General features: G+C 43.7%; 1 protein-coding gene and 1 long non-coding RNA gene across 3 annotated transcripts; both read left to right on the forward strand.

Annotated features, from left to right (window-relative positions):
• Window positions 1–17,971: 17,971 nt before the first annotated feature.
• Window positions 17,972–35,719, forward strand: LOC144280965 (uncharacterized). Of its 2 annotated transcripts, none has more exons than XR_013349419.1 (5): window positions 17,972–18,198; window positions 23,418–23,484; window positions 23,677–23,798; window positions 24,087–24,275; window positions 34,970–35,719. It is a non-coding gene; the product is annotated as an uncharacterized LOC144280965 (long non-coding RNA). The 2 variants fall into 2 exon arrangements; XR_013349418.1 differs by lacking the exon at window positions 34,970–35,719 and adding an exon at window positions 26,157–33,007.
• Window positions 35,720–44,295: 8,576 nt separating this feature from the next.
• CYP1B1 (cytochrome P450 family 1 subfamily B member 1) lies at window positions 44,296–52,586 on the forward strand. Its single transcript, XM_077843577.1, has 3 exons — window positions 44,296–44,430; window positions 44,845–45,888; window positions 48,787–52,586. The coding sequence occupies exons 2-3, from the start codon at window positions 44,846–44,848 to the stop codon at window positions 49,373–49,375; spliced, it is 1,632 nt and encodes a 543-aa protein (XP_077699703.1). The 5' UTR covers window positions 44,296–44,430; window position 44,845; the 3' UTR covers window positions 49,376–52,586.
• The last annotated feature ends 19,503 nt before the right edge of the window (window positions 52,587–72,089 follow it).

Consider the following 72,089-nt stretch of genomic DNA (forward strand, 5'->3'; position numbering starts at 1 on the left):
TATACTTTTGATAGTTCTATCATATCTTTGATTGTTACAAGAAATTTTTTTGGTCTTCTAGGATTCCAGGCATTATAGTGGAAAATAGGTATTGATATAAAGGAGGGGCCATGGCACATACCCTCTAAACCCCATTTCCTCCACATTCTTACATTACATTTACATTAACCCATATCCTTGAACTTGGGACCAATCATAAGATCCAACATCTCAGGGTTCCCAGAAAAAGAACACGATAATTAAACACGTATTGAACATTGTCTGTGGGTGTGTACTGGGCTAAATTCTTGCCATGCACCATCCCATTCAATTTTCAACCTTTTAGGGCAAATACTATTATTAGCCTCATTTCATAGATGTAGAAACTGAGTCTTAGAAAAAGGAAGTAATTGGGGCACCTGGATGGCTCAGCTGGTTGAGTCTCTGACTTGTGATTTTGGCTCAGGTCATGATCTCCTGGGTTGTGGGATTGGGCTCTGTGCTTGGCAGGGAGTGTGCTTGGGATTTTCTCACTCTGCCCCTCCCCCCTTATGTGTGTGTGCTCTCTCTTTCTCTTTCTTTATATTTATTTATAAAAAATAAATTAATCTTTTAAAAAATAAGAGAAAAGAAAGTTTTTGCCATAGGTCACAGATCTAGAAAATGATGGAGTCAAAATTTGGACCAAGGACATCTGGATCCAGAGCCCATGTTTTAGCCACTGGTTATGGCTTTAATGCATCAGAATGTGGCAGCTGCAGGCCTGCTTGGACTAGTCTTAGACTCTGAATTGCTCTGCTCTTCCACAACATTTGACAGGTTCATGTGTGGTCACTTGCAGCTGGTGTCAAACTACCAGGTGTGGTATCTTCCCTGAGCCCAATTAAAAAAAAAAAAAAAAGATACACAGAACAGAGGAAGAAAGATGATATCAGATGGAATGTGCACATTCAGAATATATCCATATATTTAAAAACATGCAGTGCCTAATATTTAAACAAATTCCATATGCAGAGAAAATATACATGCATTTCTCTAAGTGGAACATAGGTTAGTTAGCTAATTCATTCCTTCTTCTTGATAAAATGGTTAGAAATTGCTTAGAGGGCAGTCCCGGTGGCGCAGCGGTTTAGCGCCGCCTGCAGCCCAGGGCGTGATCCTGGAGACCCTGGATCGAGTCCCATGTCAGGCTCCTTGCGTGGTGGAGCCTGCTTCTCCCTCTGCCTGTGTCTCTGCCTCTCTCTGTGTGTCTCTATGAATGAATGAATAAATAAAATCTTAAAAAAAAAAGAAATTGCTTAGAAATGCTTTTTATTTTACAATAGAAATTACCAGCACTAACCTCATGGACTACGTACTGTTTCTTCTCTTGTCCCTTCAATTCTTATCCATCCCCTCTCTTTCTTTGCCCTTTCTCACTACTCCTTTAAAAGGATTTAAGCAACTCGTTCAAATGTTAAGTCAAATGCTCTCCCTTTTGGGTAGAGATCACTTCCCTCCCTTCCATGACTGGCTGGTCCTGTTACCTTTCAGTAAGGACTTTGCCAGAGATGATGGAGGGATCGCATTTCCTTATAGAAATCCAGCCTGTGTGACATTTACCATCTCGTTATGGTTTTCTAAGTGTATGCTGTCCTTCCAGAAAAGAGGCCTACCCAGCAAACCTTCACCAAGTGCTCACTAGGTACCAGGCATGGTGAACTTGCTTGCTAAGGGTCACTAGTATGTGGCAGATTCAGGATTCCACCCAGGTCTGTCTGATTCCAGAGTGTATGTTCTACACTGGCTTTCTAGCCAAGGTCGGGCTCAATATGTTCCCTGAGGCTACTTTTCCTAGCTGTGCAGATAGTCATGGGAGAGCCTCTGGATGTCACCTGCTATAGCTAGCTCCTAGAAGTGGCACCAGACAGTGCTGTCCTTCCTGTTTCCAGGCTAAAGAAGAATGAGGGTGATGTGTACAGGCTGGAGGAGACCAAAATCCCCAAGATCTAGGGAGAAGAATGTGGCCAAGTATATGGCATCTGATCATAGCATTCTAGAGCTGAGTGGGACTTCAAAGATAATTTCCTCAAACTCCTTTATTTGCAGGTGAGGAAGTTGAAGATCTGAGAGACCAAGTGAATTATCTAAGGACACATAGCCAGTTAGCTAGAAGCCAGTTCATGACCTATTTTTTTGGATTCAGAATAAACTGCTTTTTTCACTCTACCTGCCTTCTGCTTGAGTTTTACTTGTTATCAAGAAGTCACAAAGATCAGAAAATTAAATTGCTTTTCACTATGCTATTTCATATGATACAGTTCTACTGAAAGTAATTATAATAATGATGCAAGCAGATCTCCTAAATGCAGGGGTTCCAAAATGTTTCTGCCTTTTGCACATATATAGAATTCCAAGGCCATATTTATACCACATAAAATTTTCAAAGAGCTGAGCAATTTCCTATAAAAACTCAGTTGTGTACTGATTACTAAGTTGGAAAACTCAGGGTTTCCTGGCAACTCCCACTTTTCTAGTACTTGGGGGGATCAAATTCCTCAGCAAAGAACCTCTCCTGACTTATCTTCTCCACGATGGCCATGACCCAGGTCCAAGGGGCCCTTCCGGATGTTCCTGTCTTCCTTGCCTACTTACTCTCTCTTGAGCCTATGATTTTGCCTCCAATCCTCACCAAATAAATGACCTTAGATGGAAAATTCTTAGAATGAAGAGTCCATATTTTTCTCCCATTAGAAGAACTATTGGATTAGAACTCAGGTGAACTCACTTCTGGTCCTGATTCAAACACTAAACAGTCCTGGTGCTTAGTTTCTTCATGGGTAAAATATGGACAAAAATCTCTGCCTTACCTTTTGGGGTTGTTCTAAAGATTTTGAAAGTGAGTCACAGAATCATGGGCACAAACTGGGCCTACTGAGTCTAACCCCTTATGTCAGAGTTGAGGAAATGGATACCTGGAGGTTCTAGGATACTTGTCCCCAACCCAGATCTTGGCTAATGGCAGAATCAGGTCCCCCCCACATCCGCCCCATTAATGCTCTTTCACTGTTCAGTGCCACCCATAATAGCAAATACAAAAGCATGCTTAAAAGGATAAATCATGAATCTGACAACATGTAATTATTTAGTTATTAATTAATACACACTGTGTATAGAGTCCGCACTAATCCAATTTTTTTCATGCCTTAAAAGGGTTATAGGTTGTCAGGAATTTCTAAAGATGGCAAAAATATTATGTCTAAAGACAAGTACTTCTCTTTCCAGTAAATACCAGGAAAGCAGGAAGTTTAACCAGAGATTAAGCTCAGCCTCCTCCAGCAGCCATCTCTTGTTGTTTAAAAAAAAATCATTATTGAGACATAATTCAACATACCATAAAATTCACCAATTTAAGGTGAATGCTTCAGTGATTTTTAGTATATTCACAAGGCTGTGTAACCATCACCAAGATCTAATTCCAGAACATTTTCATCATCCTGCTGCTTTTGAAATGTCAGTCTGGTCGGGTTGAGTGTAACTTCACGGAAGCATGGCTCTTGGTTCCAGCATATTATGTCGCCCCTGGTGTAATGATCTTCTTGGCTGAGATCAGATATCCCAAGTTCCCCCTCTACTTGGAGAGCTCTGTGTCTGCCAGAGGCCTGACTTCCTCAGAGATAGACCAGGAGTGAGATAGACACTGAATCCCAAAATAAGCCTTAGCAATGAGAATCAGTACCTGAAAAGCAAAAGTCAGCATCAAGACTGATCTGTAGGATCAAAAGAGAAGGTTCCAGAGTGAGCAGAACTGGAAGTGGCCAGGGTGGTGGGTTTAAAGATTCAGGGTTCAGTGATGGAGGGCTCTTCAGACTGTCCTGCTTTGGTGCCTGGGGTTTGGATGCATGCTGAATCAGCCTACCTGTCTTCTTCATTATCACTCGATCTAAGCCTACAGGGCTTCCAGAGCACCCACCCAAGGGCTGCCACCGGTTCCATCACTGCCCTCCTCCCCCATGTGTACTGTGATCACCTGTTTACTAGGAAGCATTCCTGAACGGACAACAAGCTTCCAAAGGAAAGGAGTCTTACCTTTTTTTGTTGCTCTCAGCGTCATCTGGCACCACATACAATAAAGATTTCTTGAACAAATTATTAATTTGTCCACAAGCCTAAATTTATTTTTCTACATCTCTATAATACTCAAAACTGAGAATGGACTCAGGCATCCCATAGTTCTCCAAGTAGATATACAAAACTATAATGATACAGATCCTGTAGTTTTCACTAAGGAACTCTAGTTCTGATCCAAAGAACAAAAGGGAATAAACCTCTGCTTTGTTCTCTGTAGTAACCCTTCAAGTATTTGAAATGAGCTGTCATGTCCTCTATATCTTTTATTTTCCAGTTTAAATATTTGTACTTCTTTGGCAATTATGCTTAAAAGTATAAATTACATTACTCATTCAGCAATTTTATTTATTTATTTATTTATTTATTTATTTATTTATTTATTTATTTATTTATAAGTAATCTCTACACTCAACATGGGGCTTGACCTCACAACCTTGAGATCAAGGGTCTCATGCTCCACTGACTGAGCCAGCCAAGAGCCCCTCAACATGTATTTTTGATTATGTTTTATGTATAAGACACTGTGCCAGGGGCCGTGGTTACCAGACAGAACATGACAGGGACCCTGCCCTAATGAAGCCTGAAGTCCAAAGTGGTTGTGCTATTCCCAATTTCTGGGGTTTCTTGAATTGCCCAAATATGGTTTTTGGAACTTAACAGTATATTGCCAAGTGGTCTGACCAGTGCAGAGTTCAGAACTCTTACTTCATGATATGAACCCTGTGCTTCCAAGAACTTTCGATTGCTCATGTTACTTTTAGGAAGTGCTCAGACTGTACTAACGTGGTGTGTGTGTGTGTGTGTGTGTGTGTTTGTGTGTGTGCGTGTGCCCATGCATGCCCACTCATGCACACTCATGTGTGGGATATAAGATGTTTGGTTAAAAGTTTTGTGAGATTCCTCTTTGTGATTAAACCAAGTATGTGATAGTATTTCTGGGGACAGAAGTTCAAGTCAAACACATATTCATCCCGCCAAAAAACCTCAAAAAACAAAATCCAACTCTTAGGAATAAGCAGATTGCAATCTTCATATCAAACCGAACTCATAAGGATGAACAGATTTTTTTTAAAGGGCATTTCACATTGTTGCTAATAGATCTTTATGATGTTTCTGAAAATAATTGGAAGGGAAGCATGGACATCTGGCATGTGAATAAAGCTGTTTCTAATTACAGGGGGGCTATTTGTCTTCAAAGCATAGCTGACACTGGGGTACCCTAGGATGTGCTCTTTTTTTTAAAGATACTTGTTGAGGATCTGGCCACCTCCAGTCTTTACCTATTCAAAGAATGTGGGATAGGCCAATTCCTTTCAGCTTCTGACCTGAATAACTTTGGACCTTAAATTCCTTTAGGCTTTTTTTTTCCCCTTTTGGGGTTTTGCTTTGAGGCTGAAAATGTGAATTTTTCATTTATGCTGTTTCCTGGGTACTTTCCGTCTGTTCAGGAGACAGAATCACCAGGGGCTAGAAGGTCAACAGAAGAGAAAGTGCTTCTCATCCATGACAACTGGGATCCATGTGGGAGAACTCTGCATACTTGGGTGGTCAGGAGGCCCAGGAATGGGTCCAGAAAAAGCACAGTGCATGAGAGTCATTCTGTCCTCCAGCAAATCTAATTGGAAGGAGGGATTATGCTGAGTATTTAGAAATTAGTGATTTCACTGCTTAATATTTTCAAATAATTTTTCCTGGCCTAGCATTTCTTCATTTTCGCAATACTCATTAGGCGCCAAATGCCAGGAACTTCAGAAATAATTATTATCATAAGTGTTGTCTTGAGGAGTATCTATACCTTTTTGTTTTCCCCGTGGTCCACAAAGCCCACACTCGTCAGCCATGGATACAGTGACCACTCTCTGAAGACAGCAGAGGGCAAGACACTTTAGAATCCTCCTGGGCAATGTTTCTTATCCTAAGATTTCATCAGCACTGAGGAGAGGTCCGAGGGGACCGTTGCATGGGCCACTGTGAGGGCTCTTGCCATTATTCCCGTTTTATTTCCAGAAATCCTTTTCTTAGTTTCAGATAACGTGGCAGCTATACATGAAAATCAGTGTTCTAGTGAAAAGAAAATTATTTACTAAAAAAATTTTGAACCTAACAGACATTCTAATTCTATTGTTCTCACAGAAGAAATCTTTTGCTATAGATTCTCATCAAAGAAATTTAGAAAATAGACATAAGCACAAAGCAGGAAATTAATCACTAATTACTCTAGTCTGCAAGGAGAAGCACTGATAAAATGTTGGTATATACTTCTCTTCATTTTTCTAGACATGATTTTCTTTTATAGAAGTTTTATGTATTTTTTAAAAAGATTATTTATGAGAGAGACAGAGAGAGCAGTGGAGGAGGGGCAGGGGAGAGGGAGAGAGAGAAAATTTAGAGCAGACTTCCCACTGAGCATGGAGGCCAAAGAGGAGCTCAATCTTACCACCCAGAGCTCACTACCTAAGCAGAAATCAAGAGTCAGATGCTCATATATATATATATATATATACACACACACATTTTCACTATCTATATATATATAGAGAGAGAATATATATTCATTAATTATATATATATGTATACAGACACACACTGGGATAAATATTCTTATATCTAACTCTTTATTCCCATTCATTATCATCATAATAATAAATTATAATAATTTCCTTATAATAATCCCTAGAAGTAGACTTTCCGGGTAAAAGGATAAACGAAAAATTTAAACGTTTTGAAATATATATAGAGAAGCCTTGGTTTCTGAGTAGTGATATTTTTATCCCAAGCTCTAACCCAAGTGTGTGACAAGGAGTGTAATTCCTCCATTGTAGAATAGGGAACATAGTCACAAACTCACTGTATTTCAAAAGATGATTCTGAAGAAGAATGCGGTAAGACTTTTGAAATATAGCATGTGGTAGGCACCAGTGGTGGCCTGCTCAGCTGGCATTCTTCATCATTTCAACAAATCTTGGTTTTGTCATTATTCACCCTTCCCCATTGTAGTCCTTGTACCTTTAGGGCAGGCCTAGATTGTCTGCGATCTTCTCACTCCTGCCAGTGATAGGTTCAGGAACAGGCCTGTGAACCAGTTTGGTTTCCTGAGATTCAACAGGAAGTTTGCTGGGGCTTCTGGCAAATTCCCCACTCTTAAGAGAGAACCATAGGAAGGGAAAGTCTCTCTCCCTGGACACTGAAATGTGTATGCATCAAGCTTGGCCATGCTGCTGCAATTGCCATATTATCTCAGCCTGAGAATGGAACTGAACACAGAGCTGTGTATCGTGGAGAAGTGGGACTGGAGCCATTGTATTAGTCACCCTGCAAGCCTGCCCAGCCTCTGTTGTCCAGTGAGACCCAAGTCTGGTGGTATATTCTCTTGGAATCCATCAACTTGAGTATAACTCCAATCCTGATCATCGTCCTTTTCATTTTCTGTCTTAATTATGGGAAATGAGTTTCAGTCTCTCATAGGTTTCCTTCCAGTCTCTTACAGTCTCCTTTGCCCAAATCTCCAAAAAACTACGCCTTGAGGGAATATCTGAGTGAAGAGGACAGTGCTCATGCAAACAATTCAGAAATGACTCACTTAGATGGGCTGAACTGGAAGAGCTCAACCCTGGCCTTGCAATTTGGTCATAGGACCAGAAGATTTTCCATGTGGGAAGAAACGCTGGTGTTCAACAAGTCCTGATCCTCTTTTGTAGAGGAGGAAACTGAGCTTCAAGAAGATTTAGGAGAATTTACTACAAAGTCCGTGCAAGCTGGGTGCTCCAAGGGCAGCAGCTATGGGAGCCTCATCTGGAGTGCATGACTCCTGCCAAGTTCAGTGGGGAATTAAGCCAAAATGTACCTTGATTGGCTCTACCCCCGCCATTTGTTTCCTGGTCAATCAAGGTATCCCATTTGTAGTCAGAACCCAAGGAGCACATTAGAAGTCCAGTCTTCTTCTAGTTCTTTCTAGTGATTTTTTGTAGAAGTCCCTGGGGAGGGGTCTCACAAGTAATCCAGACTTCCTCCTGCAGTTCTTCAGAGCATCTGCTCTTGGTCTACACCTCTTGCTGCCCTTCTGCTACCCTATTATTTGTCCTATATTCTAACAGTATTCACAATCCATGCTGCTGCCAAGTTCCCCCACATGCCATCTCTGTTCAGTCCATGTTCCTTCTGACTGTCTCTGGACTGCTATCCCTTTAGGTCTCTCTTCCTCTCCAGTCAATAAGACGATGCTTGTTTTTCATGGTTCCTGATTCTGAATGGGTCCCCCAATTCTGTCTTCACCCTCCTAGCCTGTTCCCTTCCAGAGAACAGGTACACTCCTGGAATGGGTTTTACAAAAACTGGCTCTGACACAGCACCACACTGTGTGTGGGTCCCCATCTCCCTCCAACCTGCAGCTCTGCTAGGTGGCTTATTCATGTGTGGTATTTCTCAGAAACCCCACTTCCAAATTATAGGGTGGGACTGGAGCAGGAATTCTCAATCTGTGATAAACTTTGGAGTGGAAGTTGGGCATCCACCAACACTTTAAAACTGTATTGAAAGTTTTGTGTAAATAACCTTTCAAGGGACCAAAGTCTCTCCTTTTGTATCAGAGTATCCAAGGGGTCTGTGACACTATAATGATTGAGAACCACTGGTCTAGATGGTTTCTAAACCAGCTGGTCTCTAAAGCTGTTTGAGTCTAATGTTCTGTGACCCTGGGATTCCATAATACAGGCTTGTCACAAATTTACCAAATGCAAAATCATTTGACCATTCTCAGAAATTACTCTATTTCATTCTTAAGTGGGTACAAGAGTTTATGCAAGAATTTTTTTCAGCTCTGTTTGCACTGGAGGTGTTAGTCTTAAGACAATAATAAAAGATAAGGAGTTAAAATTTTTATTAGCAAGATATTAGTACTCTATCCATAAAAGGATATTTTTTCTATATATCCTCAAGTACTGTAAATACTGAGAGACCTTTCTTTTCACAGCAGCAAGATCTTGGATGGATGCTGGGGAACGGATGGTGCTTAGGCTTGGCTCCCTTTCCAGGTACTCCTTCCTCTCAAGGAATGAGAGGCCTGGGGGAACCTTACTTCTCCTCTGTCTGGCCATCTACAGATTCACAGTTGACCCTTAAATGGCATCTTCTGTTAATATGGGGCAGGGTAACCACTTGCATGGGAGTCCAAGGTCGGTAAAACGGTCAGTGGGTCAAATGATAAGTGAAATATATGTAATTTTTAACCACAACTGGAAGATAGTGTTGGGAAAATGACACAAAAATGTTCCTATACTACTTACAGTAAAATTTGGAAATATTTAGCATTAGCCCAGCTGTTGCAAATATGATTTAAGTGTGATGTTCTGAGGATGCTATAAAATTTTTCTTTTAATTGTAGTAAAACACACATAACATAAAATTTACCATCTTAATCATTTCTTCTCTTTTTTCCAAAGATTTTGTTTATTTATTTGACAGAGCAAGAGAGCAGAAGCAGGGGGAGTGGCAGAAGGAGAGGGAAAAGCAGATTCCCTGCTGAGCAGGGAGCCCAATGGGGGGCTCAGTCCCAGGGCCCTGGGATCATGACCTGAGCCAACAGCAATTGTTTAACCGACCGAGCCACCCAGACATTCCTCATCTTATTTATTTCTTAGCATACAGAGCAGTAACATTAAGTACATTCACATTGTTGCACTGAAACTCCATACCATTAAACAGCTCCCTGTTCTCTCCCCCATTAGCAACACTCCACAACCCCTCCCACTTTTCTCTAGTTCCCTCATATAAGTAAAATCTTACAGGATTAATCTTTTGTGATGGCTTCTGTCACTTAATGTAATGTCCTCAAGAGGAATCTCCATTTTTACACCAATATCATCTTTTAATTTGTAAAGAAAAATTGGCAATTAATAAAAAACAGATGACTGACTATGGCTTCTGATCTGTGTTGTCCTGGTCTGGATACAGTTTACAACCAGGGACGTTTTTACTTTCTTTTATCAGGTTTCCAGGGAAGCAGAGCGAGAAAGTTAATCAAAAGTCAAATGTTCATGGGGAAAGGGTTTCGTTAATCCTTTATTCTTAGCCCTTCAAATGGTTAAATAGAAAGGAGTCAGAATGATGAAGTGATATGAAGAACTAAATTGCACAGTGAAATTTGTCATCTCTTTTTGGCTATGAGTCTGTTCCCCAACACACGCAGATTAATAGTGATGGAGCTATAATTAGAATGCCAATGCCTGACAATGTGCCATCAAATAGCACATTCTTTCCAAAGAGAAGGAAGAGAAAGCACGAGGAAAGAGAAGACAGTGGTGATAATCTATGAAGGAGGCAGCAGAGTGAGAAAGAGGAAGGCATTTTTTCCTGGCAGTGGTTGCCCCACTGGCAGCAGTTTAGCAGCCCGTAGAGATGCCACACAGGATTTCACATGAGTAAAAATGGGACTTGGGGCAGTAATTTGTGAACTCTCTGATCTTGCTAAAGAGGAGTCTCTTTTGTCTTTGAAAGAGGAAAGTAATTCACACTATCAGTCATTCTGCAAATAGAAAAACTGTGGACTGCTTAAGAGGTAATGGGTTTGGGCTGGGATCCTCCCCTGACTGCCTCTACTCTCCAGTCTTTCTTAAGGTCAGCATTTGTAGTCAAAATAGACTGGAAACATTGTTCTTATAGCTTTTTATTTTCATTGAATACAGGAGTCCCTCTCTATATGTTCTGTATTTAATATACATAAAGACATTTCTGGATCTTCTCGTATGATAAAGAGGGCATGATGAGGAGAAACTTGAAAGACGGTTGCAAAGCCACTATCACACTGAAGACAAGCAGATGAGTTTCTCAAGAAGCAGCTGGTGCATGAGTATGGGAAGAGCCGGTTTGAGGGATGGAAGAGGAAAGTTTGACCTGACCCAAAGAAGGTCCTATGAACAGTGAGGTCAGGGGAGGTTTCCTGTTGGACTGCACACAGGAGTATGATCTGGAAAAAGCCAACAAAATAACCTCTGTTCTCTGACTGAAGCAAGAACTCTAATCCCTACCCAGATAAGAGCTAGGAATAAAATGTCTGTGCTAAGAGAGGCTTGAACGGGGGAGCTATCTACCACAGCTGAACAAGGTCAAGTATCCATCTGTAACTTGAAGAGGCCAGAATGGAGTTCCTGTTCAGGGCACCTCCCCACACAAGTGAAGCTTGAGGAAGACAGAAACTTTCTTCTTGTAATCCCAGTACTTAGCACTGAGTAAGCTATTCAATATAGCTGAACAAGCATGGCCTGTAGGGAATACAGCTTGATGTTTCACTACTGAGACACCAATCCTCCCCCAACTTTTCCGGGGTATTCTTAATTTCTGATTCATGGCCAACCAGTGGGCCATGACAAGAAAATGTACTTGCTCTACGGATGTGAAGAACTGTGGAGTGTTATCATCAATGAGATGGACACACAGGGTCTCAAGAGATGACATGTGAGAAGACCAGGAATCTCTTGTGCATGTGCACACACACACAAGACACACACAATCTCTCAGTTCCTCTTTTAGGACATAGTTTCATTTGGAGTTTTTTGTCTTGTTTTGTTTTGTAGCTTGGCGACATCTGGCAGCATTCAGTCTCTCTCGTTCAAACTAATGCATAAAAAACTAAGGTGACCTGGTGTTACTAAATCGTCACCAGCTGTGTCTAGCTTTAAAAATCTGTTATTAATACCAGAGCTGGATGTTACATATTAGCCAAACACTGCTTATTAATCATTCACAGGTATGTGGTGGTGGTAGAGTTAAGCTTCCAAAGACAATGCCCTGGCAGCTAAGGATTTATGGGTTTTCCTAAAGAGAACAACAATAGGATGGGAGAAGGACCAGTAGGACCCCAACCCTGAATATGAACCTTCGCCTAATCCACTGTTCTGTTTAAATTGCTCTTTAAGCTGCTTAGAGAAAAGGAGTGGCACTACCTGTGAGGATGGGAAGCAGTTACTGTCAGAAGAAATCCAGAACCTCCAAAAGTGAGGCTAGGGCAGTTCTCCCATTTTCTCCTTCAGCTGAGTGCCAACAGCTTGTGGGTGCTCATCTGCAGAGTCTCTCTCCTGTCCCCGGAGCTCAGCAGTTTTAGGATTCAGCTCTCTGGAGGTGTCCTCTCTAATCCTATAGAGTGTGGTGCCCCGGTGAGCCCTTCTGCCAAAGGGCATAGGAGCAAAACTGCAGGCCAGCAAACCCTGGTCCCCTCCCCTTCTTTCCCTCCCCCATTCCAGAGTGTGATGGCAGAGACTAAGGCCAGGGTCCCTCATGGCCCTGTTACCACTAAACTGGGAATGACCACCTGCTGGGAAACCTTGGTAGAAGCTGGGGGTTCAGTTGTTGGAGATCATCTCCCCTGAAGCATGTTCTGAGGTTATACCGGGTTTGAGGGTTCGCCAGAGACAAAAAGGATTCTGGTTGAGATGGGAGGAATAGCCCAGAGCTTTGGGGCACCCGTGTGCATGTGTGTGCATGCACACACCCCATGTATTATACCATGTATGCATGTGAATGTGCAATTGTGAAGTGTTCGCACTCATGGAACCAGCTCCTCTGACCAAACTATACTTGTGCTCTCTTTCTTGGATGACAGTAAAAATGTATGATCATTTGTAGGGGGAAAAAATCCGAAAACACAGCAAAGCACAAAGAAGAAAATAATCCCATCACCAAAAAAAAACCACTTAAGCATTTTGTATCTGGCACTCCCATCTTTTCACTTGGCATATTGAGAGTTCTTTATTCTGTTTTTCAAAATTGGGATCCTACCCAATGTACTGCTTAGTGTATGTTAACGATGTACTACTAAACTATTTTAAGTTAAGGATGTATTGTGAATGTTCCCCCATATTCCCATGATTTTCCATGCTGGTCTAGTAGTCCAGGTCTGGATGCACCCAGCCAGATACTTTAACTACAATCAGGATAAGCACGTTTACTCATGACCTTGGCTCCAGGCATAAATAAAGACAATGAGCCCTCAGCCCTGCCGGCCAGATAACCCCCAAAGTCCCATGACACAGCATTTCATTGGCAGCTGAGGGCTCAGAGCAGGGCTGTGTTCTCTTCCTTGTGTGTGTTTCTGGGGACAGAGACCTTTCTCTTCTCTCCTGGAACTGGATAGGTTTTACTCTTTCTTTGCTCAGTTGTGGTCTGTGGTTTTTCAGGATCCTGGGTCTGTTTGAGCAACAGAGTGGTTCAGAGCCTGAAGTGGGGTGGGGGTTGGGGGGAGCACTCAGGGAAATACAAACCTCTGCTTCTTGAGTGCCTGTCAGTCAGCCAACTGGCTGTTCCCTGGGTCTGAAAAGCAGCTCTAGTGCTTTCAGAGCTAGTAGAACGGGGAGCCCAGGACAGGAGGCCTGTGGTGTGGGTGGGGAGCCCTAACTGCTCCTCCTCTCTGCTACCATTTAAAACCATCTGGAGGCTGGGAGGTAATTCGTTCAGCCCTTCAACTCGTGTGACCACACACATTCTTTAAAGAGATAGTTACGAGCTTCACAGGAAAACAGAATTCTCCTCAGCAAAATTCAGGAAAAGAGTTTCCATTTTCTCTACTTTCCCCATGTATGACTCTCCGCAAGAGAGGTATTTGTGGTCTTCAAGCATGCTTCAGATTTTCACTTCAGCTTTGGTTTTTCCCTCACAACTTCCTCTTGCTACTGTGAAATGTGGTCGCCTGAAGTGGCTTTTCCTTTCTTTTCTGTCTTCCCATGATAATCCATGGGCTCATGTCTCAGTGGGGGATCAAAGTAGGAAGAACTTCATAGGATCATCCCCTGACCCTGCTCAGCCTTGCTCTGGGGAAGGGAGAAGGCCTAGGCTCCTGACAGGACCCACTGGAAACTGGACAGAAGCTGGGCAGAAAAGCATAGAACCGTTTCTTTCTTTCTAATTTTTAAAAAATATTTTACTTATTTGTTCAAGAGTGAAACAGAAACAGGCAGATACATAGGCAGAGGGAGAAGCAGGCTCCCTATAGGGAGCCTGTGTGGGACTTGATCCCAGGACCCTGGAATCGTGACCTGAGCCAAAGGCAGATGATTAACCACTGAGCCACCCAGGTGCCCCAGCACAGGACCTTTTCATTTTTTAGAATTCTACTCTGCTTTTCCTTTTTATTTTGTCCCCTGTGTCGGTGACCCAAGAATAAAGCTAACGAGAAAGGGAAAATGTGATCCTTCAGGCCTACTTAAGGTGAGGAAAGGCAGGATAGAACAACAGATATTAATAAAGAACAAAACATCGCAGCTGATATTTCTCACAGTTCAGAGAGCGATTTCATCTGCATTGTCTCCCTAGCTCCTCACGATAGCCCAAAAAAGGAATAGATCACCTTTTAGTCACCTCTGTAACTGTACACTGGGAACTGCAGGTCTGCAATGGATGCTGTGGTGTGCTCTTCAGGTGTCCCTTCAGGACAAAGAAACTCAGCTCCCCCTCCCCCAACTTGTAGGGAGTATCGGCTGCTAAGTCTCCCAGGGGAACTGCTTTCCTTCGAAGGGCTCTGCCTCAAACAAGGCTTCCCTCCCTTCCTGGGCCCTTGCTTTGACTCCAGACCCCTCAAAAGAGTCATCCCAGCTCCTGGCCACCCGGTAGGATCAGCTGAGGACTCAGTAGCTACTGTATCAGAGTTCAACACATCAGATTTTATTCTATGTGCCTTTTGAAAACTGCAATATTTTTCTCAATAACTCATCTTGGCTCTCTATCCATATCAACAAGTGTAGACATATAGTCTTCAACAGCTGCAAAATATCCCATGGATATCTCATAATTTATTTATCTGATCCCTTACTGTTGAATATTTAGGTACTTTCCAATTATTTTCTATCAATTATACTTTGTTGAACATCTTTGTATATACATCTTTGCAAACTTGTTCAACTATCTTTAGGATGAATTCCTACAAGGGGATTGCTAGGTCAAAAGATACTGCTCTCCAGAAGAGTGGTATCAATTTATATTCCCACCACAAGCGTTGGGAAAATCCCCAAATCCGTCTGTCTCAGTTCAAATTCATGATGATAAAATGCAAATGGACACTCAGCATTACAATCCTACACATATTCCTACGTAGTTTGCTTTCCTACTTTTCAAGATAATTCGTTAAATTGGTTTCATTTCTTCTTAACCCTATGGTATCCCTTCCTTCCCCTCACATGTCCGGCTGATATCCTGGTTTCCTACCTAAAAAAAAAGTAGAAGTCATAGAGGGTATCTTATCCATCCACCCTCAAATCAATGCACCTCACCCCAACTCCCACCATATGCACTATGTACTGGAACCTCATTTTCACCTTCTCTTTCACTGTGGCAGAGTCCACATGGCAACATCTTACTTGAACCACATTTGCCCAACTGCTCAAGGACTTCTCCCTTTCCTTCTATCATCATCATCATCATCATCATCATCATCATCATTATCATCATTATCATCATCATCTCTGTCTTGTCTTTCCTGGATCATTGCCAACAGCATAAAAGAAACTCTCTCATTTCCCATCTTAAAATACAAATGAATAAAAAATAACAAATAAAGCAAAACCCCTCTCTTGAGCCCATGGCCCCTCTAATGTTCACTCCATTTCTCTTAGGTCCTTCCCAGCAAAACCTTTGGAACAAGTAGTCTATACTCTCTGCCACAAATTGTTCACTATCCATCTACTCTTTATGTTCTCCCAGTGATTGATTTCCTCTGCTCACTCCAATTTTTCTTGTCTAGATCACTGATTCCTTTCATGTTGCCACATCTAAGGGACACATTTTTGTCCTTGTCTTGAGTCCCAGCAGCAGAGACAGTGTCTACAACCAACCACTCTCCTGAAAATACCCAGCCACCCAACTTCTATGATAATATGCTCTGCTAGCTTCTCTTTTAACTTACAGGTTTCTCCTGCTCAGATTTTTTTTGTTGATACTTACCCCTCCATGTGAACTACATGCAACTGGAACACCCCAGGGTGCAGTCCTTGGCTCTTAAAACCTGTTTCTTTCCTACCTGACCCCTTTCTCCTTCTTAGTACCATTACTGAGAAGGTACATAAAAGTTACATAAAATAAATATCAAAAGTTGACAAAGACAGCTCCAAAATAAATAAATACAAATTAATGTCATAGTATTTATCCACTCATTCAATCACATTTATTGGCGCCTCCTAGGTGCCAACCACTGAGGGACGAGAATGGTGAGCAAGATAGACAAAGTCTCTGTTCCAGAGTCACATGCCATAAAGTGCAAAAATCTCACACTCAGAGAAGAGGTGTGTTCATTGCCAAGATCCTTCAATGGAATATTGCATATGAAGGCTTTTTTTTTAATAATATATTTGAATTGAGGCTTCTGGCTGGCTCAGTTGGTTGAGCATCCAATTCTTGATTTTGGCTCAGGTCAAGATCTCAGAGTGATGAGATGGAGTCCCACATCAAGCTCTGCACTGGCTATGAAGTCTACTTAAGATTCTCGCTCTCCCTCTCTCTCTGCCCCTCTGCCCTCCCCCGTGCATACACACATCCACACACACTCTCTCTTTAGAATAAATAAATAAATCTTTAAATATATATACATGTGGCTTTATTAAAAGTTTTGGGTTTTTTTTTTTTAAGGATAAGGGAAAATAGGTTTATGCCTCTGGAGAAAATTTTGGCAGAGTTTCTAAACAAACACACTAAAGATTTTCTAATCTGCTTAGAGTCATAAATGAACTATTTCCTTACTTAAGTACAATTAGGAATTGCTTATTTTCTCAATTTTAAGTGAGTTTCTGAAACATATCACACGACACCAAGGATGAGTGGAAATTAGAAGCTGTTGCTTCTAATTGCTCCTTCCAGGTCATGAATCATAGTATCCTGCTTTTCTTCTACAATTTGCTGCAACTAATGTCTGAAATCTAAGACCCTCATCCTGAATTAACTTATAATTCAGAGTTAAAAAGACATTACCCAACTCAGCACTGTGATTATTTACATTGTGCATGTGGTGATAAATTAGGAAATCCTTGTGTATTTAAGATCTTCCTCTTAGAACATTTGGATATCCCTATAATGCTGCCTTTAGGGCAAAAATTAGATAGGGTGGGAGTTGGTCTGGAGTTGTTTTTAGATATCTTAATAAATGTTTGGACTAAACACAAGAGAAACCTATATATATATATAAAAATTATTTTATTCCCCAAATAGTCACAGTGATGAACATCTCTGCATGTATACCTACTTAGTCTGCTGGCTTTCTGGCTTTATATTTCCCTCCCTTTCAGACTTTGTGGGGCCCACTGTGTGAACATCTTGACTTATGAATTTTCTTGGCTAATTATTCCAGCAGATTTAAGCCCATTGGGCACGGAGTCAGTTGTTGGTGCTATTATGACTCTAGAGGCCGAGGATAGGCCAACTCGAGATGGGCCACTTTGGCATGAAGATTATTTTGAGCTGAAGGCAGTCGAGACCCCATGTGCTCCAGAGAAACTCTTTGCCCCTCCCTTAACTACACAGAAGAATCTAAATTGGAAATCTTTCCCAGAAGAATATTATTACCAGAGATAAATTTTATCTGAGTGACCCATCTGTACATCAGGGCAAACATCTAATTACCAAGCATCTGCTCTCTTTCTTACTGCCCTGTGAATTGTATTTGTTCTCTTTGAAGTCCCAGACCCCTACTCTCTTCTCAGTTCAGGATGACGTATATACCTCATTTTGCCTGTCTTTGGAATTTCCATGTCTATGTGGATTTCCAGTTAGCGCACTATGAAATGTGATTTTCTCCTGTTAATCTGCTTTGTGTCAATTTGATCCTTAGTCCAGCTAAATGGACCTTCGAGGGGACATGATTTCTTGCTCCTTGACAGTTGGCATAGTTGGCTTTAGGATTCTTTTTTATAGGATGCTTTAACAGTTTAGAATCAAGTCAAAGCCCACCTATATTTACCAATCTCCAAAACTCACCCATTCTTCTCAAAATGTTTGTGAATGTTATAAAATATCAGGACACCACTCTCCCTGACACTGGCTGCAGCTGAGAGACCTGGGACATCGGATACCCAGCTGGCAGAAGGCAAAATCTTTTACCATGTCAACCTCCCGGACCCTCTATCTGCAGAGTCTGATGAAGTGAGAATGATGAGATGAGAGTCTTTTTCCTCTCTTCCTAATTTAGATTAGCAGGAGAAAATGTTTGTGAAACTAGTTCCTTGGGCTAAGTGACTCTTTGGTTAAATCCGATAGAATACTCTGTGGTTGCTGATCCATTTCCTCCCAGAGATTGTATTTATTTTCCTTTGCCTGTGTCTTTTACATTATTTGCTATATGAATTTTGCTGTGGGTCTGGGCTTGGGAAGGAAAAGCCGCTGCTAAGGGACATCTTAGCCAAAGCCACAAAATGGTGGGCATGGGTCAAGCAGTTAAACACTGTCAGAGCACTTGCTACCTCAGGAAAACTCCTGTGTTAGGATGAGTTGGTTATGGAATAAGTTAGATTGACACTAGGTCTCCCAATAAGAAAACTGCCACGCAATGACGTACACTGTAAAACACCACAAAGCCCCTAATCCTGTGGCACATCCCTCCTAGGTGTTAGTTTGGCTCCAAGAGATGCAAGGCTTAGATAAAGCTGTTAATTAATGTAGACTGGATAGCATTTTTCCTTTCATCTTGTCTTATGGCCTAAGAGCTTGGCTTTGTGACCAGTGAGAATATTCTCTTTGGTCTCCACCATCCAGAGAATGCACTAACGGGGGTACACATTGGTGGACAAATAGACTGGGGATCTAAGTCTCTCTCTGTCCAGCCGTGCCAGCTCTCAGGGGAGTTTGTCATGAGAAGTCTCGGCCTATAGGAACCTTCATCATCTTCACCTTCCCATTCTAGTAGCACCTGCTCAGTATCATTGATCAGCACGTCCGTGGCTGGAGGCAGCTCACCATTTGGGGGAAGACTGGTGACACTGTTTTTGCCACACCTTCCTTACCACCTCTGTGGTGAAAGCTTTTGCTTTCTTAGACTACTTTCAGGAGTAAACTTTTGGATCATGGGGGTTGCATCCTGTATGCCCTCTCTGGACATGTCTTATATCTTTGGTTGAGCCATTAGAAGGCTTGTTGGTTAGAGTTGCTATTAATAGATCCTACTCATCATTTATTTATTTTTTTATAATAAATTTATTTTTTATTGGTGTTCAATTTGCCAACATACAGAATAACACCCAGTGCTCATCCCATCTAGTGCCCCCCCTCAGTGCCCGTCACCCATTCACCCCCACCCCCCGCCCTCCTCCCCTTCCACCATCCCTAGTTCGTTTCCCAGAGTTAGGAGTCTTTATGTTCTGTCTCCCTACTCATCATTTAATGGTCACACAATGGATCCTTTAAATTGGCTAATTTATATAGAAATTAAATATATATATATAAAATAAATGAATATAAAATATATTGGATATATAATGAATATAAAATATAATGAATATAAAACCAATTGTTTTATTAGTATAATGACTAGTCTTAGGGACTCCTTTGACAAAATATTTTTCAAAATTAGACTTAGGACTTAAAAATAAATGTTCCTATCCCAATGTAAACTCCCTTTCTTAAAATCCAGGCTCATTTAGCCTGTTTTAACTTCCCTTTTCCCAAAAGATTTACAGAGAGCACTCTGGCCTAATCTCTAGATTCTAAGTATATTGGTTGCTCCTGTCAATGCTCCTGTAAAACACTGAAAGCCAGAAAAGGAATTTAACAAAAAAGCCCTTGAGACTGGCAATAAGACTTCCTTTGTTCCTACCTCTCAGGACTCTAATTAGGCTCTGCAGGCTTCAGGCATTCCTGCACACTGTCCTTTCCTGGTGTGTCCTAGACTGCCTCCCACAGAAGGATTCATGTCTCCTGGACACTCATATCTCCCGTAAAGCCCTCTGACCTCTACTTTCAGAGGTCAAATTGCTATCCAATTTAGAGAGAAACTACAAGGAATGTTTGACTATATTTACACAACCTTCCCTTCACAGAAGAAACAGAGAACCTAAATTTCTCATCGGCCCTCCTACAAATGATCTGCAAAAGGCCAATACACAGGGGCTAACAGAAGTCAGGGTTAATTGCATACTCAGGAAAAAGGCTTTTGTTAAAATGCTTTATAAGCATAAGCATATAAGCATAAACCTTTTAGTTCCCATTTTATTAAAAAATCTCCCTGATAAAAAGAAGGAAATTTAGTTTAAAAGGTGGGCCAGTCCTTTGATATTCAGACTGTAATTTAAGTCTTTGAGGAATTATGGACAACTGTCTTTATTGTACAAATCTCTACAAAACCTTATTGTACAAATCTCTACAAAACCATAAATGCAATTTAGAAACAGGTCAAAGCCCACCTAACTTTACCAATTTCCAAAACTCATCTATTCTTCTCAAAATGTTTGTGGATATTTTTATTAAACTTTTTTTTTTTAATTTTTATTTATTTATTTATTTATGATAGTCACAGAGAGAGAGAGAGAGAGAGGCAGAGACATAGGCAGAGGGAGAAGCAGGCTCCATGCACCGGGAGCCTGATGTGGGATTCGATCCCGGGTCTCCAGGATCGCGCCCTGGGCCAAAGGCAGGCGCCAAACCGCTGCGCCACCCAGGGATCCCCGGATATTTTTATTAGATCAGAATATTGAAACAAAATTGTCCTGCACTTAAAAAAATAAAGTTAAATTTTAAATTGCAATTATTCTGAAGCTCTAGGGGAAAAAGAATCTTTTTACTTTCTTTCTCTGTCCCTTGAAATTATAAATCTTATCATGTTTTTGAAATATAAACACAGCCCACAGTCTCCTGAGATTGAAGGAAAAAAAGGGTTGGTGGGGATGGGGGTGGGGACAAGGAAGAGGCCTTTTAATTTTTTTATTTAATTTTAATTTTATTTTTTAAAAAGATTTTATTTATTTATTCATGAGAGACACACAGAGAGGCAGAGACACAGGCAGAGGGAGAAGCAGGCTCCATGCAGAAAGCCCAATGCAGGACTCATCCGGGGACTCCCGGATCACACCCTGAGCTGAAGGCAGGGGCCAAACTGCTGAGCCACCCAGGGATTCCAGAAGAGGCCTTTTTAAAATCCAAACTGCTAAAAAGACTCTCAGGTCCAAATTCTAGCACATCTGAGGCAGGTATGTTCCAAATATCCACTTTAGAAAAAATCAAAAACTTGGGTACTTTCTCTGTGTTTTTGTGATGTAAACTACCTCGCCCCTATCCTTCCTTCTCCAGAATCTAAGAGGCATCCTTTGAAATAGAAACTTCAGGGAGAAGTTTTTCATGGAGTGAGGGGTGGGGTAGGGAAATATCTGGAAATTATATATAATGTTCTCTCCACAAATATTAGTGATAAAGCAAAAGTTGTAAAAGATTTTGTTTGCATCTTGTCTTTGTATTTGTGTGTGTGTATATGAAATACTTTCTTTGTCTCTGGATGGTATTGCTAAAATTAATTTGTGAAAGGTCTCTTTTAGTCGGTTTGAAGGCAAGCACTTATAAGGATCAGGCATTCTAAAACTCGGAAAACTAGAAGCTAACCTAAATGTTTTTCAAGTTCATGTGATGTGGGGAAATGTCTGAAACAAAAGCTAATTTAAAGTTGCTGGCTTAATTGAAACAGACATATCTTTAGAGTTACCAGCATTAAACCTAAAACTTTTATTCTGCTTGTGTTTATTAAAAGTCAGATAGGTTCATGTTGACTCTCTTGCCAAATTTGTCAAGGAAAAAAACAAAAACCTTGGCATAATGGATGACTTTGTCTAAGGCCTCATGAAGCTTTGTGGATAGCCTAAGCATGATTGTTAGGAGTAAGTGAATTAAGTAGATGTCAGTAAGATAAAAAAAAATTTTGGCAAACCTTAAAATAGCTTCTGAAATCTTTGGTACACTAAAACTTTAAAGTGTTGCTGAGTTAAATGATGACTAAAGTTAAATTCATTGATTATCAGATCATTTCCCAGTAAGATAAAATAATGAACATTAAATACTGAATATAACTTATCTATAACTTATTACAGAGAAACTCAAGATAAATTTGGGTCTATTCATAAACATGTTTTATGCTTTATTGACATATTATACTATGAAAAAACACGTTCTTAGAAATTATGAAATATAGTCATAAATTTGCCCCTCTGAAGAATTGTGGGAAAGCAGACAATTCACAATTTCTTACTACTTAGTTTTTACTAAAAGTTAAAGTTTCTAAGCAAGAGGAATTCTAATAAATGTAATTAAGACTACTAGAGATATGGAAGAACTCTATGCAAGGAAAGTAAGATGTGTTTTTTGTAAGGAAAATTACGAAGAAAAAAAAGTCTCTGTTGAAGGAAAAGAAAATAATTTTGTCCTAAAGTGAGACTGGTTATTTAAAGAAGGAAAACTTAGGGTAAAATCTGAATACAAAAATGAAAGTTGCAGAAGGTTTATAGAGAGACTCTTTGGAAAGGAATTTTGTGCGTGGTTAGTACTGGCTGAGATTAAGATAAATTGAAGTAAGTATATTAAGTTTAATATCAAAAATACACTGATACAAAATTAAAATTTTGTTTTCTCTTTGTGAAAAGGACAAAACTTCCTTAAACTACAGGTTTGCTTTTAAGGAGAAACTGTAAACAAAGGTTTTTCTTTACCTTTTAAGTTATCTGTCTAAAAAACAATGATTCTGTTTTGCCAAAATAATTTCCTAAATTTGCCAGGTCTTTTATTACTTAAGAAAGCTGAGTCTGTTTACTAAAGGAGTTAAATTTTGCTCACAGCTATGTAACCTGTATTTGCCTTTGAAATCTTTTATTGTCATTTTGGTGACATGGATCATTAGATATTGTTTCATAGTGAATTGTGATTTTTTTTTTACATACTTCCCAAAATCAAATCTAAAATGCTATTTTTGACCACAATCTAACTGAACGTTTCCAGAGAGCCCCTGGAACATTTCAAAAGTCAGTTTGTGAGATATTCAAGTAATTAGGCCTATTTGGTGTGTTAAATCACATGGGAAACATTGTCTGATAAGCAGTAATAAAGCCTTTTAGATGACATTTATGTAGATACTCAAATCAGTGTGTGTGTGTGTGTGTGTGTGTTTAAATCAGTGTTCTAAAAAAAATATGAAATGCCTAGAAATCTGATGTCTTGATATGTTATTATCTCCACCTGTTGTGGGTCACAACACTAACCAGATATCCTTGTCTATAGCATTGTAATGAAGTATGATCAGATTTTTAACTGTGGCCATTTTTATTGTTTCCTGACGTTATACTTTTACACAGATGCTTTTATAAAAGCTTCCCGCAAATGTGCTTTATCCTTAGGGAGAGTCATGGAAAGAACTCTGAGTACAGGTTTCAGACAAACTCAAGACCATAAAACTGAAACCAGGTAAGAAAAGAAAAAACAAAAATATAAGAAAAAAATTCCAGAACTAGTGAAAAAAAAAAAAAAAAAACAGACTCAAGGAGAGCAAGAATTAATAATAACATGGGAACTGAATAAACTAAGGAGAATAATTATAATTTTTATCTTTTTTTATTTGAAACATTGCTGACTTCTTAAAAATACTGTTTCTTCCAGATTGAAGAAAATTTTTTCTCTTGGGCTAACCTGTAGCAATTTGATAAAATATACCTCTGTGAATAAATTGAAATGCTTCTCTTTTCTCCCTACCTGAATTCGCCAGAATTCAGAAACTCTCAGTGAGTATTCTTTTTTAAGATTTTATTTATTTATTTATTTATTTATTTATTTATTTATTTATTTGAGACACAGAGAGAGAGGCAGAGACACAGGCAGAGGGAGAAGCAGGCTCCATGCAGGGAGCCTGACACGGGACTCAATCCCAGGACTCCGGGATCATGCCCTGAGCCAAAGGTAGACACTCAACCACTAAGCCACCCAGATGTCCCTCAGTGAATATTCTTATATTTTTATTGCAATATATTTATTTGCTTCATTTCAATAAGAATCTGTTCTCGTTGTGACAGGACACAATTGGAAATCTTGGTTATATCACCAAGGCTTGAGTGGAATGGCATATTTGAGAGAGACATGCATAGTCTCAGCTATAAACAGACAGCTTTAAGGAACTAGGGTTGACTTTATGGAGCCAAGAAGGCCTCTTCAAAATATCAGCATGGTGCCTTAATTACAGAGTTCCCAGGAGTCTTAACCAGGTGGGTAAAGATCACTTCTTAGCAGGTACAGGAGTTTAGGGTATTTTGGGAACCTCGAGAAGACAGGAATTCACCCAAATCTATAAGTATTGCAGAAGAAGTCAGATGGCAAGTATTTGGCTTGGGTTCTGGCCTCAAGAGGTTATTAAGAGTTCATTCTAGAGATTCCTTATGAAAAGTTCCAGCAAAGCAGAGTTTTAAGAAACCTGTATGGTCAACCACTATTGCTGCACATATGTAAATAATCAGGCCAACTTGTGGAGGTTTTTTTGTTTGTTTGTTTTTGTTTTTGAAGTGAGACTTATTTCGCAAACAAGTTAGTGTTGAGTTGGCTCTCTTTGGTAAAAATGAGGGTGATTATAGAGACAATAGGTTTCCACACACTTTGGTAAATATTAGATTTTGACGCTATTCATTATACACTGGACGAGACCCTGATTTCTTCTAGCATCCTCCCATGCCTGGCTACAACTCTCCAAACATTTTTTTTAAATTGATTTATGATAGTCACACAGAGAGAGAGAGAGAGGCAGAGACACAGGCAGAGGGAGAAGCAGGCTCCTTGCAGGGAGCCTGACGTGGGATTCGATCCCTGGTCTCCAGGATCGTGCCCTGGGCCAAAGGCAGGCGCCAAACCGCTATGCCACCCAGGGATCCCCCAAACTAACATTTTTGAATGGTCTTCCATCTTTCTGACTTGGAATCATTTGAAAACGAAAACTACCTTTTTTTTGCAAAGGCTTGCAAACTTAATATAAATGATCTGATGTAAACTTCCAAGAAATCGCCACAGTGGCCCACGTAGTCTCTGTGCCTGCTGCTGTACGGGCCTCAGAGGATCCCCAGAGACATCTGAGCTCCAAGCCAGGAAAATGTGTCAGACTGCCATGGCCTGCCCTCACTCTACTTCGAGCCTGACATCTAGAAGTCTTCTCAACTGGCTACCCCCAGAACTCAGAGACTGGTTTATAATTTGATCTAATCATTAACCACTGCTTTTCCTCCATTCCCATAGAAATGCCTCTTATTTAACACCTCATTGCTCACTATATAAGGTCTAACTTAGAGAACGCACCTGCATCGGGACCTCCTGAAATGAGTTTAACTAAACTGACCTAATGTCAAGACCGAGTCGAGTGATTCAATGAGACGAGACAATCCACCAGTTCAGCTTTCCATGTGTGAAACTTCAGGAAGTTTCAGGGGATAGAACTGTATGGGCCACAGACAGGCAGCCCCAACACGGGCCACTTTGGCATGAAGGTTATTTTGAGCTGAAGGCAGTTGAGACCCTGTGGGTCCAGAGAAACTCTTTGCCCCTCCCTTAACTATACAGACGAATCTAAATGGGAAATCTTTCCTAGAATGGTTATTACCAGAGATAAAGTTTTATCTGAGTGACCCATCTGTACAGCAGGGCAAACATCTAATTACCAAACATCTGCTCTCTTTCCTACTGCCCCGTGAACTGCATTTCTTCCCTTCCAAATCCCAGACGCCTACCTCTTCTCCTGAGTTCAGGATGACGGATATACCTCATTTTGCCTGTCTTTGGAATTTCCACATCTCTGTGAATTCCCGATTCCTACACTATGGAATGTGATTTTCTCCTGTTAATCTGTTTCATGTTGACTTGATTCCTTTTTTTTTTTTTTTTAAGATTTTATCTATGTTTATTTATGTTTTCATGAGAGATGACTCGATCCCAGGATCCTGGGATCACGACCTGAGCCAAAGGCAGACACTCAACCACCCTGGTGACTTGATTCCTAATCTAGCTATAAGGACCTTTGGGGGGAGGGGGGAAGGACCTTTGAGGGGACAGGAATTCTTGCACTCTGATATTAAGGTAAACATCCTCTCCCATTTCACTTTTCTCAGAATCTCCAAGAAGAGGTTTGAAACCCAAAGAATTGCCTCCAGGGCCCCAAGGCCTCAGAGAAAGGCCTGCTTCTCTTGGGGTCACAGATACCCTCGGATTACTACAGTTGGCTCACAGAATTCTAATTCCAATTTCACAGAGTGTTGATAAAACAGACATTTCTCTAATGGCACCTTTAGAGCAGAGGTGCTCGTGGTATCACAATCTTTGCAGGATTGTTGCTGGAGATCGGAGCAGATGCCACACGCCTTCCTGGCATTGCTGGGGGCTTCCCTGTCCCTCATGCATGGCTCTTCTCAGCGTGAAGTATCCCCCTCAGATGCAGAAAAGGAGAACCCCCCGCCCACCATGCTGCTTTTCTCCCAAAGCTGTTCCTGCTGTGCTTCCATTTCTCTGCTCCGTCTGTGGACCTCGCCGCTGGCAGTCCTGCACCCAGGCTGCCAGATGCTGGCCTTGGTTCAGCCCTGTTTCCCCCTCCAGCTCCCGCTCCTATGCTCCTGTCCACCACAGGCCACTGCTACCTTCCTCAGTCCCCTCCTTACCGTTGAAAACCAGTTGGGCCCTGTTCACCATCATTGCTGAGACATCTTAAAAAATAAAACCCCCGACCCTTCCTTTTCTTCTTAGCCAGCATTCCAGGCCAGCCAGGAGGGGAAAGGTCAGCACTGCATTGCTTCTCCCCTCTGGGACCTGAGATTTCATTCACTTCCCCTCCAATCCTGGAATGTTGCCCCCCGCAATCTGCACTTGCGGTGGCAAACAGGTTTTATCTGCATTGTTCCCAAGCATGTATGTAAATTGTCTCAGCCTTTCCTGGCTCTCTCCTTTCTGAGAATGTTTTGTAAAGCTGCACCTCTTAGGTTTATCCCAATTATTAAAGCAAAAGGACACTAACCTGCCATCCATTGAATTCCCAACACAGCGCTCTCCCAGGCACCAGAAACGACGTCTGTTCCTCCTCTGGCTTTTCGTGAGCCTGGGTGAAATGAAATCCCCCCTTTCCTCACCATTAGTGACCTACATGTAACAACCACACAGATTCTTCTGCAGACATCTTTGGTGAGATAACTGACATATTTTAAGAAAAGGACGCCTCCAAGGACACAGTTATATTAGCTCTTCATTCTTTCAATACTTACAATATTTTTACCACTATTTTCAGCTTTTCAATTAAACTGATCCTTTTCTGAAGAAATTGTTCAAAGTTTGCAGCACCCATGATTCATTCTCCCATGAAAGAGCAACAATCAAGGGTAGACTTCAGAGCCTTTTCAGGGGTGGTTGCCACTCTTTATTACAATTTTTGTTTGTTCATTTTCATTGTGAAAAAGCTTTGCTGAAAATAAAATCACTTTTCCAATAGCACAGCTCTTCCTTATCTCTCTACCACTGTGTTTAAAGCACTTCATCCAAACCTTTCTCAATTAGGCTAACTTCAAATCCTTGTTCATTTAAAATTTTTGTTTTAAATCCTCACTCATTTTGAAATGAGAATCAGATTTTCTGCAAAACCTCTATCTAGTAAAAATTAAGGAATTTGTTCTAAATTAGAATTTATATTCACAAGAAAAAGAGAAGCCCATGCAGGGCTTGATGCCTACAAACATGACATTACACCAAAGGCAAGGAAGGTGTTGATGCATGCAGGGGTCCACCTTGGAGAAAGACATTCTTACAAAACATTCTGACAGGAGGACCGACCAGTTGGTTCTAAATAAATGTGGCTAGAGAGGGTAATATGAAGCCCCTCTTATCAAGTGAGGCTAGACCAACCTTTGCCCCCCACTAAGAAGCCAGCTTTCTCCTGCACCCCAAACATTTGCTCCTGGGATCCCAACCAGCCCCCCAAGCCCAAAGCATCTTCCGGTTCACCGGCTTCATCAGTGATCCTTGGGGGGATGGGGATCAGTGCTGCTCAGCCCAGGCTGTGAACTTCTAACCCTCTGAGCATTCTTATCCTACTGTGATAAAATCCACAGGGCTCAACAGTTTAATTCTTCTACGAACACTGAATGTATACCAGGTGCTGGGGGAAGGAGGGGGAAGGAGAGCAGCGAGGCTATGCTGTACAGACAACCAAGTCCCCACTCCGCAGGTCCTAAGGGTCTGGTTAAGCAGAGATGTATTGGACATGAAGCCAAAAATAACATAATAGAATGAAGTCAATGGAATAATAGTGCAAATGCTCAGGGGATTCAGAGGAGAAGACAATTGGTTCCACAACGGGGAGGGGAGCAAAAAAGGGAAGGAGGCTTTTCACAGCAGAGAAAGGGAGGGGGCACTTTTAGCTGAGGGAACAGCCTTGACATGTAGGCTGCATTTAGAGACCATTCTTCGCTGTCTGGCGAGGTTACAGGGGAAATTCAACAACGTGATGGGAATGAGTCGTGATAGAACTTTCACATCAAATCTTGCCATTGGAGGGGTTGGGCTAGTATCCTTCTGGTTTCCTGGGAGCAAGGCATATAAAAGTATTTTTTGAAAACTTTAAAAGAGGATTTGCCTGGCTAGTGAATTCTTTGGAATTATAGAAGAGACTCACAGATAATAATAATAATGATAGTTATAGTAATAATAGCTACTATTAATATTTTGTCGTGATTTAGGGCAGACATCATCTTTTAGAGCTGAAAGAACTTTAAACACCACCTCATCCAACTCGCTTATTTTACACACAAGGAAACTGATGTCCAGAGAAATTTTGTCTCCAGACCCTGGCCAGTGAGGGGCAAAGCCAGGTTGAGGTACAGACCTCCCCCTTCCTAAACCAGTAAACCAGATTACTTGTCACTAAAAACGTGTCCATCGGCACCGCTCCCGGCTATTTTTCAGAGAAGGAAAAAATGGGTGATTGGAGTTTAAGCGGTTTGCTGGAGTCCTGCAGCCACCGGTGGCTCACGTGGGACTCAAACCCCAGACACAGGGGACAATGAGCCAGCGCCCTCCTATAAGCATTCTTACTAAAATTAAACCCATTCACGAGGGATGAAGCACGAGAAAGAAGAGTGAGTATGGTGATTAGAGCCCAAGAATGCATGTTTCTCCGATCACGACCTGGGTAAGAAATCCAGGGGCTGTGAGGAGTCTGCTTTGCCTCAGCTGCCATGCAGCCTAACCACACACACGCCAAGATGCAGGGAGCTCTCTTTCTTCACCAAAGGGCTTAGCTGCAATATGGTTTAAATTAGACATTTCTTGCCTGAGTAGAGCAAATCACTTAGGTTATATGCTGACAAAAAAGGAACAGTCTGCATGCTTGGAAAGCTTAGGGGGAATTAAATTATGTGCTGTCACTTCAGAGTTGTTCCTCTGTCCTCTCCACCACCATCTCTCAATTGCCTGCAGGAGTCCTGGAGCCTTGCGTGCAAGCTGAGCCATAACCCAAGGCTTAACATAAACTTCGGACTCTCAGGTCATTGGGAAATAACAGGTATATCCGGTTGGGCCTTTTGTGCTTGTCTGCACGCAAATTAAAAGTTCGTGCAAAGCTGAACTCCTCGGAGCCTCTGGTTAGGGAGAAGGGAGGATGCCTTGGAAGAGAATTCTCACACGATCTCCCTGTTTATTTTTTCAGGGAATGGCAGATAGAGCTTGTTTATGAGAAGTTCGCACCTCTGGGAGCCTGAGCTCAGAAGGGGCGGGATGTGGAGGGGGCCTTGTGCCAGATGGTCCGTGGGGGAGCAGGGCTCTGAAGGACCCCAAGGCAAGGCGTTGAAGGGGTGTAGTTCTCACAGACCTTCAAGGAGGTGGGCTCGGGTGGGTATGCCAATTCCCACAGTTGCCCCGCTGGTGGCAAACAATGGCAAGATGGCTTGTGGGGGCCGAGTTGGGTGGGGAGGGTCATTGGGGGGCTCTGAAAGCACAGCTCTTCCTTATCTCTCTATCACTGTGAGTGTGCTCATACACTCAGAGCTGTCACCTTGGCTCCTCACTGTCCTGTCTTCAATGACCCCAGTATGATTGCAGCCTGGAAGCCTCTGAGAAGGTGGCTGGAGCTGGAAAGGGTGTGCACTCTGCTCCCCTGCTTCATCCAATGGGAAGCAGTAACATTCATGCCTCCTGCCCTCAAACTTTGATTTCTCTCCTTCAGGAGTTTGCCCACTTTGTGTGGCTGGGAGGCAGCAGAGAGTCTGGGCTGGTAGACCTGAATTCAAATTGTAGCTCAGCTACCTCAGGAGTTTTGTGACCTTGGTTGACAACTCTAACTGCTCTCACCTTGCTTTGTTTGTGTAGAAAAGGGATTATGGTTAATGGTTACCTCAAATGGTTGGTTGTGAGGGTTTAATGAAATGATTTCTGTTAAATGCTTGGCACACTGCCTCGCTCCAAGTGCTCAATAAATAGTAATTCGACATTATTGGTAGTATATTATCATTGTTGTCATTGTTAAGATTGGCTGAGCTGCCATCCAAACAGCTGCTGCATTTCAGGCTGTGCCTCAGATGCCCTCCTGGCCTCACAACTGAGCAGGATCCCCTAATCCCGCCCCCCACCCCCCTACTTCTTCCACCATGATCTCCCAGCCACCTGATTCAGACATCCCCTGGGCTCTGGCAGCAGAGATGGGGCACCAGCCTGCCTTACTTGGGAGTCAAGGTTCATTGTCCCAGCCAGACGCCTGGGGATGGTACCTCCGGCATAGCTCAGCAAGGTCGCAACATGATTTGAATGTGTCCACATGTGTCTCTAAGGCTTTCCTCCTCAAACCAATAGCTGAATCATGGCTGCCTCCAAAATTGATCCCCACTCCCACCAACTTCCTATATCAAGACTTTAGCCCCTTAGATATTGCTTGGATGGAGAGACGCTCCAAAGGAAAAAAAAAATCACACTTTTAAGCTTAGACAGTAGTTCTCAAAGTGTGGTCCAGGGACTCCTTGGGAGTGTGGGTGGTCCCCGAGACCCTGTCAGGGGATCCACAAGTTTAAAATTATGTCGATAGGATAATCTTTGCCTTTCGCTCTCTCCCTCTCTCACCATTACCAGGGGCCTTTCAGGGGTCGCATGACATTTGTGATCTCAACAGACTGAATGCAGAATCAGATAGGAGTATTTATCTGTCTCTGTCAAGTCAGAAATTAAGGAGATTTGTAAAAATGTAAAACAATGCCACTCTCGTTAATATTTTTTGGTTTGGGAAAATATACTTATTTTCTCTAAAACATATTATTTATGTTAACATAAATGTATTAGGTTTGTTCTTTTCCAATGAATAAATATTTTAAACTTTGTTGCATTTTCATTTCTAAAATTGTGAATATTGATAGAACTTAGATTGGACAATAGCTCTTTGATTTCTACAGTAATTTTTTAGAGTATGAAGATGTCCCGAAAACAAAATACTTGAGAAGCACTGAGCTAATAATTTGGCATTGTAGTCTATGAAATCATCCCTTTGCTCACTTACTTCTAAATAAAACCATCGTTTCTGGAGATCTGGGATAGTGTGAATTTTATAGTAATCTCAGTATAATGGATTTGAGTGTAGCAGATCTAGTCATGAAGCCCATGTGGAATTTTCTTTCCAGCTCTCAGCATTTTCCAGCCACTGTTTTAAAGGAAAAATTTCTAAGTTCTCCCAAGACCAGACTGTAAATTATAGAGATTAAATTGTGCAGGGAAGATACCAGGGGTAGGTTCTGCTGCGAGCGGGGGACAGGAGTTGAATTGCATCTGTCACGGGATCCATGACTGCTTTGACTGCTGGAGTCCTGGCCCTCTGGAGGGAGTCATCTCTCCTGGCAGGATGGGTGGAGAGACTTGGGGTCACCCGGGGCCTTAGCAGCCATAATCCTGCCAGAGAGGTCTATACTCAGTGTAGAGTGGGAGGGAGGGGCTTCTGTAAGCTTCAGACCAGAGGCAACAATTAATGGATCTTTCCTGTTGGGGTATGGATGAGCTTTGCAGCCTGCAGACCTGAGTTCAAATCTTGGCCGCCTCTCTTACAATCTGTGTAACACTGGGCAAGTAGTTCACTGTCTCTGAATCTTAATCACCTTGTATGGGAAGTAGGCTAAAACCAGCAATACTTTCAGGATGATTAGGAGAGGTAAATAAAATTGTAGGTGTAACCACAGAAAACAGTTCCTGGCACTGGGGAGTATATTAGCTCCTTTTTTTCATCTGTCCCAACTTGCCTTTGGTGTTAGGCACTCTAAGAGCACAGGGGGCCTAAAGCACAGGCCCTGACATCAGAGAGCAGGATGGTCCCTCCAAGCCGGGCACTCACAGTGGATGTTTACTCCATGTTGAATTCAATGTTATGTGCAACTGGATTTTTACTTCTCTGGTCTGTCTCAGGTATGGTGCTCAGAGCCCAGGAGTAAAAAAAAAAAAAAAAAAAAAGAGAAATGGGGGCTCCCGGTAGTCCAGATTCCTCTGGTGTCCTTGCTGGCAGGAATAAATTTCTATTTTGCCCCATGGAGCCTGGTGCTGGAACCTGAGAGCTCAGGTCTCCATCTCATTCTTACTGCATCAGGAAGTCCTTGATGGGATGAGCACTGGGTGTTACACTATATGTTGGCAAATTGAATTTAAATAAAATATTTATTTATTTTTATTTTAAAAAAGATTTTATTTATTCATGAGAGACAGAGAGAGAGAGAGAGAGAGAGAGGCAGAGACATAGGCAGAGAGAGAAGCAGGCTCCATTCAGGGAGTCCGATGTGGGACTGGATCCTGGGACTCCAGGATCACGTCCTGGGCCAAAGGCAGGTGCTCAACCACTGAGCCACCCAGGTGTCCCTACATAAAATATATTTAAAAAATAAATGGGCAGCCCTGGTGCCCATTTTTATATATATTTAAAATATATATATATATTTTAAAAAAGAACAAATATGAAAATGGAAGGTGGGTTTCATATTACTTGAAAAATATGAACTTGTTCACTGTTAAAATTTGCTTCTTTTTCCTAATAAAGAATTATATTCTAAGATATATATATATATAAAGAAGTCCTTGAAATAGGGAACAGAGAGCTAGGGGCCTGAGGGCACAGCTGGTGGTAAGTGGCCTCACCCACACCTGAACAAACCAGGGAGGATGCCATGCTTTCAAGGCCCAGAAACTGCCAGGCCCCTCCTTCCTTCTGCATCCAAACCCTTAAAATGAACGGGCCACCGGGGACTGACTCAGTGCAATGGGGAAAGGAAAAAATGGAGATTAGTCACCACCAAAGTACAGACTATTGAATTTAACTTTCCATTTTGGATGGGGGAATATTCTGGATGATTTCCTCCCTGGCATTTAAGAAGGCGTAGCCAAGGGCCACCCCACCCTGCCCTGCCTTGTGGTTCTGGCCGGTGAGATGACCTCAGCCTCTTCAGGGTAGTTGTTAGATGTGCCTGGTGCTGGTGCCTTGGGTCTGGGGCCACCCCGTGCTTTCAGCCACACCTGCAAAGGTAAGAAAAGGAGGCTGGAGCCTTGGGGGAGCTGGAGAGCACCGTCTCATTTGTACACATCGCTGGGAGGTCTCTTGAGCTCTCTCCCACTTGCACCATGGAGAGTGATGCCTTCTGGACTTTCCTCCGAGGCCTGAGTGTTATCTCAGGGCTCATTACCCGAGAGGCCCAAAGCACTCAGGAAAGCCACAGTGGGACTGGCCCCCAGCCGAGCTCGGAGGACTGAGCCTGGCTCAGCCTTGCCGGGACTCCTTCAGGAATGGGAAATCCTTGCACCCGAAGACCTGCCTCTGTACTAGGGTCTGGAGGTGAAGCACATCAGAGGTGAGGGGACACGAGGTGAGTGCTTCACAGCTGCTGCCACCTGCCAGCAGGAGGAAAATGCAGATTGGCTCTCATGCTGAGTCTTTCTGCCAAGAGCACCAGTGGAGGGGTGGTCAGCCTCCTAAGGGCAGCAGCAAAAGGATTTGCACAGAATAATGACAATAGCTGACACTGTCTGAGCCCCGGCTGAGGGTCAGGCCCCATTCTAAGAGCCCAACATGTGGTAGCTCAGTCCCTACTGCAACTCTGTGAACCAGGTGCTAATCATTTTACCCATTTAACCCAAGCATAGCCTGGCCCTAGGGAAGTCATTTGCAGCAACTGGAGACACACCACCGTGGGTGGGAGAGCCAGATTCAGACCCTGGCTGGCTCTGTACCGGTGCCTCAGAAACATGAGGAGTGGGTGACTCGGGTCACCTTAGGCTTTCAGAAGCTTGCACGTGGGTAAAGGTGTGTGGCTTTCACATGGAGCCAAGAAGCCCATGTTCCTACCCCTGTGAGCTCCAAGTCCTTGCAGATGTCTGACTTTACTGGAAAGGAGTAAGAATTTATATCTGACCAAAACACACACACACACACACACACACACACACGCGCAGGCTTAGTAGTAGTCATAGTGGTAGTAAACAACAACAATAGTAGTAATAGTAAGGGCTAACGTATTGACAGCTGGCTCTTTGCCATCAACCACACTAACAGGTTTCCTTACCATATCTAAATTAATCTCTAGGAGTGCCCTCTGAGATCATGATCATATTACCTCTCTTGCACAGAGGAGGAAATGCAGGCTCAGAAGAGTTAAATAACCTAGCCGAGGTCACTGTTTATAAATAAGAAAGTGGGGCCTCACACCCAAAAGTGCCTGCACAACCACCCCCCTCACCCCTCCTGGCTGCTGGATCCAAACTCCTAATGATGGCGGTATGCTGGCTTTACTGTTTTTAATCTCCTCAGGAGGATTAGACAAGCCTGGAAGGCATTTGGGCTTGTGCCCAGGAGCCTGTAAAGAATTGTCATCTCAGAAGAGATATCCAGGCACACCGAGGTCATCTCTCACCCTGGCGTCTGTGGTGTCTTCCACAGGGACGTGGAGCTCTGGAATGTTCCCCCTTTGACGTTTCACCGGCTATAATCTGGGGATTTCCCTCATCTGTCAAGAAAAGGAGACATCCAAACACAAGCACACATATTCTTTAAAATAAGGAAAAGTTCTGAAAGACAAGTAAGATTTTTGTTCTGTTTGTTCTCTTTCTACACTTGCAAAAGCTATATGAAAGCAATCGCTCTTTATAGAAGGAAGAAGATTTGGGCACATACTCCTCGGTATAAAACCCTAGGTTCCTGAGGATGCAAACTGGCGCACCTTTCTGGAAAACAAATGGGGTGTAACAAGACCCCTTACAATGCACATGCCCATGGTTTAAACATCTCTACTGAAGAAACACTTGCAAGTGTATATAGAGTTGTGCAGAAAAATAAGTGTCTCCAGTGGAGTCTATAACAAGTGAGGCACAACACGAATGACCATATAAGGGTTGGTTATATATAAATTCTCTTATAGTCATTCTTTACAGTAGTTCAGAAGCATGAGGTAGATCTGTACCATTTCTGGTGGTCACCCAGACAACTATTAAGTGGGGGGGAAAAGTCCGAGAACACTAATCTACAATCTCATTTGTATTAATCATACATACATATGTACAAACATATGCACGTACATAGACAGAAGGTACATGGTTCCTATGGTTACATCTGAGAAGGGATGGCAGTCTGGACTTTCCTATTTTTCTGCATATTCTTAGATTCTGATTAAATCATTTGCATCAAGAATCTATTTACCTGCTAATGTGTTTTAAGAGTTTATATCTGACTAAAACAGAAAATATACTTTATATATATATGTGTGTGTGTATATATATATATAAATACATATACATGTATATGTATAATAAGTATATATTATATATATCCCCATATTATTTTCCTGCACCCAGTCTCTGGCCCTCAGGGTCAGCAAGAGTTTAACATGGCCTCCATGATTGGAACACTGTCTTAAAGCCCCAAGATGCATTTAATAGGAATTAATACAAATTAATTGTTTGGGGTTTTTTGTTTTTGTTTTTTAAAGACTTTATTTATTTATTCACGAGAGACACAGAGAGAGGCAGAGACATAGGCAGAAGGAGAAGCAGGCTCCCTGCGGGGAGCCTGATGCAGGACTCAATCCCAGGACCGGGGATCAAGATCTGAGCCAAAGGCAGATGTTCAACCACTAAGTCATCCAGGTGGCCCTGATTCTTAGTTTTGTTTTTTTTTAACCAATTGCCTAAGGGCAATTAAAGACTCAGAATGGTATCAAGTCTTTTTTTTTTTTTTTTTGTATCAAGTCTTATAACAAAAGAGAGATGAAGACTGGTTGATAACCAGCTTAGTGTGGGCAAAACAGTGGGATGCAGATTTTTAAACCAGTAGAAAAACTTTCGTTTGCATTAAAAGGAACACTGTGAGTCTGATGGGAAGTAACCATCCCTCTGGGCTGGACAGCATGTCATCTCTGGGGGTATGGTGTTCAGTTTCAGGTACGCACTTAGGCATATTGAAAAATTACATTGTCTAGAAGGCACAGATAAGCTAGAAACAGCTCTAGAAACCAAGTTATTTGAAGAATGCTTGAGGAACTGGGACATTTCTTGGTTGGTGGAAGGACGGCTCCGTGGCAGCACAATAGCCATCTTCAAGTATACGAAGGGCTGTTACGTGAAGGGGAAATTAGTCTTGGTTTATGTCTCTCCAAAGGGTAGCTCTAAGTTCAGTAGAAGACAAAAACATTCACTCCAGATTCCTTTGTAACTTCTCAGAACTTCTCACTTCTAGAGCTTTCTAACTGAAGCAGTCCACAAACAGGACAGGCCACAGCTAAGAAGTGAATGCTTCCATCTATAGGACAGAAAAATCCTGGTGGGGGTTGATGGTCAAAAAGCCAATGTATAATTATCCAGCCCTCACGTTCCCTTTCGGGAATGGGCAGGGGAGGAATAACCACATAAGTAGCTATTTAACTATCAAATATTTTTTTAAGCCCTGGATGTGACTACAGTTTTTAATCTGAAATTTTGTCCCTTTGTGGAAAGAGGAAAACCTGTTAAGGAATACAGATCTAACCCTAGAAACTAAGAGGTTCATGGAGTAAAAGAAGACTGGAATCTGGATCCTCAACCAAGAATGTATCCCAGATCTGGACGCCATACCAGTCACCACACCCGTGGCTGGACGTTGTGATATAGCTGAACCCAAATGTACACTTTTGTATGTTTGCTGCACTTTACTTGCTCTGCTTTATGCATTTTCTTGGTAACCTGGTAAATATTCATTTTTTAGGAAACTAAAATGAAAAACAATATCCTTCATTTGCCTAGAGATTTTCTCTGCTTAATCAAAGTTAGGACATTTAAGGGGTTCTCTGTTGACCAAAGTGGTGGACAGCATGCTTGGTTCAACTGTTAGAAGGGTGAATTTCAGGAATTGGATGGGTGGTTGTCAAAACTCATGGAATGAATGTACAGAAGCAAGCCTAGACCTTGGCATCCCTTCCCTATCTTTGAATCATCGCTGTCCTGAGTTAGTGATTGTTTCCATCCCGCAAACACAGAGCAGGAGAGTCCTGTTAGGTGGGAGCCTGCATTAATGGATCACCGGGTTATCCATGGATATTTTATTTTTTTCTTTTCTTGGTTGTTCTATCTCCCTGACCCCTTTCCTTACTTTCTTCACTCCTCTTCTCTTTTTTCCTCTGCCCCTAACTCTACTGTTCCTGGAAGAGAGAAACAGTGAGCAGAAGGATGTAGAGAGAAAGGAGACGGTGGTAGCTCGAGAAGGGAGGTCTCGGAGGGAACACAGGTGCTCTGAGGTGAGGCTAGGCCCAAGGAAAGGGGGAAGGAGAGAGAACAGGAAGCAGAAAAGGACATTTGCAGAGCAAGGGAAAGAAAGAAGGCCGAGGAGGAGGAAGGAAATGGAAGGGAGCAGGAAGAGGTGATCCGAGGACTGTGCCATTGGCCACTTCTACACGGCTGTGAAGTGAGTCATGTCTTGGAAATGAGAACACAGTGGGACTAGGGGCATGGGCTGTTTACACAGTATATTCCTTTTATTTTCAAAAGGAATTGAAGAAGATCAAAGACCCAGATACACTTTAGAACATTCAAAAAGCAAGGATGGCAAGGAGGAGAAGGGGGCAAGTCAGATAGGAAGCTGGGGAAAGCCGTCCCAGCTGAACCCAAACTTCTTCCCAGCCCTGAACCAGGAGCACAGTGTCAGATGAAGGACATGCCAATCTCAGGTTCTTTTCACTGTCCTTTCTCATAAGAGACTCACAAGAGAAGCTGAAGAGACAATGTAAGGTCATAAAATTTCTTTCTCATGCTCCTATTTTCTATTCTTAGTAGCTTAAAAATTTTTTTTTGAGTAACTTTAATTTCGATACAATTTCAGACTTACAGTCACGTTGTGAGAACATCACAAGGAACTCCCATTTACCCAAATTCTCCATTTATGGACATTTTTACCATGTTTGCTTTATCATTTTCATCTCTCTCTCTCTCTCTCTCTCTCTCTCCCTCCCTCCCTCCCTTCCTCTCTCTCTGTCTTTTTAACTCGAACTATTTGAGAGTATGTTGCAAACACTGATGCCCATTGACTTCTAAATACACAAGAAAATATTCTGGCGGGGAAACTGGAATAATACACTGTAACTTTGTGGCTCTCACTAATACCAGACTATATGGAAATAGCTTAGTGGGCACTCACCTTGGAAGGAGAGGAGAGCTAAGAGACTGGGTCAATAAAATTAGCAAAATCTTCCAAAGCAACTTCTCCCTATGCTTTACATGGAATTGAAAAAGCATCAATTGTTATATCAAATTTAAAAAATGGAAGGGGAAATGGCTTTGGTAGGTAACACTCCTGGCTCTATCTGCCTCATCTAAGAGCTCTCAGGACCACTACTATTTAATATTAAGGCAGAGAATCCAGAGGATCACTGCCAGTGTGCACAGTGCTCTGTCAATCCTAAAGCACACTTAAAATGTTAACATCTGTGAAAAGAGAATATGTCTTATTGATCAGTGGCATAACTACAAGTGGTAGCCCCCTGCATTTATATTAATGCATAAAATAACAGTGCAGCCCACAAATGAGGACTTCTTAGAAGAAATAAGAAAGTTTTGTTTTGTTTTTTCAGCTCTGTGCTTCTTACCCTGTGTATTACCAGGAGGAAGGAAGCAGAAGCAAGTCAGGTGGGGCCAGGGTGTTGGTATTACTTCCTCAGAATCCTCTCAATTCCCAGCATATCATTTGTAGCTTCCTATGGCTCATCCCCCTGCCATCCTCTCAGTCACAGTCCCCTTGGTGTATCTCTTGATTTCTGTTTTCCTTCCCACTAGCATGGGTCTGATGACTAATTCTTGTGCATCCCACATGTCAAAAACTTGCCAGGGACTGTTCCTTCTATTCCACTCTCATCTCAGTGCCTGTGCCTATGTGTGCTTGGAGGGGCTTGGAAGAGCACAGCGTTCAGCCACAAAATTGACATTACGCTGGAAGATTATGATAGAGGGAAAGCCCATCAGGAAGATGGACTTCCAGCCTGATGACAGAAGTGCTGATGTTCCTGGCTATGGGCTCCAGGTGTAATGCATCTATCTGATTTGCTGATTTAAAATGATGATGAAAGGGGCACCTGGGTGGCTCAGTCGTTTATGTGTCTGACACTTGGTTTCAGCTCAGGTCATGATCTCAGGGTCATGAGATACCCGAGTCAGGCTCCAGGCTAAGCAGAGTCTGTTTGTCCCTCTCTCTACCCCTCTGCTTCTCCCCTACTTCTCTCAAATAAATAAGTACTTAGAAAAATAAAATGACCATGACGACAATAAGATATCCTTCAGCCCAAAAGGTAGTGATGGGCAAAAGTGAAATACACGAGGACTGAGGCAGATTTTTTCCTTTGGCTTCCTGACATGTTCTCTCTTCCTCACATCTCTCTTTTCCTCGTATCAGACCTAGACCGTTGGCCACAGGGTGGCCTGATGCTGGCTGGGCACGTCAGAGTCTAGTGTCTTGTATAGTGACCCTGGAAGAGAGATATTCTCTTTTTCTTGGGGTGGTTAATTTGAGGCTGCCAATGGCCAGCCTCTCCAGCACACAAGGGAAGTCTCCAGAAGAGATCAGCATAACAGAGACTGGGGAGAGCAGCCCCAGATCTTTCCATCCTGTAAGGTACCACATTATCCTTCCCTGCACATGAGCCAGTGCATTCCTGTTCTGCTTAAACAAGCTTAAGCTGGATTTCTGTTCTTTGGAATCAATACAAAATAAGGTATTTTAAACTTCCACTTTAAACTCTCTCTCTAGCTTAGCTGTTCTTTTGAAAGTTATTTGCACCAAACAATTCAAGTTTGGGATTTGGGAGGGCAAAATTCCCATATCCTGTGCTGTTGATTGAAAGGAGATCCCAGGGCCTTAAATACTACTGGCTTTGGTGAGAAGTTGTGTTGATAAGTAAAGAACCTGGTGTGGATTCTCACTATAGGGAGAATCTTGAACTGAGCTGGGGTTCCACAGGGCACACTGGATTTACCCTATGTCTCCATCAAGTACCAGATGGGTCCTCCAACAGAGATCTGTGCCACCAAATCTGAGAGAATCTGAGGTCTGCAAATTCTGAAGAAGTTGTTACCATAGCCAGTTATTTTGGCTTGTCATCATCAATAAGGACCTGTCCTTTTTCATATATATAATTTTTTAAAGATTATTTATTTATTTCTTCATGAAAGACACAGAGAGAGGCAGAGACATTGGCAGAGGGAGAAGCAGCCTTCCTGCGGGGAGCCTGTTGTGGGACCTGATACCAGGACCCCAAGATCATGACCTGAGCCAAAGGCAGACGCTCAACCACTGAGCCACCCAGGTGCCCCAGGACCTGTCTTTTTAACAGTATGGGCGCAACTGGTTACTCTGCATTTTAAACCATGTCCTAGAACAAGAACTGAGCCCATGGTACCATAGCTTGGAGGATATGCTTAAACTATTCACTACGGCAAGAAGGTATGCATCTACTTTGTCTAAAAACTATACAGTATTATTCAGGAATTATTAACAGGAGGTCTTAGGAACAGCCTTGGGTTATACTTTTGAAAATAGTAATTTACTTGGTTTAAAGGCAACTCCCATTTGCTCTGTTTCTGGTAGAGATACTAGGTTAGAGGCTTTGAGATATGCTGATAGCTCAGAATTGGCATAAGCCCATGGACAATTCCAGTCTATTAAATTAAAAGCCTACTGAGAGATTGATGGGTGCAGCAATCTTGAACTTAATTATTAGGCAGGGGTTTTGCTAAAGCTGGACATTGTAAGGTTATGAAACTCATTTCAAAGGATGTATAGGCCAACACAATTCTGGGAAATTCTGGGAAACCAAAGCTTATTCACCCCGTTGCTCAAAAACAACTTTATCATGGATTGGGGTACTCCATTATAATGTACGAAATCATTTTGGGAGAACCTCTCAAAAAGTATTGGAGACTTTTACAAAAAGTATTTTCTGGGACGCCTGGGTGGCTCAGTGGTTGAGCACCTGCCTTGGGCCCAGAGTGTGATCCTGGAGTCCCAGGATCGAGTCCCACCTCAGGCTCCCTGCATGGAGCCTGCTTCTCTCTCTGCCTATGTCTCTGCCCCCCCCCCCGCCCCCGTCTCTCATAAATAAATAAGTAAAATCTTAAAAACAAAAAAGTATTTTCTTATCAGGTCAGGTATTTTGTTGGTTTCAGGCTCTCACAAAGTCTAATTTTCAGACACCTCTTCATGTGTCTTTATTTTTTTATTTTTTTATTTTTTTTTGTCTTCATGTGTCTTTAAAATTTAACCACTTGGGGCACCTGGGTGGCTCAGTGGTTGAGTGCCTTCCACTCAGGTCCTTATCCCAGAGTCCTGGGATCAAGTCCTGCATCCAGCTCCGCATAGGGAGCCTGCTTCTCCCCCTGCTTAGGTCTCTGCATCTCTGTCTCTCATGAATAACTAAAATCTTATTTTCTTTAATTAACCACTTATTTCAAGGTCATAGTCCCCAGGTCTCTCTCATCCAATTTTATTGCAAAAGGTGACCACACGATTTCTGCTTTTTGATCCTCAGAGACCCCACTTCTGTAAACAAAAACAACCATTTGAAAAAAATTCTTCCAGCTGATTTATTTTTTTTTTTTTTTTTGAGGCAGGAAGGATGGCATTTGTGCTTTTTTTTAATCTGAGGATTTCCTTCCACAAGAACTTGTACGATGGATCTGAAATGCGACTCAGATTCTGGATTCACCTCTTGATAGCTGGTAAGAGGTGAGGAGAGGTGAAAACCATCAAACATTTCAGTTACTTCCTTGAAAAGAGGAATCATTTAAAATTATATTGTATTTTTTAATTTTTACTTTTTCAGAGAGGGAGGAAAGAAGGGCAGAGGAAGAGAGAGAGAAAAATCTCAAGCAGACTCCATGCCCAGTGGGGAGCCAGACATGGGGCTACATCTCACAACCCTGAGGTCGTGACCTCAGCCTAAATCAAGAGTCTGAGGCTTAATAGACTGAGCAACCCTGAGCCAGGCGCCCCAAGATTACCTAAGATTATATTGTATGACTGTAATTGTATCATTGCAGTGTGTGTGATCTTGGTTAAGTCACATAACCCCTCTGAACACCAGTTTCCATATCTATTAGCTAAGAAACAACTGAACAATAGAGATTCTCAGCACGAGGAAAACTCAACGCGCAGGACTGTCTCGAGGTCAACGCCCCACTTTTATATGGACGCTTGGGGATCCCGGAGGCCTGGAGATACAAGTCCCTCCTGGTTAGCTACCATCCATCCCACCCTTCCCGGGGCTCGCCCTTTCCCCAGCCTTCCGAGAAGACCTTTTTCTCTGCAGGGGCTTGAAAATACTTTGTGCCAGCCGGTGAGGAAGGGCGCAGCCCGCGGGGGAAGGTGCCGGCCGAGCACGCCCCGCTCCGCATCTCGCGATCCGCCTACCCGCCGCCGAGTCTGGGCGCCCGCCTCTCCGGCCAGCCCGGGTGCGGCCGTGCGTGCGCCGCGGAGGGTGGTGGCGGCTCGCACCCCGCCCTGGGCCGCCGCCGCCGCCGCCCCGGCGTGTCAGGTGCCGTGAGAAGCGCCCAAGGATATGACCAGAGCCGACGACTTTCCAGAAGCCGCGCACGCAAGGCACAGCTCCGCACGCAAGGGGGAGGCGACAGCAGAGGAAACTTTCAACCCCATAAAGTTCAGAGGCGCGAGATCGGCGCCCTCGCCTCCTCCTCCCCCTCGGCCCTCCCCACGGGGGCCTCCGAGCGTGCTCCCTCGGCTGCGAGCCCCCGCCTTAGCCCCAGCGTGGTCCCGGGCTCCCGCCGCGGGTCCCCGACGCGGGGCGGGGGGCGGCGCCACCTGGGGGCTGCTGAGCGGGAAACCGCGACCAGCTGCGTCCCGCTGGCGCTGGCCTTTGTGTGCCAAGCGCGGCCGGGGCGCGGGGGCCGGGAGCGGCGTCCTTGGGGACTCTCGGTCTCGCCGCTCGAGGTGGAAGGAGAACCTGGCGCGCCGGGGGGCCTCATCCGAGGGGCCTGTTTGCAAGGAAGTTACAATAAAATAAAACAGCTGGGGATGCTGCGAAGGCAACCGCCACGCAGACGCGGCTTCCCGCGTTCCCCAAACTGACAGGTTCCCTCTCCGGGCCTCGGCGCCCAAGGATCCCGAGCGGGTCCATCTCGGGCAACGGAGCTCAGGCACCGAGAGGGGACGGGGGGTGTCAAGCTCCCCGGGGGGCGCGCTCCCCCCCGACCGGCAGGTTCTGTTCCCAGCGCGCTTCAGGGCAGCAGCGGCTACGATGGGGAGGGACGGATTAGTGTGGTTTTCCGGGAAACGGGAAGTCCGCACTGCCGCTTGCAGCAAAGCCGCCAGCCACCGACCGAGGCCGTCGGGGAGCATCGCGGCCGCCTCGCGTGACCGCGCTAGCGCCGCGACCCGGGTCGGGTCTGAGCCCCCGGCAGCGTCCCGCAGGCCCCGCCCCCGCAAGCCCCGCCCCCCGCCAGGTTCCGCCGCCGCCTCCGACGCAGACCTTAAAAGCCGGGGAAGCGGGATGGCGCGTTTTGACTCTGGCGTGACTGCGCGCACACGGGCCACGCCCCTGCGACAGCAGCTGTCAGACGCGCGGGGGTCCTGAGGCTGGGAACCGGCTGCACCGGTCGACCCCCCGTCTCAGCGCGCACTCTGTGTGGAAACCCCCGCTTTGCCGAGGCCCCAGGTGCAGCGGGGCTCGCGGCAAAGGAGGCCGCCTGCTCGGTCCCCATCCCAGTCCCAGCGCCCCTGGCTCGGAGGCTCCAGAGTGGGTGCTCTGGCTCCCGGAGCAGCAGGTGTCCAGGCGAGGCCTCCGATTTCCCGGGGACTTCTGGCCCTCCTCAAAGGCCCCAGCCCTATTACGGAGCCGTCCATCCCGCGCCGCCGGAAACCGCGCCACCTCGCAGGTCAGTCTGTCCGCGGAGCCGCCTTCCCGCGGCCTCGCGGGGCGGGGGTGGTAGGCAGTGAGAGGGGACTGCGCGCCTCCGCCTGGATGCCCTCCGGCCTGCCCCGAAGTGCTGGAACCGTTACACAGCTGGGGGTTGAGGTGGGGACGGAGAGTCCGGGTCACGGAGAGGCGGAAGCATGCTCTTTCCCTTCTCCTCTAGGGGATGGGTTTGGGATGGGAAGAAGCGTCCTCCGCTGCTTCCCCGGAGAGCCCGCCCCGCCCCGCCCCGCCCCGCCCCGCCCTGCCCTGCCCTGCGCGCGACCTCCTCGCTTGCCAACGGCTCGGCGTAGCCCGGCGCCAGGGGTAGGGGCGCGGGGCGCCCGCTCCTTTCCCTGCACACCTGAGGGCCACGCCTTCGCCCCTCTCTCTCCAGCATGGCCACCAGCCTCGGGCCCGACGCTCCCCTGCAGCCGAGCGCGCTGTCCGCCCAGCAGACCACGCTCCTGCTGCTGCTGTCGGTGCTGGCCGCGGTGCACGCGGGCCAGTGGCTGCTGAGGCAGCGGCGGCGGCAGCCGGGGTCCGCGCCGCCCGGCCCGTTTGCGTGGCCGCTGATCGGAAACGCCGCGGCGATGGGCCCCGCGCCGCACCTCTCGTTCGCGCGCCTGGCGCGGCGCTACGGCGACGTGTTCCAGATCCGCCTGGGCAGCTGCCCGGTGGTGGTGCTGAACGGCGAGCGCGCCATCCGCCAGGCGCTGGTGCAGCAGGGCGCCGCCTTCGCCGACCGGCCGCGCTTCGCTTCCTTTCGCGTGGTGTCGGGCGGCCGCAGCCTGGCTTTCGGCCAGTACTCCCCGCGCTGGAAGGTGCAGCGGCGCGCGGCGCACAGCACCATGCGGGCCTTCTCCACGCGCCAGCCGCGCAGCCGCCGCGTCCTCGAGGGCCACGTGCTGGCCGAGACGCGCGAGCTGGTGGCGCTGCTGGCGCGCGGCAGCGCGGGCGGCGCCTTCCTGGACCCGCGGCCGCTGACCGTGGTGGCCGTGGCCAACGTCATGAGCGCCGTGTGCTTCGGCTGCCGCTACAGCCACGATGACGCCGAGTTCCGCGAGCTGCTCAGCCACAACGAGGAGTTCGGGCGCACGGTGGGCGCGGGCAGCTTGGTGGACGTGCTGCCCTGGCTGCAGCGCTTCCCCAACCCCGTGCGCACCGCCTTCCGCGAGTTCGAGCAGCTCAACCGCAACTTCAGCAACTTTGTCCTGCGCAAGTTCCTGCGGCACCGCGAAAGCCTGCAGCCCGGGGCCGCCCCCCGCGACATGATGGACGCCTTCATCCTCTCGGCGGGGACCGAGGCGGCGGAGGGCTCGGGCGACGGCGGCGCGCGGTTGGACATGGAGTACGTGCCGGCCACTGTCACCGACATCTTCGGCGCCAGCCAGGACACGCTCTCCATCGCGCTGCAGTGGCTGCTCATCCTTTTCACCAGGTAAAGCCTCGAGGAGGCGCGGGCGGGCCTTCCTTTCCTGCCGGGTAAGTGGGGGGGGGGGGGTGTGGGGGGCGGTAGGATATGCTGAGGTCTCCACGCACGCCCAGAGTCTGGGGTTTCGCGCCAGCTCCCCACCTCGCAAAGCTGAGATCGCGGCGCGAAAGCCGGGCTCGGGAAGGAAGGCACAGCGCGGGCCGAGAGCGCGCCCCCGCCCCCCGGCCTCCACCCAGCGGGGACCCGCCCGCCCGCCCGCCCGCAGCTTTGATCTTGTGGTTCGCTACCTCTCCAAGTGGGGGACAAAGCTATGAGAGCCCCCTGAAAGGCACGATCTTTTAAGTGCCCGCAGATCAGCCCCGGATCTCTGCCTCCCTGGTACAGCAGGAGCAAAATTGGCACAGTTCCAAAGAAAGGGCAACGGGAAACTTGTTAAGTAAACCCAGCAGCTAGTCGGCTGGGCCGGCCCTCGGCGCAGATCGGAGCTGCCAGCCCGGCGCAGGGAGCGCTCGGAGGCCGGCCCCGCCGACCCATACCCGGCAGCGGAGCTTTCGGAGGGCGGCCAGAGGCCAGCAGGTTGCGCTGGGCTTAGGGGAGCGCCGCGCTAGTTGCGTTAGAAATCCCCGGGGGAGAGCCGGAGCGGTCGCTTCTCGGAGCGCAGAGCAGCGCCTCGACAGGCGCGCGGGAACCCGGGCAGCGCGAGCGGGCGGACTCCCCTGGCGCTCGGGCCCGCCGCCGAGGCAGCCTAGCCTAGCCCCCCGCGGCGCCCGCCCGGACTAAGGTCGCCGACCCTGGGAAGCTGCGCGCAGGGAGCCAGCGGGTTGCTGGTATAGGGTGCTGCCAGACTCAGAAAATGAAAAATAAAATGTACACAGGGCATATTCTTGCTGAAAGATGAACTATTGTTTACCAGAAATTTAGATTTAACATAGCAGCCTATTTTTGTCTGGCAACTCTGCTCCAGGAGCAGGTGTCTCACTGTCTTACTTCACTCACGGCAAATGTTGGTTGCCTTGAAAGACCTGAGGTCCTGGTTGTGCCGTTTCTTGGCGCAGAAGGAAGTGGAGGGGGATGCCGAACTTGCTGGCAACCCAGAAATTGGAAGGCAAAGGCTGGTTCTTTTCTTATTAGAATCCTGCAACCTATATATATATATATGTCCTTAGATCCTGTGCGACTACTTTCGTAAGTCGAGTTTTTGTGTATTTAAAATTGCTTTTCAGTATTAAGAGCATGGAAACCCATATGGGCAATGAGCAGAAATCAAATAAAAACAAGTCGATAATAGATCAGGAAAAAGACATCCTAAAATGATATCAATAGGTCCTTTGCATCCCACCATAAGCTTATCATCTTCTGAAACTTCGTTTTTTTTGTTTGGTTTGTTTTGGTTTTTTCCCCATCAGAAACTGAATTGGGCAGCAAAAGTAAATAAAACAATTTTGGAGTCACTCTATTCAATATAGCTGATGAATACATTTTTCTTCTTTTTAGTGAAAACACAGTACGAAGGAAGTTGGCAAATTACACTGCCCATTTTGGTATGTGTTTAAGCAAAATACAACCATGGCCATTCATTTATGTATTGTCTGTGGCCGCCTTCACAGCACAAGGCAGAGCTGAATAGCTGTGACAGAGGGAGGGTTTGGTTGGCAAAACCTAAATTTTTAGTATCTGGCCTTTCATGGAAAAGTTTGCCGACCCCTGAAATATGATGAAGCATACTTCATGAAGTTCATGAAGCAATTTTTAAAATCACCCATAATTTTATACCATACACGCTTACATTTTTTTTCAGAGATGCAATAATTATTTACTTAAAAAAAAAACTTAAGACATTTTCATTTAGTGTAATGGACATTCTCCCATCTTTTAAACTTTATTTTAGTGATTTCTGATGGCCCCCTAGTATTTTTGTCATAATAGCACCATTACGTATAATCGCTTCTTTTAACATTGTTGATTGCATTTTTAAAATTTCGGTGATTGTTGTAGTTACATATTTTTGTACCTGTTGTTTCCTGCACATACGTATCTAGGCGTGGATTACTGGGTTTAGAAAGTGGGGGAGAGTTACCCTTCTGCATCTTGCTTTGTACTCAGATTTTGTTTTCCAAAAGGACAATACTATTTGTATTGCCAACAGTAAAGAAGCATTACAGTTTGTACCGTAATCTTTCTAACATTGGGAATTTCCTTTTAAATTTAAATTTTGAGGATTTGTAGCTTTATCTATCAGGATAACCATTGTGTGCGAGAGCAGTGTGTATGCTAGAATTTATCCCAGGAGATGAGAGAAGAAAAGGGTCTGCTTTTGGGGCTGCTTTTTTGCTTTTCATGGGCCCTGGATGCTTTTGCCTCTTTAGACTGTTTGCCCCTCAGAAGATCTTAGTGACATTTTATTACTACATTGGAATAAAGATAAATATGTCAAATTACATATTAAAACATTTTCTTTAATCTAACAGGGTTTTTTTTGGTGTATGTTCTGATTTTGAAGGAAATGAAAACATTTTCACGAGCCCCTGAAAAATTTTGCAGGTCCTTGGCATGTCTGCTGTGCCTCATGGAGAAGCTGGCCTTGTCTGTTAGGAGCTTTTTCAGGCTAGAAAACTTCAGACTGTTTTTGACTTACGATAGGAAAGAGAGCATTACCCATATGAAACTAATTACGGGAAATATAACTATTGATTTATCCATCCTGTGATTTAGTGAGAAATGAGGAAACTGTTTTGGATTTTTTTTCTTTTTGGGGGTCTGGAAGTACTAACTCATTAATGAAATAATTCATTAATTCAGTATTCATTCAGATAAAGAAAGTGGAATTAAAGTGCCATGTGCTTTCTAGATGAAAGAAGAATCGATTTCCCTTACTTATTTTCTCCTGTGTTAACGACCAAACAGGTATCCACAAGTGCAGGCTCGGGTCCAGGAAGAATTGGATCAAGTCGTGGGTAGAAACCGGCTGCCCTGCCTGGATGACCAGCCCAACCTGCCCTACACCATGGCCTTTCTTTACGAAGGCATGCGTTTCTCCAGCTTTGTGCCCGTCACCATTCCTCATGCCACCACCACCAGTGCCTGTGTCTTAGGCTACCACATTCCCAAGGACACAGTGGTTTTTGTTAACCAGTGGTCTGTGAATCATGACCCAGTGAAGTGGCCTAACCCAGAGGACTTTGATCCAGCCCGGTTCTTGGACAAAGACGGCTTCATTGACAAGGACCTGGCCAGCAGCGTGATGATTTTTTCAGTGGGCAAACGGCGATGCATTGGGGAAGAGCTTTCCAAGATGCAGCTGTTTCTCTTCATTTCCATCCTGGCTCACCAGTGCAATTTCAAGGCCAATCCAGAGGAACCCTCAAAAATGGATTTTAATTACGGTCTGACCATTAAACCCAAGGCATTTAGTATCAACGTCACTCTCAGAGAGTCCATGGAGCTCCTTGATAGTGCCGTCCAAAAGTTACAAGCTGAGGAAGACTGCCAGTGAAAAACCAGAAGCATGCTAAAATTTTACAAGTACTCAAGTTTTGGGGGGATAGGGAGTAGAATTTTCTAGCTCCTCTGGGCCACTCTCTCAATTAGCCTCTAAAGTGAGCATGAACCAACTGATCCGCAGGTGATGTGCTTCATGCGTGTGTGCTCAGATGAGCACTGGGCTCCGAAGGAGCTCCTGGAAGAATCAAAGAATGAAAGGATCCAAAGAATTTTTACAGAATATCGAGTTCTGATAATAATGTCTTGAGGGAGCATGTACACACACAAATGACCTAATGAAGAAGAGTTTTGATAACCATGCCTTCGTGTACGGGATCCAAGCTTGATGTTCTGCGTGCTGAAATCTGCTCCAAAGCAAATTGTAGTTAGCCAAGTTTCAGAATATATTGCTGAATATGCAAAGACAAATAATTTCCATGTAAGACATGTGATTGAGGGTAATAAGGGAAAAGGGTAAAGACCAGGAATTCCCCCTTTCTCACCTCTTCAACAAAAAATAGCTTAGTTAGGCTGTAGTTATCTATGGATGGATTTATCTTTTTGCCTACTGATACGCTTTCTTTCTTGGGGGGTAAGTCCTAAAGTCATTTACTCACAAAGAAATTAATGGTGGTTGATTCACTGATTATAGTAGCTGTTCCAGTGATGTATTCTGAATTTTAAAAGTATAAGTTGTTAAATTGTAAAAAAATTCCAAGCCAAAGTCATATCTCTGTTGTTGCCAAAGTACAATGTCAATGATGAGCAAAAAAAAAAAAAAAAAAAAAGATTTAGCAGCCTAGCTAGGCTTTATCTTATATGATTATAATGCACTGATTTCAGTAAGTCTTATAGATTAAAAAAGTCACCAAATACTATTCAATGTATTTACATATATAATTATCCATAAGCAGTATGTATTAGTTATTGTATTATTATATAGTATTAATTATTTTGGTTAAGAAAAATTTGAATAAGATATGTCTTTCCAAAAGAAAGACCAATCAAAAAGTACAATTCTGGGCTCAAATATGTGAAATGAGCCTATTTTGACATCATGGAAACCAAGATGAAGCAAAATCCATTCTCTCATCTGCAACTTGAATGAGAACTGAAAAATCTCAAAATTGGATCTATAAGATGTATTCCTTATTACTTTACAACATATTTTCTAAAATGATATTCATAATCTAGAATCTTTTTATGAAATCAATGTAGTTACTATAATTCCAACCTCTTGGCATGCTTACATTTTAATTTTAAAACCATTCTGATTGTTGAGTTCCAGTTGAAGTTACTGGAAATCTGACCATTAGCCTATGCAAGGCAGAGAAATTTAACCTGTGTCTGCTTGATGAATAGTGAAAAATGCAATGAATTATCCGGATGTTCTCTTTATTAGAGAACCAGTGGGGGAGGTGGATTCCCATCATAAAAGGCCTAGTTTCTCTTTTAAGTTTTTTAAAAATAGCATTCATGTCTGTGTTTTGGAAAGTCAGAATCAGAAGGTCCTGTTGGGAGACTGTTTTGAAGATTGCATCACATTCCAGTGGAGCTGATCAGATCAGGTGTGCTGCTCAGGATGGCCGGCCCGGGAGCAGTCACTTTGGTAACTGTGAAAACATAAAGCCTGAAGGAAATACGTATGTTCCATTTATGTAAAGAGCCTGAAAACCTTAAAAACAAAAAACAAAAACAACACCACATACTGGAAGATTGCAAAAGTTCAAAGTGAAGGTTGGAGCTTTAACTTTCATTGTATGTGAACTTGCAGAGGAAGGTATACCGTATCCTGAAAGCTTACTGCTTCTTACATTCTATTAAGCTTTTGGAATCTTTTAGTTAACATTATAAAGAGAAGAATGTCTGACGTATGTGTGTTGCGGTGGTGAGAAAAAAAAGCAAAAGAAGAAAAGGAAGAAATATGGTTAAGCCTTTCTCCACTCATTCCAAATTAATTCATCTGAAGCACAAAATTTGAAGTATGAACACTTAGAAAAAAGATGATTTGTAGGCCGATGTTAAATCCCAAGTAGACTTTAAAAAAAAAAGATCTATTTTGTAATTTGAAATTCTTTGATTAATAAAAATTTCATATAATTTTAATCAATAAAATCTCATAGCTCTGCCTCTTGAGTATGGAGAACTGTGCCAGTATTTTTAAAGGCACTAAATCCACCTGTAGAAATCAGGCTTACCCAATACCTTAAAATTTTTTGTCACCAGCCATTCCAAAACATGACTACCCCCCACTCCTAAGCAGGGCTGAAATAGTGATTGTTGGCTGCCCTAGCCCACTTACTCTGAGACATATGTGGTACCAAGAGTAATCATGTACCAATCTGGATGCCTCATTAAGTCAACCAAGTCCAGATGTGCTCTAATCTGTGCGAATGTGGGCTCAGTTTGCTTGGCACTTCTAGCAATGGAAAAGCTGTACTTTATAGGAGGAAGTAAGGTGGGCTCTTGGAGGTCACCTAGCTTATTTAATACAACTATTTTATGTTTTATAATCTAGTTAAAGGAAGGATAGCAAAACCAAAAACAAATTAAAATAACCAAACTTGGAGGCCACAATAATCAGGCTACTGGTTTAATCAGAAAACCTTATTTCTTCCAGAGAAAGAAGGTATTTGCTGGTCACTATTGTAGTCAGAATATCTACTCCAGATTATTGTTAATAGTTCAAGTATATCGTTTATTAAATACTTCCTTTATGTATTGAAGCTTTGACTTTGCAAGAAGATTGCTTTTTTTCCAAACAAAAAGATGTCTCAGGTTTGTTTTGTGGGTTATCTGAAAGCTTTTTTTTTTTCTTTTTTTCCTCTGAAAGCTTTCATGTCTCAGAACTTAGCCTTCACCTGTGAAATGCTATTACGGCCTTAATATGTCCTTATTAGATCTATATTAGATCAAATAGTTGCATAGCATTTATATTAATTTTATATTTTTTAGCTATGACACACTGTGATACTCTGGTAGATGCTTATAGCTCAATGATAATTTTTTATTTAATCTTTTCTTATTTTTGTATTTTATCATGTGTGCTTTTAATATGTACAGAACAACTATAATACATAGTTGTAACTGAAATACATTTCAGAGGCACAGCGTTAACATGTACCTTTTACTGTTTGATATACCAGATTAAAAACATTTTGTATCTGTAATTACCTGTAACCGGACACCTTTACCAAGATAATAAAAATCACTCTTATAATCTTGTTATGGAATTTTACTTTATGTTGTAGCAAGTATGCTATATCTTTTTCAACATGCATCCATTCATTAATGTATCCATTCTTTTCAACTACCACTTATAAGTGCTTAAATTAAAATGTTGCATTATGAACATTTTATTTGGCCATTTGACATTTTAGGCTGCTTGCTCTTTTTAAAAAATAGGCTTTTAGCATTCAGTTTCCTACCAAATTCCTAGTCTCTATATTTTTGAGTTTATGAGAACCAACACAGAAGTTAAATTTCAGTGGCAAACCTCTAGAAAAGTGGGAGTTAATTTTTAATTTTGAAAAATAGACCAGATTGAGATTTTAAAGACTCTGATCTTTTATTACTGCTTCATCCAAAAAAAATGCAGAACACATATTTGTCCCTCAGCAGCACATCAGTCCTTTCTGTTAGTATTTCATTCATTTATTTTTTTTCCTTTTGTCATGAAAACTTCTGTGTGTGTGTGTGTGTGTGTGTGTGTGTGTGGTGGTTTTGTTGTTTTTCTTTTTTTTGAAAGCTTTTGTTTTCAGTTTGGTTGCTATACATTTATTCATTCATATTTAAGGTACGTGTGCTTTAATTAATAAATGCAATTCATGTCCAATAAAAGAAAAGAGGAGAGCATTCTGTCCTGTAGTATGTGGAAATATTTTCTGCTGACCTTTTTACCGGGTAAAAGATGTGACTTCACAGAGCCTCTGCTGTGATTCTCCAGGCTCTCACTGCCCCACCTGCACAGATGGCAGGGTGTACGGTGCCAAGGGTTCTTATTGCTTCCAGACCTAAGCTCCCATTACTGTGAAAACAGGAAAAGAAATCATGAAGTACAATTGCACACAGTGTCATTGATACTTCGGCTTGACAACATCACTTCAGCAACTAAAAGGTATGGCTATAAATTGGCTTAAGAGAATACTCACTTGTTTTCCAAATCTGCTAACATAAGATCTTCATAATGGCCGTAAAATTTTAGGATGAGTGAAATAAATTTTCCACAGGAGAAATTTTAACAAAATTATGATTAGGGTCAGGCATTTGCAAAAAACGTCAAGCAGAGTTGAATTCTACACAATCAATCCACTAAAATAGAAGGCGGGAGTGCAGGGCAGAAAATGACTGTAGCTTTAGAAAGAAGACAGCCGTGATTGCTGCAAACGCGCAGGGGTTATTTCTGTAACCTCAAAGCCAGTCCATTTTTCTGCAGCAGTTCGGCTATTAACACCCCCTTATTTTACCTCAGTGACTCACATGCTCTCTGCTTTCCAGTTCTGACCTTCTAGCTCTAATTCTTAGAGAAGGGAAGAAAGAAAAGAATACATTCAGAAGCATTTATTTTTAATGGGAAAGACTGGAGAAAATCCAGTTTAAATAGCTATGGGCAAGCTATAGGCAAACAACAGCTTATGCCTGTAGCTCCTAATCCACTTACAATACAAGCTGTGTGGTCTCCACTGACACTTCCCAACATGTGTCAGGTATGGGGGGAAGAAATGCAACTAGAATATGTTGAGCACTTCTTAGGTTTGAATCACCACGCTAAGCAGAATCGCACCGCAATTCTGTGCAGGAGGCAGTAATGTAATATATAACATGTCACAGTTAGACGTGGCAGTGTCTGGACGCTCCCAGAGATGAACTGACTCCAAAGCCCATTGTCCTCGTGCTGTAGTGTCACCTTCCGACCTGGCTGTGTTTGGGTGGATAGTCTAGTCTGTCTATTTTCAATCCCCATGATCCTTGGGTTTCACAGCAATGCATTTCCTTTGTCTAGGGCACATTCCACACTATAATCAGGGTGTAACTGACATTGTGAAGTGCCAGAAAGACTCACAACATTCCTCTTTCCTGAGGAAAGCGTCCTCACACTGTTCTTACTAAAAAGAAAGAAAAGGAAGGAGGGACAGAGGAAGAAAGAAAAGGAAGAAAAAAAAGAGAGAAGGAAAGAAAAGAAAGAAAAGAAAGAAAGAAAGAAAGGAAAGAAAGAAAGAAGAAAGAAAAAAAGAAAGAAAGAAAGAAAGAAAGAAAGAAAAGAAAGAAAGAAAGAAAGAAAGAAAGAAAGAAAGAAAGAAAGAAAGAAAGAAAGAAAAAAAGATCACACTTTGTTTTGTAATCTTAAAACCCCTATCCTATAAAACTCTTTTTGGGCCAGGGATCCTTGCCTGAGCCAAAGGCCATCCATAGGAAGGAACAGTTGCCTGTGAAGTGGCCTGATTCAAGAATTCTCTCTGATAGGGGTGCACCACACTGGATGTTAGCTCATGTGACCAATCAGAACCTTTCGGGCTCTCAGCGAACTTGAGTAGGGTAAACAGAACCGCCAGAGAAAGTACAAAACCGAGGAATGAATCAGACAGGTGTGTTGACGGGAAGCCTGCCTTTGAAAACAGTTTCCTGGAGCTACTGGAACTGGTATGGGACTACTTGAGATCCCTTTGAGCGATAGGCTAAATAAACTAACTAGCTAAATAAGTATTATACTAAATAAACAACACAATATTGCACAAATTGCACAATATAACAGCACAAACCCAACAGCCACGGAGATGCCCTTAGATCAGAGCTAAGGGTCACTCCACCAGCCTGAAAAATCTTCTAGGCTCTTTAAAAAATTTTTAATTCTGTTTTTTCTTCCTACCTGCCTATTTTTGTTTCTCTCCCTCTTTTGGTGCTAAATGGGTACTTTTTGTTTGCATGTGTTCCAGCAAATTTCGTATTATTGTTTTGTATACATGTGGTTTTAATTTATGCAAGTACTCTATCTCATCCTGTTGCTTCGTCTTCTACTAGTACGATACTTTCAATATTGTCTAATCCCATGGCTTCTCCCCACTGCCTATTGCTTCCAGGCATTCATCCACCACATTTTCTCTATCCAAGTCTCAGAAATGGGCAACCAAGTGGCCTCTGACTTCATGTATCCCCAAATAATGCTGCAAGGAACACTTTTGTACATGTTCCCTTGTGGACCTGTGAGAAGTCTGTAATATATTCACCATAACCACGATCAGCACGGTCAGGCCAGCAAGTCTGGGTCTGTGTGATTTAGGGACTGTAAGCATGTTCTCCAGGATGCCACCCAGCCACACTCCTGTCAGCCGTGTGACGGTACCTCTACTATATGTATGCCCCTATCAATATGTGGAATGACCTTATTTTTTTTTTACATGAAATATACCATTTAGGAAGGTATCATGCATTAAATTGATTTTTTTTAAAGAGACATCTACCGTCATATGTCAATACATCTTGTAGATGTATTTGTAGTTCTATCACCTCTCTTCTCATCCATGGTACGTTTATTAAAAGCCACCGGGTGCCAAATATTTGCTATTGAATGATAGTTTGCATGTAAAATTATGAATGAACAAAGGAGTGAGTTCTATTAAACCTGCTTCTCAACACTAATGACACCATCTTTGCCCTGCCTCCATTCTCAATCCGTGCCCTTAAGTCTGACCAGGTTCCCTTCCCTGCTGTAGGGCTGAGGTTGGTTAAGGTTCTTCTGAAGGTTCTTCTCGAGGTTCTCTCTGACTCACTCTAAGCAAGTAGAAATGCCAACCCTGGGTCTTCCTCCTGTGGTATGAACAGTGGCTTTCAAACATGTTTTACCATAATCCACAGCATGAGCTATGTTTTGTATTATGAATTAGTACGTACCTATTGTGTGTGACTATGTACTCACATACTTATATCAGAATAGTCTTTACCATTGTTTTCTGTGATGTGATCTGTTTTCAGATCTACTTTATTATTTTTCATTAAAAATATGCTGTAATGAGATACCACCACAAACCTTTGATTGAGGCCAAATGATCATGACAAAATGCTAGAGACAATGTGAAGCTCCTAGAGCTTTCAAACATTACTGGTGGGGAGTACATACTGGTACAGTGTGAACCAGCAATCCTACTCCTAGATTTTATCCTAGAGAAATGAAAATTCATTCGCATAAAGGCTTTACATTAATATTTATAGCAGCTTTATTCATAACACCCCAAACCGGAAACAACCTAAGTGTGCTTCCACAGGGGACTGGCTCAACCAACCTTGGTTTATCCATACAAAGGAGTGACACTCAGCAATAAAAAGCAATGAACTCAACTGAGCTACACAATAGCTTGGATGAATTTGGAGGGAATACCACTGAATAAAAGAAGCCATCCTCAAATGGTTATATACTTTGTGAATCCAGTTTTGTAACAGTCTTAAAAAGACAAAAGTAAAGTGATGGAGAGTGGATCACAGGTTGCTAAGGGTTAGGGGCAGGCATATTCTACAGAATATGGTGGAGTTTGGGGGTATTTTCTGATTGTGGCAATATAGTTACACAGAGCTATACGTGTGTTAAAATTTCTAAAATTATACTTTAAAATAGACTGAAAAATATTTTTGAGGGAGAGTTGGTGCAAGTGATCTTCAGTGAAGTGTGGGTTGGTGGATAGCACAGCAGGTGCTGGCAGACAGAGTAGCACCAACAAAGAAGGTCAAGTCCAGGTGTGCAAACCAGGGTCATGGCCTGTGTTAAGTCCTTGTAGACTGGGGGGAAAGGGTGATGGCAGGCTCTCAGAGCATAACGGAAAGAAGGACGCTAGTGTTTGTGATGAACAACAGCAGCTAAAAGCCATGAGTTGGAAGCTGCCACAGGGTACAATTTAAATTCAATACCGTAAGTGTTCATGGAGCACCTACTGTATGGCAGGCACTGTTCTGGGCACTGCAGATATAACAGCGAGGAAGATACTTGGCTCTGAGTCCTTGAAGCTGATCTTCTGGTGGAGGGGGCATGGAGAGAAATGAAAGAAAGAAGATTTAAGTTAGGAATAAGTGCCCTGGTGTGGTAAAGACAATTAAACAGTGTAGGGTGTGTGTGTGTGTGTGTGTGTGTGTGTGTGTGTGTGTGTGTTGGGGGACTCGAGAATAAGTAGTCAGGGAAGCCCTTCCAAAGGAGGTGGCAAGAAGAAGTAGAATTAAAGACAAGTATCCTCTTCCTCCCACCCTATGTGAAGGAAGTAACCGGCACTGAGCTTTCAGACATAAATTAGTTACCTTAAAAAAAAAAAAAAAAAGCTAGTTACAACTCATTAAATTGATTCTATGGTCACTAATGAGTCACAGGCCACAGTCAGAAATAAAATAATTTCAGCACACCCAATGACAGATGTGGTAGGCTGGCCCTTAGTCAGTTTTGGCTTTTGGTTTCGCCACATGGCATCCCTCTGGTCCAGACCGTTTCCTGCCTTTGACTCCCAAGCTCATTCCAGATCCTAGTCCTCTGGGAGCATTGAAACAAGTCCTGGAGCATCCCCAGCGAGTAGGCTCTCTATGTATGTAAATATATAGGCGCTGACATGCTTGACAACGATGCTTTGAAAAACACAAGTTAACATGGCCTGCGGATTCTTGAACTTTACAAGCAGTGAAGGATTTCAAATGGATTCTTTGGAGCACTAATGGGTCTTCTGGAATATTTCACAGACGCTACCTCTGGCCCTTGAAGGAAACTTTTATTTTATCTGATTGAAAAGGGTTTCCACCCTAATTTCCGTGGGCTTGCTGAGAAGAGCAAGGAGTCTGTGCCCAGGATCTTGCATCCCCGGTATGGTGCCGCACATCTGGCAGAGCTTTCTTTGTGTGCCTTGCTTTGCTGTTGTATCCCGCAGTTCTGGCTGTCGTCGAGGCCCTGGGACACCAGAGCGCGGGTCACACCCAGCTTGAGAGTTTGCACAGCTCCATCGCCCACGCTTGGACAAAGTTGCTGGAGTCCCGTCTGGCTGGCAGGCTCTGTGCTGGTCCTTCTGACGCCTCCTCGGGTGCTCATCCCCCACATTTCACTGTTGCCCCACTTCAGGGAGCCACGGGGGCGCCTCGGTTCTCCTACTGCCTTCCTCTGCAATCATCATTTTATTTATTTTTATTTTTTTAAAGGTTTGTTTTATTCTTTTGAGAGAGGGACAGAGAGCACAAGCAGGGGGAGAGGCAGGCGGCGGGGGGGGGGGGGGCGGGGGGGGAAGCAGACTCCCTAATGAGCAGGGAGCCTGACTCAAGGTTCGATCCCGGACCCCGGGATCATGACCTGAGCCGAAGGCAGAAGACGCTTAACCATCTGAGCCACCCAGGCGCCCCAGCAATCCACATTTTAATTTAAGACTCTGCTTCTGCAATTTCCACAGCCTCCGAGCAAATCCTGTTGGCCCTCTGCTTTCCTAGCACTTGGCATTGACGTTGAGGGGAAAAAACGGGGGAAAACATGCTGGACAAAGAGGTGGAAGAACAAGATTTTTTTACTGTTGTGTTTTCCAACGTGGTTTCCAGAAACTCACTGCGGCAAAAAGCTGAGCGAGCCTGCTTGCTACTTAGTTTTAATTTTTAACTTCAGGAGATGGTTCTGGAAAATACATATCAAGGCTTTGTTAACAAAACCCAACGAAAGCTGTCTTCCCTTCACAGGGCCCTACCAGGCTCCTTTTCTTTGTGACTGTGTGGCTGGGGGTTCAGTCCATGATCCAGAGCTGCTACTTGGCTCTGCAGTGTCAGCTCCTTGGGCACTTTCTCTGCCCAACCTGCTCCCTTGCCCCTCTCTCCAGTGAGCTCAGCCCTCAGCTGCTTGAAGAAGCCTACTTTGACCACCCACCAGACACTCTCAGCTCACCTTATCTTACTCTACTTCTCCTGTGTTTCTGTTTTTCTTTTTTTATAGCACATATCTCCTGCTAATATAACATAAATTTAACTTTCCTTTTATTATGGTTTATTGTCTGTCTCTAAAAGACCTCACTCCACAGAATGTAAGGATGGGTGTCTTTATGTTGCTTGGAAAGTAACATCCAACCATCTTGCTAGGTTTTCTACACAACACCTGTATGATCTGATCACTGCCCTAAATAAACAATCCATTCACGCACACACAAAAATAGTTAATGGATGTCATATAGATCTGTGCTGTCCAATAAGTTAGCCACTAGTCACGTGTGGCTATTTAAATTTAAAGTAATTAAGGTTGAAAAAAATTAAAATTCAGCTCCTCAGTCATACTAGCCATATTTCAGGTGCTCTGTTATCCATGTGTGGCTAGTGGCTGCTGTTGTGGACAGCACAGATATAAAATGGTTCCGTCATAGCAGAAAGTTCTATTGGACAGCACTGCTAGAGATGAATCAGTTTGTCGATCCATTGGATTTTTTTCTTTTATTTGAGTGGTAGATATCTATTTAGTGTCTACCTGGAGTAAGGTACCATGATAAGAAATACATGTCACTCAGGAAGAATTCAGAGAACTTGCTTCTTTCAGCAAGTGAGTCTGAAGATAAATATAATATGAAAAGAGATGTGTATCAAAAGCCTTGAGGTAGATACAAATAAAGTACTGCAGGAATTCAAAGGAAGGAGAGTTTATATTTTCCAGGTCAGGGTAGGAAATCAAGGAAGACTTCTTGGAGGAGGGGAGTCTGAAACAGAAAACTGCCCATTATTTCCATTCAAAAGCACAGAACACTCAACACCTTGGGATAATTGGAGGAGAGGACCTGTATATAGTAATAATCTGATGGGAATGTTAACTCCAAACAAGGAGGTTATTTTTCTTTTAAAGATTTTATTTATTTATTCATGAGAGACACAGAGAGAGAGGTAGAGGGAGAAGCAGAGGGAGAAGCAGGCTCCATGCAGGGAGCCAATGCGGGACTCGATCCCGGGCCTCCAAGATCAGGCCTTGGGCTGAAGGTGACGCTAAATCGCTGAGCGACCAGGGCTGCCCACAAGGAGGTTAACAGTGATAGTTCCCATGGTCTCGAATTCTACTTTTACTTCTCTCTAACCTTTGCCTCGGGACAACGAATCCCCCAGAAACAAAGGCTTCTGGTCTGGATGTCCTCTGCTCCCACAGAGCTGGGAAAAGCAGGTGAAAACTAACACTTGAATGGTTGCTTCCCTGATTCTTCCCTCTGACTGGGAGTTGCAATGCAGGGAGAATTTTCTCCTAAGGCTGCTTCCCCTTGCTGAACAAAGCTTGAAGTCTTGACCTAAAGAGCTACATTGTAGGATGATGAATGATTGAATGTAATTTTTCAGATATCTGAGATTTTCCACCTGGGCTCATTGACCCCCTCCCCTGAGCCCACAGGTACTGGTCCTGTTAGCCTGGCCTTCACTCACAGGTGGAGAATCCCATACTCCTGGTGGAAAATGAACTCAGCGCAAAGGAAAAAGGCATATGAGGAGCACAATTATTTCTACAGAAAATAAATTTCTAAGAGCTGGTATAGCTCTCTAATGCCATTAGTACGATTTGAATACTTCTCAGAGTGCTTATTCTGACATGGCTCAGATAGTGGACTCCACTGGCCACCAGTCATCTAGACAGATACCATCTTGTGTAGTTTACACCAGAAGTCAGCAAACCACAACCCATGGACCAAATCTGGCCCATGGCTTATTTTTTCCCACCTTTTGAGCTGTGACTGGCTTCTATGTTTTTAAATGGTTGGTAAATATCAAAAGAAGTATAGTATTTAGAGACACATGAACATTTTATGAACCTTGGAATTCCGTATCTATAAATAAAGTTATGCTGGAACCAACAACACTCATTTCATTTGTTTGCTTTTTGTCTGTGACTGCTTTCCTTCCACAGAGGCAGAGTTGAGAAGCTGTGACAGAGACCATGAGGCCTACAGAGCCTAAAATCTTTACTGTCAAACCCTTTACAGAAAAAGGTTGCCAATCGGGGTCTTTACCATCAAACTCTCCAGGCACCAGCAGATATTGATCATAACTTCCTCCTGTTCCTCAAATGCTCTATGGCTGACAAAACACTTCCCCATGTACCATTTTCATTTTTTTCATCAATTGTCTTGGGCTCTGGCTTCCTGGGCTGCTGCTGCCTGTCTCACAGACAGACATGAACCCACAAAGCCAACACCCCAGGGGAGCTCATTAGGGAGCAGAAACAGGTGACAGGCATTTTTTTTTTTTTTTACCAAGGCAATATTCCAGATTGTCTGAAAATGTAGGCATTTAATCACAGATGAGAGAACACAAGCAGTTACATTCAGGCAACGTTCAGACCTATGCAGTGTAGTGACATCACTAAAACAAAATGAAAAAATACACAGATGAGTTCATTAAAAAAAAAAATAGATTGTGGCTTCAGGACTTGAAGATCTTTCTCGATTATTTTCCTCTCCCCAAACTATTTGGTTTCTGTAAGTTTACATAATTTGAAAGGTTGCCCTTCACAGTTTTAATGCATACCCTGAGATAATGCAGTCAAACAAAATTCTTCCTCTTATATGGTCACAGGGGACACTCTGAAGAGCGTTTTTTAGGAATTCTCCTGTTGTCTTCATGCAGAGCATAGTATTTTTTAAAAAGATTTTATTTATTTATTCATGAGAGACACAGAGAGAAGCAGAAACACAAGCAGAGGGAGAAGCAGGCTCCATGTAGGGAGCCTGACGCGGGACTTGATCCCAGATCCCAGGATCACGCCCTGAGCCAAAGGCCGACACTCAACCACTGACCCACCCAGGCGTCCCCATGCAGAGCATAGTAAATCAAGTATAATCTTATTTGAATTCAGATAATTTATTCACACCCAATGTATGCTTCTAGCCATTGTTAAGCACTGTTAGCTTTTGTTATAAGAGAAAACTACTATAAAAACACATTTCCTGATTTGGTGATCGTTATTCTCTGTCTGAGGAGACACACTCAAGCACCCCAAATACCGTGGGATGGATGCGGCAACAATTTCTTCTAAAGTGCAGTGGGAATCAAAGTTAGAAAATACCTAATTCTCTTAAGGAATGTGAGGGGATGAGGGTTGGGAATGGCTCTGCAGAGGAGGCTCCATGTGAGCTGGGCCTAGAAAGATGCTTAGGGTAGACCAGAGAGACACAATACTGGGAGAGGGAGGATGAAAAGGTCCTGGATTGGCGCTGAGGTGAGGAAGGGCCCGGTGGTCTGTCTTGTTCCTGCTGGGCCTTCAGTGCTTGTGATGGTGCTGGCGCCTCCCACGTGCTCAGTACATACCCGCCGGCTGAATGAATATGATGTGCTTGGGGGTAGTGACAACCCAGATGGAGTGAGGGGTTGTTTGTATGCTTCATAATATGCTATTTGGAAACCATTGCAGAGACCTGATGAGACTGACTTTTTTTTTTTTTAAGATATTTAAAATTTATTCATGAAAGACACACACAGAGGCAGAGACATAGGCAGAGGGAGAAGCAGACTTTCTGTGGGGGGTCTGATGTGGAACTTGATCCCAGGACCTCAGGATCACAATCTGAGCTGAAGGCAGACGCTTAAACGCTGAGCTACCCAGGTGCCCCAAGACTGACTTTTAATTTGACTTTGTATGTGACTTTCATGTGTCAAATCACTCATCTTGCAGCCCCTGGAAACAGCTTGTACTCTCTCTTCAGGAGCATTTTTGAAGCTTTCTTCTGTTCTGGCACATGTGGTAGACATTGTGTATGCATCTGACATTCCTGTGAAACCTCCCCAGCTGCTCAGGACACTTCAGCTAATAGTACTGAGATACCCAAATGTTAACAGTTGGCCAGTAACAGCTACCTGTGGGCTGTTTGGTCTTAGGTAAGACCGGCTGTGCATCTCTGGCAATTGTATTTGGAAGGCATTGTTCTTTCTCTCACTCAAAAAACCTATCATGATTCAAATGAGAAAGTTTTTATTATAGCAATAATCTTAAATCAACTGCTCTCAATCAATCAACCAACCAATCAATCAATTAATTATTTATAGCATGCCAAGGAGGGGGCAGAGGGAGAGAGAGAGAATCCCAAGCAGGCTCCAATGTGGGGTTTGATCTTAAGGCCCTGAGATCATGACTTGAGCTGAAATCAAGAGACAGTGGTTTAACCTAATGAGCTACACAAGTGCCCCTCACTCATTTATTTTTAAGGGACATTATTATTTGTATTTGTTGGTACTTTATTTTATATGAACAAAGTTCTTTCAGTCTTTCGGTGAATTGGGATGTAGTAACAGATTGAGAACCAGTGCTTTGTATTACAAAGAGCCTTGACATTTATAGATTTGGCAGTCGTGGAGTTAGTGACAGAGGATCCATTCGATATAGTGATTTTTCTGAGGCACAAATTTGAATCCCATGGCTAGCGAGACTGGAGGATGGAAATGAATCCATTAGCTAGTGAACCCAGCCCACAGCCCACCTGCTCATGTCAAAATAGTATTAACATTTTCTATTTGACTTTAGAGTCCTGTAATTCTTGGGAACTAATTAAGAAAAAAAGTTTGTAGAAACGTCCCCAGAACAAACAATTGCTGGTGATGACAATAAAAAGAGAAGTCATGAGACAAAGAAGGAACCTCAGGTGGGTTCGTCAGTGCTTGTGGAGAATCATTAAGAATATGAAGGTCACTCAGAATTTCCATTTCCACTTGACTGCATGGTACAGAGGGCATGTAAAACTCTGCTGCCATTCACAAACCCCTCCAGACACATCCCACCTGACCGCGAGGGGTCAGCTCTATCTTCAACACTCCCCAGCAATTTGGTTTTGTTATGAATCTGCATGACCCTGAAGAAAAGGGTTGGCAAATCAAAGATAACATCAAACCAGACTTGGTCTAATTGCATAAATTCCAGGTTGATGAAGCCTGAGCTAATGAGGTTTCATGCCCTGAGGGAAGTCTTAATCCTTGTCACTGGGCTTGGGGATGTCTTTCCTGAAGAGGCTGACTCCCCAGGGCACAGCCAGCCTCCTGAAGTCACGTTCTAACTTGCCCTCCCTCTGCATATCCGATTCTGGCCCTTAAGGGGTCTTTGTGATACTTTCCAGGTAATTCTTCCAGGTGGAAGATTCACAAAAGGAAGGGATTACCCATGAGCCTTCTTTGGATGCTGCTTCTCCTTTCATTTCCTTCTGATACGTAGACATCAGCCATGGTGGGGTGGGGGATGGTTGTCTAACTTGAGTTTAAAGTTGGACGAATATCTCACAGCCAAGAAGCTAGACTCAGATTAAGAACTGCTATTCAATTTCAAAATATGATGCTTCTACTAAGCATGTTGGGAAGAAACCATAAATAACGATCCTAGGCCTAATCTCCCGAAATAAGAACTCGTTTCAGTTTGTTAAACTCAGATCTTTTAAGAAGCAGATTGATTTCGAGAGTGGTTCTAACTTTTTAAGGTCTTTTTGGATCGACTGTTTTTTTGTTTATGTAGATCCTATAGATAACAACACAAATCACAGTAATCCAATAGAATGATAAGTTATACCAATACAGTAGATAAGGTAGTGAATGGTCCTCTGATCTTTCTTTAGGAAATACATGTGGTATTCTTGCAGAGTCATATTTTCTCTTGGTTCCAAGTTCATAATGAGGTGACCAGGAGCTCTATTAGAAATAATTGAACCATGGGGCGATATCCAGGGCCCTTCTGCCCAATTTAGAGACTAGATTGCAACCCCATTGATCAGGGCAGAGGTCCTATGGAGTTTTTAAGACTCCACGAGAACATCTGAGATCTGAAAACAATGTAATGGACTGGTTGTATTGCTTGCTTTTTCAGGAAACATAGAGGAGAATCAGAGAAATTGGGGCTGTATGTGGGGATGTGTGGAAGGAGATGTATGATCAAGGGATGTGTTTTGTCAAAATAGGTAATATTTAGGCAGGTGTGTGTGCTGGCGACAGCAGTCCTACAGGAAGAGGAGAGGAATGAGGCAGGACAGAATGGAGCTGGTTGTAGGAGAGAAGTCCCTGGGAAGGCAGCAGAACACGGGGTGCCCAGCACAGGGGGACACTGGGCCAGGGACAAGGAGTTCATATAAGGTGGGGCTAAGAGCTTTCATCAAATCTTGGATTCAAATCTGGTCTCTGTCAGTGTAGAAATGTGTGAATTTGTGCGAATTAACCTCTAGAAGTGGCCATTCCCTTCATGTGTAGAATGGAGGGAGTAAGATCTCAAATTCAAGTTCCTACCCCTGAGTCATGCATGCATGCGCACAAATCACTCATCTGTGATGAAAAATGACATCCTCAATCTTTCCACAACTCGCCTTCTGGTATTCTCTGTCCTCCAATCCCACATTGGCCTTCCCCCCACTTGAAACCTCTCATTGCTACTGGCCCACTGGGCGCCAGAGGGCCAGAGTCCTCACCTGCCTGGGACACGATTGTGCTGGAAAAGCAGAGAGCCTGGCTGGGAGAAGGCCGTGGCAGGACAGCCCGAGGAGAGGAGGGCAGGCGGGGAAGTGGGGAGGGGGTAAGTGGGGCTCGCTGTGTGTTTGTCCGACACTGCGCTGGGCATGTTCACATTCCTCATCTCATTTAATCCTCACAGCAAGGCCTGATCCCTGGTGTCCGGGGGCAGGTGGTGAAACAGGACCCATTAGGGCCTTAGGAGGGCAGGGCCAACCCCGCATCTGTCCTAACCCCTTGGGAAGCAAACACGGTTCAGCCTCAGCCAATGGACGAGTTTGTGGCGAGGCAGGAAGAGGGGTCTTCCTTGTCTGTCTGCAAACCTGATTCCTTTGTGAGTGGAGGCAGGGCCTTCTGGTTAACAATGGGAGTGAAAGGGATGGTGAATGTTTCCATCAACACAAAAATGATGATCAGAGGAGCAGGGGGTGACTTAGGAGGGTCTGTGCCCTTTAAGTAAAGGAAGTCATGGCTTCGGAGGAAGAAGTGAAAAAACAGGAGTGCCTGAGGATGCTCAGGGAAAACTTTACAGACTGCGTGTCACCTGCCAGCCATGGCCGATCTATGGATTTAGGAATCAGACAGTTTTGAGTTAGAATCACATTTTTGTGACTCACTAGTTCTATGGCCTTAGAAAAGTTTGTTAGCCTCTCTGGACAATAGTTCCAGCACTTTAGAATGGGAACACTCCCAAATGACTAAAACCCTAAAGGACGATCCTAAAATGAAGATTGACTTCTCCAGGACAATTGTATGCATTAAAATTATATATATATATATATATGTATATATAATAGCATCTGGTTTTTAATTGTTGCTTTAAAAAATCGTTACTGTATTTTTGTCACTACTTAAAAATTTCAAATCAAGTTTGGGTGCAAAAAAACTGCGCTCCCTGTTTGGCTTCTAGGGGACATACCCGAACCCGAAACACGGGCCTAACCCTTCTAAACCCTTCTAGTGCTGAGGGGAGTAGAACCTCTCAGGGCAGGGCTGGCAAGGGGAATGCCAAGAAATGATGCCCGGTCCTCTGATATGGACTCCAGAATCGGGTCTGGTGAGACCGAAGTGTCTGCCTCTACCTGTCCAAGGTCAGCCTGGTACTCTCAACCCTGTAGGGGTCCAAGAAGCTCCCAGTGCCCCCCAAAAGACTTTTACCAGGTGCCTACTATGTGGCAGGTTTTATTCTAGATGCTGTGGGTACAGAGACTAAAGACGTGTGGTTTCTGTGTGCTTGCACCACAGCTCAGGAAGGTGGAAGGAAGCCACCGACCATGCCCCAAATGTGGAGGCCCTTGCCCTGCAGACCCAGACGGCCCCGCGTGCGGGGAGCAGACAGCGGGCTGTAGCCCTGAGCCACGCAGGAGACAGTTCTGAACTTCCCAGAAAACAGCTTACACAACACGGAGTATCAGTTTTCTCCTTGGCTCCTTCCCCTCTGTACCGAGATAACCGAACCAGTTACACAGAACACTCAGTTTATTTGATTGTTGGGAAAAACCGAAAACGCCCCAAGGGAAGGCAGGCCAAAGTGGCTTGTGCAGAGACTGGCAGCTAGTGGTGGCCTTGCTCAGAGGCTCCCTGCCCGCCTGGGGACGAGGCCTGCCTCCCTGCAAGGCTCCCCCCAACAAGGCCAGGCTGAGGCCCTCCAGCGGAAAGTCCCAGAAGGCCTCCTTCTGGGCTTGGGAGACTTCTGCTGGCTAAAAGGAGCCAGTAAGCGCCTTCCATGTTCTAACGGCGGGAAGAAATGGAAAAAAAGGAGAGGAACGACGCAGAACAGAGATGAGACAGAGAGGGAAGGTAGCCAGCGTCCCGGGTGCCAGACTCGCAAGCGAGGTCAGAACTACCAGGCTCCAGAGCTCTACAGGCTCACAAAACACTGCAAAGGATTGCATTTCATCTCCCGTTCGAGTTCTCTTTCCCTAACAGCTCTTTCTGGATGCGCTGGCCTGACTCCCCGCTCAGGCCGCGAGGTCTGTCCCACAGCGGGAGTGACTTAGCCTCAGGGAGCTGGTGCTTTCTCACCTGTAAAATGGGCATAAGGACCTCGTGGGGAGAATTAAAGGGCCAAAGTGTGTAAAGCATTTCACCCAGTATCTTCGGTGAGCAACTGGTGAGTTTCCTGCCTTGAGTTTCTTTCAAGCTCTCAGTAGCCAATGGGAAACTGAAAATGCTATCGAACAAAATATATGAATGCAGGAAAGACTCACCAGGATTCTGAACTATTTTTGAGATCCAATTAAGTCAAGAAAACCGACACAGATTCCCCAGCTATGTGTGGAGCATATGGTATTGGTATTACCACCAAGGTCCTCCCCCAGGATTTGCAGACTCCTTGGATGCTGCCAGGCCCTTCTCCTGGGCTGCTGGGCAGTGAGCTCGTTGCCCGGCCTGTCTCTGTAGATACTCACTCAACAGCCAGAATCTAGAGGAGTAGTCAACAAGCATTTACCACATTCTTTTTGTTTTTTCAAGAATTTATTTATTTATTCATGAGCAACACAGGGCGGGGGGGGGGGGGCGGAGGGCAGAGACACAGGCAGAAGGAGAAGTAGGCTCCATGCAGGGAGCCTGACATGGGACTCATCCTGGGTCTCCAGGCGGCGCTAAACCGCTGAGCCACCCAGGCTGCCCCATTGACCACATTCTTACGTACGTGGGGGCCACTTTAGTTACATGACAGGATTCTAAGGATTAAAAGCAACATGGAAACATCTAGGAGAGATGTGAATAACCGGCAGAGGCTCTGTCTCCACAGGAAGGAAGCTGAGAAATCCTCTCCATTTCAGTATGTCAATTATTTTACTTGCGTTTATTCGATCTTTCTCACAAAATCTTGCATCATACGGATTTTTAGCACCATTTTATGAATGAGGAAACTAAAGCTCACAGAGCTTAAGTCACTCATGCAACTTTGTGCACGGGTCAAGAGCCAGGTCGGGATCTGAGTCTGATTCTGAACACAGTGCTTGTTTCTTTTTTATATCATGCCACCTTTCCCTGGAAGCCTAAGTTTAGGGGAAATAAATGAACTCTAGGGATAAAGCAGCATGTTCTTTGCTCTGCAACCCTTCCTACTCTTTCTCTGGAAATAGATAATGAAGCCACCAGGACCCCCAAGGTAGCCGTGGCCAACAGCACAGTGGATTTGGGGCCTAGTTGCTTCTCATCAGACTTTTGCATATCTGCCAGGTCCGTACAGCACATCATCTCTGGCTCTGATGTTTCCCCACAGGAACCTGAGAGTCTGTCTCTGTATGTGTTATCAGACCAGCTAAAGAGTTACACATGTCAGCGCAGAAAAAGAGAGCTTTGATGTTGGCTCCGCGTCCAGGAAAGCCTCACTGCTCCCCTGCTCTGGCTTGAGCTCTGCGTCTTTCATCAAGTTCCGCAAGACGCCTCGCTGCCTGCCAAGACGAAGGCAAATGAAGCAGGATGCTCACAGGGTGAACGCTCCTCCCTGGGACCTGCCTTTGGACGGGGTGCTGATTATTCCATGGCTCCCAACCTTAACTTCCTTTGGGGGAGAGTATCTGAATTCTTGCTGGGTCTACATAGCCCATGGCTCCTTTAGAAATAAAAGGTGACAACAGTGAGAAGAGTGCATGTTCCAAGCAAGGCTCAACTCAAAGTGAACACCTGCCTCTGACCAGAATTTGCAACGTGTACTCACATTTGTCATTTCCATGCCCTTCTTAGGGGAACCCTATAGCTGGTCATAGCAGGAAGAAGTATCCCCAACAATGTGTACTTGGCTTGCTAATCACCCTGAGCCATGCCTCTGGGCCCCTGGTAAGAGTGTCCTGCAGGTGATGAATGTTTCTGGGTGACACCTCAGATTACTCTGTGATGAGATCTCCATGGTTCTCCATCACCGGCACCTCTTTCCTTATCCTCAAGTTGGGCCTATCAACAAGGGTCCTCTGGGTGTGTGCCCAGTGAGGCTCTTTTCCCACTTGTCCTCATTCCCTCTGAATCTTGAATTCCTTCCTGGTTGGTATACTTTTCCCTGCTGTGGTATTCAGGGCGAACGAGTGTCTGAACTTCACTGACCAGTTATTGCGTGTCACTCCAGACGCAGTGGTGCAAGCCTGGAATGTGATGATCCCTGTGACACCTGCGATGCCCAAAGTGCAGCTGTGAACAACTGTGCCACGGGAGGACGGATTTCAGGATGCTGCTGCTTCCAGCTGGGAAACAAGTTTTCTGTCTTTTCCACCCATCTTTCTTCTCCATCTTTCCCACTCCCTTTTTCTCCCAAGGGCTCATTTACTATAAAATCCATTTTATGTGCCCCCTTTATTGTATATTAAATTTGCATGTGTATCTGGGTGTATTTACAGCCTCTCTGTTTCACTGATCGGTTCCTGTATTCATTCAAAATACTGCTTTAATGCGTGGAGCTTAATAACACATTTTTTCCTATCTTGTAGGTATGCTTGCCCTTCCTTTCTCAACCTTTCAGAGTCTCCACAGCTCCTCTTGCTGTTGTTTTTCCATTTGAATCTTAAGACACAAAAAGATCTTGTTGGGAATTTTAATGGGAATTGCTAAATTTGTAGATTAACTGAGGAAGCTTTGGTAACTTTAGGATGCCGTCCTTGTAGTCAAAATACAGCAAGTCTTTCTACTTGTTCAAACCTTTGAGGTCCTTCGATTTCTGCTTGTCCATCAAGCACGGTTCCTACATTTATTCCTAGAGATTTGAGTCTGTCTTGTGGTTATTGTACATAAGGCCTGACCTGCCATTACATCCTTGAACCAGCTACTTGTATTTGTGATGGTTGTTGATCTCTACACATTGGCTTGTTATTGCATGAGTCTTAGCAAACTCTCTCTGTTTGAAAGTAGTTTTTCCAAAATGCCTGTTTAGTTTTTAAAGATGGAACTCCACCCTTTGCTTGGTTTTAAGTATGTATGGAATGTTATGATAGGACATAGTAGTAGTGGTGGTCAGACAAATGGAAATGGTGGGGAGACAAAAATATACATGTGAAATAAACTCAGTATTTTAATAAAGTAAAAAAAAAAAAAAAAAAAAAAAAGTAGTTTTTCAGTTACTCCTCTCAGGTCTTTTGTGTATACAGGCTGACTTACCTAAGTAATGATATTTATTATACTCTGTTAATATATTACTTCCAAATGGACTCTGTAATTTAAAAATTTGACTTTTTAAATTAGAGCTAGCACCAGGGCATATTCAGTTGGTTAAGTGTCCAACTCTTGATTTCTGCCTCTGGTCACGATCTTGGGGTTGTAAGATTGAGTCCTGCATCAGGCTCTGCACTCAGCCTGGAGTCTGCTTGAGATTCTCTCTCCTTCCTCCTTCTGCCTCTCCCCCTGCTCATGCTCTAGAAATAAATAAATAAATAAATAAATAAATAAATAAATAAATAAATAAAATCAATCTTTAAAAAATTCAAGCTAGTATCTCTAGAACAATATTAAATAATAGTAGTGATAATGTCATCTTTGTCTTGTCCCTGACTTCAGAACAAATGTCTCTCAACTCTGTGTTAGCAGCATGATGAACTCAGATAAATATCTTTTATCATTTTAAGAAAGTATCTTCTTATTTCTATTTTGTTAGGAATTTCTTTTATACCCAAGAAAGGAGGCAATCCTAAACTTTGAAAAGTTCTATATATGTGTATATTTTATCATGAATATTTTAAGAGTTTCAATATTTATAATTTATAAATAAATGAATATAAATACGTTGGAGGATGCCAACTTTTAAAAACTGAATCAAGAACGCAATTGAAAAAGCTTGAAGATCAATGGGCTTACAAGATTGTATAAAATTACTTACATTAAAATATTAACTTTTACCATATACAATTTAGCTTTTTGTTTTTAAATACAGAAGGCCCTTGAGGATCTTGAATGCTGTAGGCTCATCATTTTGGATATTGGTTATCTTATCAGTTGATAGAGGATTGGCTAATCAAGCATCAGTCATTAGAAGGCCTTAGTTCACCTCTGAAAAAGTCTAATTTCTGTGGCCCTCTGAATGTCCTCTTCTACATAAGATGGTTTCAGTGAAGCAGCAATATGCTTGGTTTCCCCAGCCACACTGCCGTTGTAGAGGCACCATAATATGACAGAGGAGAGATAAAGGGTGGGCCTGCCTCTCTGAAGCATGCCTTGGATAAATAGAGTGTCCTGGTGGAAAGATGCTCTTTCTGGCAGAGGCAAGGTGGTGACACACCTATGGGCAGACCACTCAAAGAATGGGAATGAACCAGACCTCATAAAGACTCATTGCTTCAGCACAGTGGGACTTCCTGTTGGGGCCACTG

This window comes from Canis aureus, chromosome 12, assembly GCF_053574225.1.
Source record: "Canis aureus isolate CA01 chromosome 12, VMU_Caureus_v.1.0, whole genome shotgun sequence".
Taxonomy (NCBI): Eukaryota; Metazoa; Chordata; class Mammalia; order Carnivora; family Canidae; genus Canis; species Canis aureus.

Excerpts from the sequence above, each read along its gene's own strand:
- CYP1B1 (XM_077843577.1), top strand. The coding sequence starts at position 44,846 with ATGGCCACCAGCCTCGGGCCCGACGCTCCCCTGCAGCCGAGCGCGCTG. Across the intron at positions 45,889-48,786 it reads CTGCTCATCCTTTTCACCAG|GTATCCACAAGTGCAGGCTC; the intron begins GTAAAGCCTCGA and ends ACGACCAAACAG.